At 32.4% G+C, this 58,363-nt stretch overlaps 10 protein-coding genes across 10 annotated transcripts in view; 4 read left to right on the top strand and 6 right to left on the bottom strand.

Annotated features, from left to right (window-relative positions):
* Window positions 1–5,143: 5,143 nt before the first annotated feature.
* On the top strand, window positions 5,144–6,648 carry TRIADDRAFT_23256 (uncharacterized protein; the record flags this gene model as incomplete). Its single annotated transcript, XM_002111139.1, has 6 exons — window positions 5,144–5,292; window positions 5,370–5,462; window positions 5,618–5,726; window positions 5,809–5,898; window positions 6,033–6,113; window positions 6,547–6,648. The coding sequence occupies 6 exons, from the start codon at window positions 5,144–5,146 to the stop codon at window positions 6,646–6,648; spliced, it is 624 nt and encodes a 207-aa protein (XP_002111175.1).
* Window positions 6,649–13,086: 6,438 nt separating this feature from the next.
* TRIADDRAFT_50087 (uncharacterized protein) lies at window positions 13,087–15,079 on the bottom strand (the record flags this gene model as incomplete). Its single annotated transcript, XM_002110613.1, has 2 exons — window positions 13,087–13,121; window positions 14,224–15,079. The coding sequence occupies 2 exons, from the start codon at window positions 15,077–15,079 to the stop codon at window positions 13,087–13,089; spliced, it is 891 nt and encodes a 296-aa protein (XP_002110649.1).
* Window positions 15,080–16,192: 1,113 nt separating this feature from the next.
* TRIADDRAFT_35714 (expressed hypothetical protein) lies at window positions 16,193–18,098 on the top strand. The gene is made up of 4 exons (XM_002111138.1): window positions 16,193–16,235; window positions 17,485–17,613; window positions 17,746–17,828; window positions 17,952–18,098. The coding sequence occupies exons 1-4, from the start codon at window positions 16,233–16,235 to the stop codon at window positions 18,013–18,015; spliced, it is 279 nt and encodes a 92-aa protein (XP_002111174.1). The 5' UTR covers window positions 16,193–16,232; the 3' UTR covers window positions 18,016–18,098.
* A 698-nt stretch (window positions 18,099–18,796) lies between these two features.
* Window positions 18,797–22,085, bottom strand: TRIADDRAFT_54871 (uncharacterized protein; the record flags this gene model as incomplete). The annotated part of the gene is made up of 8 exons (XM_002110612.1): window positions 18,797–19,524; window positions 19,623–19,772; window positions 19,860–19,949; window positions 20,034–20,121; window positions 20,253–20,364; window positions 20,471–20,472; window positions 21,069–21,102; window positions 21,874–22,085. The coding sequence occupies 8 exons, from the start codon at window positions 22,083–22,085 to the stop codon at window positions 18,797–18,799; spliced, it is 1,416 nt and encodes a 471-aa protein (XP_002110648.1).
* Window positions 22,086–24,407: 2,322 nt separating this feature from the next.
* TRIADDRAFT_54870 (uncharacterized protein) lies at window positions 24,408–27,136 on the top strand (the record flags this gene model as incomplete). The annotated part of the gene is made up of 5 exons (XM_002111137.1): window positions 24,408–24,468; window positions 26,130–26,202; window positions 26,385–26,452; window positions 26,671–26,735; window positions 27,014–27,136. The coding sequence occupies 5 exons, from the start codon at window positions 24,408–24,410 to the stop codon at window positions 27,134–27,136; spliced, it is 390 nt and encodes a 129-aa protein (XP_002111173.1).
* A 2,978-nt stretch (window positions 27,137–30,114) lies between these two features.
* TRIADDRAFT_3859 (uncharacterized protein) lies at window positions 30,115–30,765 on the top strand (the record flags this gene model as incomplete). Its single annotated transcript, XM_002111136.1, has 1 exon — window positions 30,115–30,765. A coding segment is annotated over one exon (651 nt), but the record flags the coding sequence as incomplete, so codon positions are not given.
* A 2,942-nt stretch (window positions 30,766–33,707) lies between these two features.
* TRIADDRAFT_22089 (uncharacterized protein) lies at window positions 33,708–34,413 on the bottom strand (the record flags this gene model as incomplete). The annotated part of the gene is made up of 2 exons (XM_002110611.1): window positions 33,708–33,910; window positions 34,194–34,413. Coding segments are annotated over 2 exons (423 nt in total), but the record flags the coding sequence as incomplete, so codon positions are not given.
* A 98-nt stretch (window positions 34,414–34,511) lies between these two features.
* TRIADDRAFT_54868 (uncharacterized protein) lies at window positions 34,512–38,127 on the bottom strand (the record flags this gene model as incomplete). The annotated part of the gene is made up of 8 exons (XM_002110610.1): window positions 34,512–34,634; window positions 34,670–34,749; window positions 35,367–35,442; window positions 36,142–36,200; window positions 36,819–36,893; window positions 36,983–37,070; window positions 37,175–37,210; window positions 37,903–38,127. 8 exons carry the CDS (start codon window positions 38,125–38,127, stop codon window positions 34,512–34,514), a joined length of 762 nt encoding a protein of 253 aa, XP_002110646.1.
* Window positions 38,128–42,114: 3,987 nt separating this feature from the next.
* TRIADDRAFT_23041 (uncharacterized protein) lies at window positions 42,115–48,483 on the bottom strand (the record flags this gene model as incomplete). Its single annotated transcript, XM_002110609.1, has 13 exons — window positions 42,115–42,350; window positions 42,428–42,452; window positions 42,631–42,752; window positions 42,848–42,964; window positions 43,563–43,724; window positions 43,852–43,873; window positions 44,003–44,098; window positions 44,319–44,434; window positions 45,981–46,040; window positions 46,219–46,294; window positions 46,474–46,532; window positions 48,142–48,216; window positions 48,375–48,483. The coding sequence occupies 13 exons, from the start codon at window positions 48,481–48,483 to the stop codon at window positions 42,115–42,117; spliced, it is 1,275 nt and encodes a 424-aa protein (XP_002110645.1).
* A 9,469-nt stretch (window positions 48,484–57,952) lies between these two features.
* Window positions 57,953–58,363, bottom strand: part of TRIADDRAFT_22445 (uncharacterized protein) — a gene marked incomplete at both ends in the record, with an annotated part of 457 nt that continues 46 nt past the window's right edge. Inside the window, 2 exons of the mRNA XM_002110608.1 lie at window positions 57,953–58,101; window positions 58,247–58,363. The exon at window positions 58,247–58,363 is cut by the window's right edge and continues 46 nt beyond it. Of these exons, the coding sequence (XP_002110644.1) occupies window positions 57,953–58,101; window positions 58,247–58,363 (266 nt within the window). The remainder of the gene's footprint in view (window positions 58,102–58,246) is intronic.

Below are 58,363 nucleotides of genomic sequence, written 5' to 3'. Positions count from 1 at the left end.
GGCAATCTTAAGCCATTTGACTAGGCTAAATCACGACCGTTAAACTGTTATTGCTATTGATATGAACGCGATCGCATACGGTCCCGTTCAGATACATTCTGAAATTACTTGCATTGAAATATAGCAACAATTATTTTAGAAATTTATAAAAATATACTAGATAATCAAATTTATCAGCTTTATATTAATGTAAGGGCAGTGATATGATAAAATATAAATATAACAATATAACAATCAGGCCATTTTAAATATGACCGTTTTGAAAAAAGCTGATTTCGCTGAAAACACTGGCTGCAGTCTACCACACAAACAGAATCCTCCTTTTTAACACTGGGTTTCAATCATTGTATTCTTATGAAATTCGTGCTTTTATCAGCTTTTCTAGATTTAAAATAAATTCAATTTCAACTTGAAGTGTTTTTGTGTGTTTTACTGACCAACACACCAGTTTAATGATGATTTGGATATTATTTGATCAAACCACTAACTGAACGATATCAGTAGCTATAATTTTTTGATTTAGGTTGCCAGTAAATTTACTATCAAAAAGCGAATCTCTTTCCAGACTTGACGATTCTTTATCTCTAAATGTGCTCTAATAAGGCACTTCTCCATCTTTTTGCTTACTGTAAATCAATATTCCCTTACCTATGGTCATTAAAATACTCATAGAATTATTGATTGAAGGGTAACCATTTGTGTTTTCAAATTAGGCCACCGGTAATTTGAGTATCTAAAAACAACTCTATTTTCGTTCTTAATCATTCTTCGTCTCTTATATAGCCTAAGATACTCCTTTCACGTTACAATTTTTATTCTTTTTCTCTTATTTTAGTAATAAATAGATTGCTTAGATACTTTTTCGAACAAGAAACCCATTTTTGAATTGGGTTATTAGTAATTTCAGCCCGTAAAATGATTCTAATGGCGGTCTTGATTAGTCTTGATCGCTCTTCGTTTTATCTAGTAGATCTGTAACTTAATAGGTGTCGAATTAAAATATGGCTATTGAGCAATCAGAGAAAAATTTATTACAGCTCCTTAAAATACTTCATGGTATTAAATAGCGCCACATATGTTTATGTGTATCGGATTAAAATATCATTATTTAGTGATAAGAGAAAATTATTATAGCTACTTCAAAAATGCTATATGGTATTATATACCACTACATCTCTTTATGATATCGAATTAAAATATCGGTGTTTATTACCAACATCTCAAGTTCATCATGGTATTAAATAGCGCTACATACATTTATAAGTATCAAATTATAATATCACTATTTTAGCGATCAGGAAAAATTTATTATGGCTGCTTCAAAATGCTTCATCGTATTAAACAATACTATGAAATCGAAAAACTTCAATATGATCAATAATATATATACATGTACTATCTATCCGCTTAGATTAAGCTATCATTACGTCATGAAATAGCTACCTCGAGAATTTTGCATATCCACTTCCTGGTCGCAGACTTGAAACTAATCCTATACTAGTGATTACTAAGTCAGCACTCCAATCTTATAGAATGTAGGATAAATAAAATTAATTTTATTCTAATTTAGAAACTACGAATTGCTATATACAGTAATAGAAAATTATGACAGTGATATGGGCGCGGTATCACGTGATGGTACCGTAACTAGCAGGTGTCCACCATGAAGGTATAAAGTGCATATTTGTTCATTCCACACTTTTTACTATAGGAATCGTGGAAAAAATTTAATTTAACTGGAAATGACTCGCTAATCATGCTTTTTGTACTGATAGTATAGAAATTGAAGAATTAACTTCATTAGTATCCAATACAGATATTAAGTTAATAACTAGAATACCTGATATTTTCATCTTTTGCTATATCGAAATTCGTCAACGATTGAATCAAGAGAAACCAGGAGAATATTCTCGCGATTAATACTTAATCCAAAGGTAACATTTCGTATTGACAATTATTTCCCTTCTATCGAAATTAAAGTTATAAGTGCTGAAAGCGAGAAGAGATCGATAATACAGTAAATTATATCGTAGTTCTTTACAGTGACTGATAAAATCTTGAATTCAACCAGTGTTAAATCATTCCAATAGAAAGTAAAAGCTTTTGAAATTTTATCATATAGAAAGGATAGTAGCGGTCTAACTTAAATTAAATTGCCTATATGCTCATCTATCTTGCGGGAATGTCTATAATAGAAACAAGCTTATTCAACTGAAAGTAAATACCGGTTTGTAATCTTACATCACGGATTACTGTGCTATATACAGAACTAATAGATACAAACCATCTTATTTTATAATATGGAACGAAATCTTTCTATTGATATTTTTACGGTTGAAATAAAATTCAATTTTTAACTTTACTTCTATTTCATATTTTATATATCGTAGTCACAAATATTTTTATTTAAATGTTAATTTCGATCATATTTCTCAAAATTTGGTGATTAGTTTTGCTCTAAGCACTACTTGACTCATAGCCTTCGATTTTCGAATGAGGCTATGAGTTGCTTTTACGTTCCAAAAAAATCTGTTTTCATTCATAGCTACTATTATGACCTAAAGAACTCCCTTTTCATATCACAGTCATCTTTCTTATTTTCTTATTTAGGCAATAATATGCTCGCTCAAATTATTGATCATAGGTAGCTTTTCTTTTTGCTTTAGGCTATCGACGATTATTAGTTTCTAAAGATACCTCGATTCACAACCTTGATCATTCTTCGCTTGTGATATAGCCGAAAAAGTTTTTTCATATCCCAATTTTTATCATTATTCCCTTACTAGGGAAATTCAGTACCTGATCATGTCATCGACCAGACAGTAAAGCACTATTTTGAAATTAGGCTTTGGATGAGTTGTAATTCTCAACAATTAATTCTAGTTCAATCTTCGCTATTTTTCCCCTTATACAGTATGGTACTTTAGAATATTTCCTTTCGGAATATTTTCGTTCATTTTTTGCTCTTAAGTGAGCGCTAAGGTATTTAATTGATTCCATAAATGATCATTTTTGAAAATAAACTCTCCGTGGTACCAAGTCCTTGAAAATAATTCTGTTTTAAGTCTTGATTATACTTGATCAATTATATAGCCGGAGATGACTTTTTTTAATTTGTAATTGATATTTTGGTAATAAAGTACTTAACCCAATCACAAATGCCATATTTACTTTAATTTTCTTGGAAACTAGGTTAAGGAATATGTCTAATAAATTGCTGCTCAGCGTAATTCATTTCACAATTTTGTTGGCAACTGCTTGGGCACAATCAAGTAAGATTGATTAGTTCAGTATAACTTTAAATTTTCATCTTGAAAGATAATTCTAAATCAGTGATAAATTTCACTAAAAGGATTCGATATTAGCTCTACGTACGTGTTTTTATAGTGTGGTAGCTACACGTGATTACTACCTAAACTATATTTCTTGTGTAATTTTGAAATTGCTCCGATCTTAGATCCATGCCACTCTGTCGCAACAACATGTCAAAGTTGTATTTCTCTACCTCAATGTGCTTGGTGTTCCGATGAGGTTCGTGATACCTTATGAAAAGTTGTAGCGAATCTTTTTAGTAATTTTCTCTCTCAAGCTTGCAGTTTCAAACCAAACTTTCCTTCATTTTCACATTAAATACGGCTTTAAATAAATCGAACGTTATGCTTTTGTAAAATTATTTTAGATTTTTATTCGCACGCGATGTGATACTGCAGAAAATCTGCAGCAAAATCTGTGTCGAAATATTTCAAATCCTAAATCGACATCAACGGCCACAACGGTAACGATTTATATTCATTTTATATTGCGTTCAAATTGGGAGTAGTTTAGCCTTAAAAGGCAAAATTGATATCTGATTGATTTCCTTTCGTTAAATCTGCATCTGTAGATCAATTTTAAGATCTATTAGCATTACTTTACAGATATCGTAGTCCAACTGAAGAGCTGTAGCAGTGCCGTATTTAAGCTTAATATTCTTACGGTTAAATATTTACAGAAATCGATTCAGATTTAATTTAGTTTTAGCAGTAAAGTTGCAAAAAGTTAAAATTTAACTGTCGTAGATATGAATATCTATAAGAATAAATATAAGTTTCGTCTAGAAATAGTTATACCTGATAAGTGGCTTAATCAAGTTTAACAGATTTCCTCTGGTTTACCCTACTTATATTGTTGACGAGCACTAAAATATGTCCGCGTAAAATTCTTATTTACAGTTTATTATGATAATCTGAATTCCATTAAGCATATTCATATTTCATTATAGCTGTTATCGTACCTTCAGATTGATATTGATTTCCATTTACTTAAAATATAGTAGCATCTGTAACAAAAATTTTAAGTTTGATCAGCAATGCCAGACATCTTTGTGAAGTTATTGTACAATTAACGTAGCTGATATATTCTGCAATAGATTTAATATCCTACCGATAGAGATATTGAACACTCATCAAGAATGATATCAGTTTATATCATTCCGGCAAGAGTAGTATTCGTAGTAGTACTTTAATCAGATATGAATGAACAAATATAGTACCCTATAAAGCGCAGTCATTACCGATTTTATCCATTAATTTTGGTATAATTGATTTCACGATACTTGTTTTCATGTTTAATTATCTATTTGGTAATTATTGACTCTGTCTACACGTCTTGTACCTAAATGAGAGCAAATAGCTGCCTTGTCACTTATTTCAAGAATTACCCTAATATTACTCCTTATATCTCCTATACGGTAGAAATAAAGCTATTATTTGCATGTTTTAGACGCCACAATTTAGTGATACTCAGCAAGTATCGCCAACTCGATTTGAGGTTTCACTAAGGCCAGGTAAGAACATTCTATTGAATTATCGTAGTTCAGAGAGCTAAATAGTTAAATTACTAGTGATAACAGGTTATCAACTGATTAATAATGATCAAGTAAGAAGAACTACTAAATTATAAGTTGTTATGCGAATGTTTTATTCTATCTACTGCGTTTTAATCATCAACAGTAACTGTATGAACTATTGAAAACTATCTTCTGTCTGAGATACGTTCGTAATTATTAGAGGACGACCAGGATTAGATCTATCCTTATTGTACTGTAATCAGAACTTAGAATACCTTTAATTAACTTGATGTAACCCAATGTCGACTGAAAATAATGCATAAACTAGGTATGCCAGCAAATATTAACATTCAAGTTCGACCTGCACGAGATTATCCAGTCGATCTGTATATATTGATGGACATGTCTAGATCGATGTTGCCTCATTTAGAGAGATTGAAAACAATTGCCACACAATTGGGTATGTCTCTTACTCTATATGTATTTTGATTAACGGAAATGAAATACTGAATTGCTCGTGCGCTTCAATTATTGCAGCCAGTACAATTCGAAATTTGTCTTCCCAAAGTTCTTTTGGGTTTGGCACCTTTGTTGATAAACCAGTTACACCCTTTGGTTTTGGCGCAAAACGAAGGTAAATTATGTATAAGATAAAATTTCGTTTTAAGTACTGTCTTGCAGTACATAATATGAGGAGATGGAGGATGCATAGATTTAGGATAAATGGAACATACGAAATTGTGGCAAGAATTAATAATAACCTCTGTCATCTATCATCTATTTCTTTAGACAGTCATATCCCTGCTCATTTAGTGATTCTGCTAATAACATTCCTTGCGATCCAACTTATCTTTTTCGTAATGGACGTCCATTAACCACTGATATCAAGGAATTCCAGGTAATATCCTCGAATATACTTTTATTGTCAATTTACATTAATGCCTAATCTTGTCCGTCCTGTGGATGATTTTATATTACAGCAAGGTATCGATCAACAAAACATTTCTTCAAATAGCGATGCGCCAGAAGGTGGATTAGAAGCTTTACTGCAAGTATCTGTTTGTCCCCAGGTTAGTACATTTATATATTCCAGAGGGGTTGTTAATGTAATCATAGAGCTAAGACGGTTGCTTAGTCTCATGTTTACAAATCTTAAATGGATTTCTTGTTAATAAATACTACAACTATATGCAATGATGGTTAGCACATTGGATGGAGACGGGGGGCTCGCCATATCGTCGTTTATTGTACAGATGGTTTCTTCCATTATGCCGGCGATAGTAAGGTATTATGATAGGATTCTGATTCTCTTCATTAAATTATCGCTTGAATGCAAAATATGATTATAAAGGATTTAAGTTTATGATAAATTCATCATTCACAACAAGGAGTTACTTAGATCCTATAATATCAAACTACTGTAATTCTATTGTAGCAGCATCAATCCTGTACCAATTTCTTCCTACCTATTATCTAATGATGCTAATGACAAATAATTGTAGTACGAAAGAAATCAACATTTTTCCCCAGTAATTGGTGCTGGTATTTCCCTATTATACATTTTTAATCCAGGAAGCAATAACTTACTTCTAAGATTTAAATTGTCCGATTTATGGACTCTTAACTTTTCGATAAATAATAATTACGTTTACCATATTAAAGAATAGAACTAAAAAATTGTTATTTAATCATCATATAAAATTGATCTTCTTTCTTAGCTGGCAGGAATCTTTCTTCCAAATGACGGTGCGTGCCACATAAATTCCGAAAATAAGTATCAAGCTGCACTGGATATGGTAATGAGAAGACATAACTACTAAAGCTATCCAATTTCTGTTTTTATTGCCTTATCAATCTATCCATGACTGATCTCAAAGCTAAAAGTAACGAGAAAGAATTCTATCCATGATTAAAGTAGTGATCTATTAGCCTTAGTGCATCGAATAATATCCTAACAGACTAATACACCTTTGGATTATAAGATGTTATAACGATTATTGTAACATGATTAAGCATAGGCTTACTAAAGTGTGAATTAGGCGGTATATCGTACGAGTATAAATAACCATCTTTTTCTTGATATCATGATAAGCTAAAATATTTGCTGTTGGGTTATAAATGATGAAACAGCTTCTGTTTAATACAAATCGACAATAACGAAAAAGCTCACTTTTATGTCTATTTGTATTATTTTTTACTTCTAATGTTATCGCGATGCCTTACTATAAATTTTTATTGCGATTATTAAACGGTTGCACAATTACTTACAGTATGATTTCGTAGAGGTTAATAATTGTTGTAGTGTGTTCCATCTATAGGTGAAAATGTTGATCAGTGCGATCCTTGATAACTTTTAACGTTATTATGGATTAATATAACTATTTTTGATTATGAAATCGCGGATAAGGATTATCCATCAGTAACACAATTGCGGGAAATGTTGATCGAAAACAAAATCCTTCCGGTATTTGCAGTCTTAAAAAGAGCGTTAAAGGAACATTTTGTAAGCCTGTTGTAATTTACTTTAAATTTATCATTTATTTCAACAATTAGACTGCTATTAATTAACGATGTATTAATGCAGACAGTGGGTTTCATGTATTCTATAGCGTCTTATCATTACATGTACAATGTAAAAAAATGAAATTTTTCCGTTATCAGCAAAGCTACTGCAAAGAGCAACGTGAATGAGAGCATTTCTCACTGTTAATGTGATCAATTTAGGTTCTAGCCGACCATTTAACTGGAGTAGGTGCTATAGTTGGTGAATGGGAAAATGACGGCAGTAATATCATCAGTTTAATAGAAGACAGCTATAGAGTTAGCATTATTATCATCCTATTTTATTTATAAAGAATTTGATATTGTGACAATTCTAATACTTTATCAAACTTGAAATATCTAGAGAATTAGCTCCACCGTTATACTCACCAATTCTTTCGTAGAAAATGTATTGGTTGGCTATACTGCAACTTGCCCCAAGTAAGATAGAACATTATTAGAATAACTTTTAACAGTGAATCTAAAATTCTGGTCAATAAATGGCGTTAATTAATATTAAAATAGCCCAATTTAATAATAATGCCCACTTGACGAGATTATCTTTGTAGATAATATTTTAATTTTTGTAGCTAGAGTCGAACTTAAAGTAATAATATCTTATTATAGTAAAATGAGTTGTATTTAGTACGGTGATAAATATTCATGAACAATTATTCTGTACGTAGTTATTAGAAGAAATTAACACTATATGCAGCTTAGATAGTGGAGATATTAACTAATAATACTTTGGATATTTGTTAGTATGCCATAATGGCTTACATATTTTTTTCTTGCAATGCTTAGTTATCCTTACAAACTGTACTTACTATTGAAGTAAGGGAATATCGATACTCCCAACTATTAGTGTAAAAATTTTATAGCTTTATACTTAAGCTATCATTAGTCTGCTATCAAATTAAATGCCTAGTATAATTTTACTAATTCGTCAATCAGTAATAAGCGAACTTACTTGCTTGAAAAATGGTTTAAATGAACTAAATGCGAACATAAAGACAATATAGATATGTTGTTCCGCGTTTAAAGTATTAAATGACTATATTAATGTAATAAAAAGCATAGAATAATCTCTTATTAGTTAGTTATGCTGTAGTTTATTACTGTGTCAATTACAGTATAAAATATAACTATCCCAGTATTGCAGATCGCTGTAAGTTTATATGTGATTGCAATAAGATAAATACACAGGATATGCATACAAAAATTTTGATACGCTTTTACATGCAATGATATAACTAAACAGGATGAGCACATGAAAAATTCTGGTACATTATTATAAAGCTACTTCTTGCCTAGGCGATTGATGACGTTATACATGGATTACTAACAGCTCTTGTAATAGTCCATCCATTATGCTAGTAGTAGTAATTAACAGTGCTAATCATATAATTACAACAGTAGTTACGATAAAAATTGAGGGATACATATATTATTTGTTTTATATTTTTGTCCGTAATTGATTCGTTACGTTGTTATACAATATAAGTTTATTTGGGCTAATAGACCCGCTTTACTAACAAAATATTCTTTATTTTTCAATCAGTTCCTCTGCAGTTCAAGGGTTATCAGTATGCAATGAAACTGGAAATCTTCAAACGGTATAGTATATTGTTCGGCAAGCGAACCTTTATGATCCTCTTCTGCCACTAGATAAGGTGGAGATGTATCGATTTCACATGTATTAAGAAGCCCACTAAGTATAATTAGATCATAGAACATGGTAGTTAATTCAATTTTACTTTTACTATGAAAGTTTTGCTTATAACTCGTTCAAAATTGTTATTGCGTAATATTTTTTTGGCATAATCTTGTTTTGGAAAAGTAAATCCTATAGTAAAATAGATGTTGATATTTTTCACAAATTAAAATGATGCTATTATTACATTATGCTTCTTCGTCTTTCTAGGCTAGTTTCGATTTATCATTAAATTTAACCCAATGTCCAACTGACGGAAGAGCATCTGATGAGTAAAGATTTGCTGTTACAACTATATTTTATTTCTAAGTCATTTTTTTATCATTTTCCTAACTTAATCTCTTGTGAATGGATCTAATAGAATGGTAATTAGAGTAACTGGATTTGAAAATATTGTCGTTAAGATCAATTATATTTGTCAGTGTCAATGTGCCCTTCCCAGAAATATGGTTAGTTTCGGCTACTGTAATCAGTCGTATGCAGTCGTATGCTCAACTTTTTTCTATCGTTGAAATTTGCTGTAAGCAACATAACATAATAATATCGAAAAAATTTTAGTTTTATTACTTTTTCATGACATTTCTACAGGAAAAAAATAGCCCAAGATGCAGTAATGGAAATGGTGATTACTTCTGTGGTCAATGCAGTTGCTTAGCTGGCTGGTAAATTGATTGCTAAATTAATTTTCTAATCTTCAGAAATTTACTGTCGATGTTAGTTTATGAGCGTGACATCTTACTTTAGACATCCAGGCGTAGACCGCCATTATTATACATAGATTAAGTATTAATCGCGTGATATGTACCTTGCGTTTCAGTTTAATGATAAGAGCCACTTTTAACTTTATAGGGTTGGAGAAAGATGTCAATGTAGTGCGGCCAATTCATTTCTTGATGCACCTCGATGTCAAGAGTAATTACAAAGTTTCTATTCTAAATTTATATCCTTTGAAGCTTAATTACAAAGTTTATTGATTTAATAATATATCAGATTAATCGATTTCGTTGATAAATTTCATTAACTTATATAGAGGAAATTCAAGTATTGTTTGCAATAATCGTGGCTCGTGTATTTGCGGTTTATGCCAGTGCCAGACGGTAATGATGGATTTAATCATCTAACTAATTAATGCAACATTAAATACTAGCTAGGTTATTTTAAATTCCTTATCATTTCATAAAGAAATCTAGTAGATATCGGTACTTTTTATGCTAATCTGACTCTTACAAAGTTTTTGATTTTCCTTCATGGTGTATTTATCGATTTTCAAATACGCAAGATTAAATAGTTATATGCTATGGTCAATTTCCTATCTAAACTATAGATTGAGAGTAACATAACCCAGCCACATTATGTAACATACTGTAATTCTACAGATTTTATGATACTAACATGCATAATTTGTCATGGTAATTTAAATCTCAGAAATTTTAGGTTCATTTTGCTTTATATGAATGCTAGATAGCGGAATAAAAAAGAAATTAATCAAGTCTAAGCTTATACACGTATTGAGTTTATTTTTTATCACCATTACTTAAAGACTGCATCGTTATTACAGATTTAGCGTGTATAATTCTTCCTATTGAAGAGATTTATGAGACGTTTCCATAAACATATTAGCAAATTAAATAAGTTTAATGCAAATATTTGTGTATCATTAATTGCATAAACTTAATTCGTAGGATGTAAGGGGAAGAATCTATGGTAGCTACTGCGAGTGTGACAATTTTACTTGTCCACTAGGCAATAATCTATTATGTTCAGGTATTTATGAACAGATTTATTAACAAGTGGAAAATCTTAAGAATTCAATTTCCAGGATAAATTTACTGAATTAACTGATGTATTATTAAGCGGGCTAGATACATATATATATTATACTTTGTAAATAGTATAGTTTCACTACATATCGTGCATTAATTAACACTTTAATAATTTATAAACTAATAATGATTTAGGCAATGGAGCTTGTGATTGCGGTATCTGTCGATGTAATCCGGGATATACTGGTAGAACATGCAGCTGTCCATTATCTAGAGTTACTTGTATGGCCAGCAATGGAGTATGAATAAGATTATGATTAAAATTTCAGATTAAATCCTTAAAATTTAAACTCTTCCGTAATTTATTTAATAGTTAGAATGCAATGGCCGCGGTATCTGCGAATGCGGCTCATGCATTTGCAGCAGTTCATCTCAAGAAACTTATACTGGAAGAACATGTGAAGTTTGCACGGTTTGCAGAAGCAATTAAATATCTGAGTTTAAATTAAATACATTAGCGATGAGCAAGTTATTATATATTGTTTCTGATAAATGAAGATTTTCTATTGAGCCCTTGCTTATAGCACTATTGTGCTTAGAGCGCACTTTTGAAATTAATTACATCAGTATTAATTAGCTACCCTATGTAAAACAGACTTGTCCAGGAGAATGTGAAAAAACTGGAGAGTGTGTGGCCTGTAAAAGATTTAATCAGGGTTCCTACGATCAAGCAGCTTGTAATGCAAACTGCAATAGCATGACGATGACAGTTATTGATCAAATCCCAGCCGGTAAGTCTTAACTACTTCAGCTATTGGTAACATCTAAACCTTACTGTAAGATAAGGTTATAATTAATTCGTTAACTTGTATATCTTGCTCGTACTAGAATTATATTTGAAGATTGTCACATCTGATCTGGTTGTACCTGATATAGTCTTTCTTATTGATTACATAATCCTTTGCTGTTTTAATTCTCAGTGTCTATGGAATCCTAAGGTGCCATTAGCTCTTATATTTTTTCTTAATATAAATTAGATGCAGATACTTGTCAACGTGAATTAGCCAACCAGTGCAGAGTCCGATTTACAATCAATATTACGAGCGAAGGCCAGAAACTAGTCATGATAGAATCTCAACAAAGTATATGGAAATATTATTAATATATCGGAAGGCTTAATATATTATATAGTTTATTCGTTATGAACGATTGATACGCCCAGTAGATTAATATCAAATGATCTTATTGCTATATAGTTTGCCCAGAACCGCCTCCAATTGCTCCAATAATTGGCGGTGTAGTTGGAGGTGTAATTGGCTTAGGTGTCATTGCTGTTATTATCGTCAAGGTTGTATTCATGATTCAGGTAAATTTGTCGAGTTACTTTGCCACTGACTCTTCTACGTAGTAGTTTATCTAGCTGGTAGTAATTAAGTAAGTATTGTATTTTATTCATCCATATTATTTATATATTATCTACTATTCTATTTCTTTCAAAAAGGACTATCGCGAATTTCAGAAGTTTGAAAAAGAACGCAAAGCTGCTAATTGGATCAATGTAAGTTTGAATGTCTATGTATGGTCTTGAGAGTAATCAATTTTTTCGATATCAACGCATAAATCTGATTACTTTATTGCAAATTTCGTGCTAATTTCACACACGCATCTATAGGTTATGTAATAAATTTAATTAAGAACGTGTGTTAATATCGTAAATGAGCATGGAATTAATTTAATTTGTACTATATTTGTCTATTGTCCATCCATAGAGTGAAAGCCCAATTTATACTCAGGCAACGTCGAAATTCAAAAATCCTATCTACAGTGGTTAACTATAGGGCAATTTTAATACTTTACGTACACATATGATATATCACGCTAATAGACTACCTACAGTAAAAATGTTGCGGCTACCAGCGGTTGATTAAGCTATACAATGCAATGTTATTCTCTTGAACTAATTTTTGAAATTGCCTAGATTTTGTGATGAAGTAAATCTGAATGTTAGTTACTGATAATTTTTTATAGGATATCTAGAAAAGATAGAGGTGATAGAATACCGCTAAATGATTTTTTTAATTCATAAATTACTACAACGTATTAATATAGGAAATTAACCATTGTTTTAGAACCTCTAAATTATGTGATCACGTAAGTTAACTTCTATATACAGTATATAGGGCAGTAAATCGCTTGATTCTATACTGTAAAGATGAAATTATTAGCATCAGATCGAAATTTCAAGTTTTAGTTTTATGTATTCTGGGCACTGTTTCTGTCTTAATGTTCTATGGTCCATCCCGATCAGTTAACTGGATATCTTCATTAAAGTTCTCGAAAGTACCCATTAGCTTTATCCATCTTGAATTCAGTTTATCTAATAAATTGTAAGGTATTCATTTAACATCAGTATCTGAAGCTTGCTTTTCCAAATGTTGAGAGTAATAAGTAAAATGGATCCTAATTAATAAATATTGAAATAAAAAAATATTGCTGATTGAATAAACGCGTATGAAACTAATTAAATCGCTAAGAAAAATATTGTTAAAGTGCTCGATAAGAATACTATAAAACGTTGGTCTTGAAAATGAACTTTCATATAGGTTATATAGCTAAAAATTTTATTCATAAAGAATTAAAGGTAAATTTCGCATCTTTGGTAATACAATACAGCTAACTGTATCTTCGCAATTCGTTGCGAATTGATGATAAAGTCATAGAACTTCCAAATTATTTAATTCTTTAAATATGCTTTGACCTTTCAGTATCGTCGGCAAAGTAATAATGTTTGACATAGAAGATAGTAATTTCAAAATTTACATCTATAAAATTCCTATTGATTTTCATCCTGAATACACGTAAAGACATTTCCAATATCGCAGTAACAGCATAGTAGTTGTAAGATATTAAGTATGCGTTTGATAGCATTCAAATACATCCATTGGCTGATTCTGCATCGATTTAATTACTCAAATTTGATATTATAACTATTTGTAGTAAAATATCTAAGGATTATATTTCTTCTACGCTAATCAAATGATTTACATCCGGATCAATGCTTGGCTTATTTGCTACAGTTTACGTGCTGTATAATTAAGAACTAACTGGTGATGTTGAGAAATATGTATAAATATGCAGCAAGTCTCTTCCTATAGAATTGTTAATTAAGAAAAAGCAAGTCCTAATGTTATCAAAGCTAGTGTTGAACACTAATCCATATCATACGATATTTTAGAAAATTTGAGCTAAAACTATAATCTACAAGCGAAATAGATCTGTAGATCATCTCTTCAGCTGACTTCCATAACGCCTTTAGGTAAAAACCAATATAGCTCGCTATGAGGATGACTTTACTGATGGATTGGATGGATCTCTACCTTCTTTCAGTATTTTTAATGAAAAGTCAACTACAGGACAACCCTGAATTGTACTACTTAACGATATGACATCGACATTAGGAACGAAATAAGAATTGATTGTATCCACAGTAATACCACCACTTGCTTCTACTAATACATGAGGATAATGGACCTTCAGTGCTGCCGCAGAACGGTGTAAAGCATCGGGCTCAAAATTATCTAACATAATGATATCAGCACCAGCCTTGGCCGCTTGACAGCCTTCTTCTAAGCTGCGACATTCAACTTCAATCTTAGTAGAAAAACCACAAGCTTGGCGGGCTTTTTTGACAGCAGCTTCAATATTACCAACACTCCAAATATGATTATCCTTCAGCATTACCATAGAAGATAAGTTGAAACGATGGGTTGATATGCCGCCCACTAATAGCGAATATTTTTCAACTGTTCGAAAACCTGGCGTTGTCTTGCGAGTACCAGCAATTTCACCATGCCATTGAGCACTTTTAGCTAAATTATGCAAATAGCGAGCTCGTGTGGCTATACCACTTGCTCGACAAATACAATTGAGTGAAATCCTCTCTCCCATCAAGATTTTATTAACTGGGCCTTGCACTTGAGCTACTTGAGCAATCGGTTGTATAAGTGTCCCTTCCTCTACTTTCCATTGAATTTGGCAGCCCAACTTATCATAGATACCTTGGACAAATGGCTGACCAGCAATGACCCCTTCCGACTTGCACAGTAGTACAGCTGTTTCTACCTTTTCACCAACGACATAGCCACCATAATCAAAGTTGGGGATATCTTCTTGAATCCACTGATTCACGAGTGATTCTACGAGTACCTTTGATACTAAATTTTTGTAGTCCATAGTAGCCGGTCGATTTTTATTTTAGTTTTTAGTGCCTCAATTTCTCGTTCATTTTCCTCCGCCAATTATAGTACTGTACGGTATGTAACGATTGGAAAGTAATTTATGCAAAGTGGTTGGGGCTACTGTACAGTGTGCAGTACTGTAGAAACTATGGAGGCCGAGTATCCGATTTGAGGAAGTTTTATGCAGTTAAAGAGAATAGAAATCTCATTCCAAATTAACATCAAGATTTTACAACATTTCTATGGCTATTACTGAGAATTTCAGTGACAAGCCATCACTACTGCCACTCAGGTTTACAGTAATTGCCAGTATGGAATGCAGTAGTTTACCATATTAGGGACTTACAGTATGAAATAGACAGATACTGTACCCTAATTTATAGAACTCACTGTCAATCACAGTACTTTTCTGTACTGTACAGTGAACAGTACTGTAGAAACTATGGAGGCCGAGTATCCGATTTGAGGAAGTTTTATGCAGTTAAAGAGAATAGAAATCTCATTCCAAATTAACATCAAGATTTTAGAACATTTCTATGGCTATTACTGAGAACTTCAGTGACAAGCCATCACTACTGCCACTCAGGTTTACAGTAATTGCCAGTATGGAATGCAGTAGTTTACCATATTAGGGACTTACAGTATGAAATAGACAGATACTGTACCCTAATTTATAGAACTCACTGTCAATCACAGTACTTTGCTGTACTGTACAGTGAACAGTACCGTAAACTGATACCGTTTCAGATCTATGCGGATCAATCAATAGTCGTTCCTTAGTCATATGAAAATTTTCATTTTACTGTTTAATCGGCCAGCACTAGAGATTATGAGAGCCTCTAATAAAGTGCTCTGCACCGGATGTACAAACTCGCCACGCCTGACAACCTACAGTACGTATAATTTGGCGTACTGTACTGTATTCCAAGTTTTTACACACAACCGTACAGTACTGTACAGTACAGTACTATACAGTATGGTACTATGGACTGCAGTACTGTACTGTAGTTACCTACAGTGCTATACACTGTAGAGTATACTGTAGTATGACACTAGGCTAACGAAGAGACTGTCGGTTGTAAAGGCAGCGCACCAAGCCAAATTCCTCCTTCTCAACGTGGTGGCTTTGTAAGATAAACCAAGTCAAAATGGTAGGTAGCAATCTCATCACTATCGTAGACATCCGTATCCATTGAAGCCATTTTACCCTTTAAAAATAGGCACCATACATGTTAAAACTTTTATTTAGCAATTATTTTTTGAAATTATCAATGTGTAGTATTGAAATTGACTGATAAAATTTGACTTCTTTGCTCTTGGCTATCGGACGCCATTTGCAATGCCGTTCTCGGGCCGGTTGTACTATCTTCGTGTTAACCCAACTAGTTTTACTTACTACGTGGAAGATAATATATTATAACTAAGCTGATCAACTATGTATCTGTATGTATTTCCAATTTATCTGAACATTCAAATGAGCTTAGAAAGGTTGAATAGACTACGATGAACGTAATACGGATTCCAATCGATGTAATACTAGAAAGCTTCACGTTATATCCTTTCCTGAGATGTATTGGATTTTAAAAATGAAGTAGGATTAGTTTAGAGCATAATTAAATGCCCCATATAACTTTCAGAAAGATTACTAGAGATCAAAGATCCTTTGTGATGTGGATCATGGACAATTTCACATATTGCCCATGATATGTTGATGCAGTAGATAGAAATTTTCGCCCTGATTTAGCCTAAGTGGAATAAATGCTAGTCTTGTTAGACTCTTACTTGTTGCCGTTACTTTAACTAGAATATTGGTGATCACACTTTGGAGGTGAAATAACTTCATACATATATCATTCATCGTATATCGTTCTGTCAATTCAGGAACTTTATTGTGCATATATGCCATTAGTATTTGTACATCATATCGGTAGTATTAACCCTTTAATCCTAGACGACGGCAATTACTTTATAATTATAATAATCAATAATCACACTAACGCTTTTGTAACTGTTGCTACAGCTTAGATAACTCTTTATGTAGTTATGCTGTAGTATACCACAGTAGTGTAGCTATCCAAATTTTTTTGCTTTATGCCGTACAGTATTCAGTATTCCATCAGATACATTAGAATCGTATTAGTATTGTACGAATTACTTCTGTAGGGATGACTATCAATGTCTGATGTTTACGCGTATAATCGCTGGCAATAGTTTTAGATGGCCATAGTTACGATAATCGTTGTCAAGAACTTTGCGTTATTTAAAGCTGAGAATGAGCGCATCGAGTGTACTGCGCCCTACGTAAATGGATATGTGTGTGGATGTGTACTATGCTGTGCTGTATGTTAGACAGACATTAACCTATTCTTTTATGGTTACATGTTTGTGTAATTCCTATAGGCCAAGCGTACACGAAAAGTTGGTGTTGTAGGAAAGTACGGCACACGTTACGGTGCTTCATTAAGAAAAATGATAAAGAAAATTGAAATTTCTCAACATAAGCGCTATCCATGCAGTTTTTGTGGAAAGGTAAGCTTCATAACTTTGATTATTTAATTAATGAACTCAACTTTTTACATCTAGTGATATTACATTTGACCAATATATATTGAATACATTATATTTGGCTGTTTGTAATACAAATGTATCTCATACTTATAGTGCGTATTAGCACGAAGTAATGTTGGCATTTGGAATTGCCGAAAGTGTAATAAGTCAGTTGCTGGTGGTGCATACGTACCAAGGTAGGAACTATACTGTAAATTGTTGTATCTTTTTAAATTTCTTTTTGGGTTACTACGTGATATCAAGGCAGTAAAAGTGTGCTTAGAAATATTCTCTAAAAGTTGTTCCTTTCTTGAATGTAGCACCGTTGCCGCTGTAACAGCAAGAAGTACCATTCGTCGTCTTCGAGGATTACAAGAAATCTAGAGCAATACCTTTTCGAACAGGAAACATTTGTTTGCTTTTGAATATATGACTGCAAGACACTAATAAAGAAATAATTACGAAAAGACTTTAAATTAATGAAATTTTTTGATCTCTCATTGACTTGTTAACCCTCTCCTTTTACTACGGAGCTTTTAGATAGACTTTTAATATGCATTGTATCATTTTGTATGTGTAGGAACGATGTATACCAGTGTATTTACCTCACCATCATTACGATAGTATCAGCTACGTAGTAAATCTATGAAGTTCATCAATGATGAAATTTATTTTATTTGCAATACAGTAGTTTCAGCGCTACATTCAGTTTGGCAATTCAGTTTAAGAAACGCTATATTCACCATATAGGTTTTTAGGGTTTGCTAGTAATAATGACCGAGAATTTATACCATATTTACAAATTTTGATATCATACATGATCTAAGCAAAATCACTTCGCGTATAAAGTAGCTTCAGAGTAGAAATCATCCGGACCTTTATGAAAAACATTTCACGATCACGGTACCATAATGAGTATAATTCGTTTTAGGAAGCCAAAGCCATAAATGATAAATTGCAATGTAAAATGGGCATTAGTATCTTTATAGCTACAGTATGCTCAATCAATAATATAATAAATGTATCATGGATTACATAATAGTGGTTTTAAAAATATGCATCAGTGGCACATATACATAAACGCGTGCATTAAGATAGTATATTAAAAGTATTCCTCTTGTAACGGTTACTGTAACCTTTTCTTATAACCAACTCTCCCAAGACATTATTCCTGACTGACTTCCGAATGTTTAATAATTTCATATTCATCGTTACGTGTACTAATTTGAGTGCTGCCATTTTCACTGTTATTACCATAATTTGATACAGTCATATCACTAAGATTTGCAGTAGAAACACTACTAATCTCATTTTCAAAAGTAGAAAAGGATGAATTTAATAACGGTGAATTACTGGATTCATGAGCCCGTACGCCTAGCTGTTCCACAGATACATTAGATGGTTGTGCTGTAGTTACAGTAGTTGTAATTGGAAAAAGATTTTGAGATATAGCTGGTTGGTAACTATCGCAGATTTCTTGATCGTCTACAGGCTCCACTATTACGTAATCATTTATATCATTAGCAGAAGTGTGGTCACTTTCTTCCATTTGACCTTGTTCAGTATGATCTTGACTATTTTCGGGAACTTCTTTATGAGTTTCTAGCCTATGCACTTTGGCAGAATCTACACGGTCCAAGCCGGGTGGATAGAAATCTAATAATGAATCTGTTTCAGGATCTAATGCTTCCTTTGTTAGCCTCTCTCTGTCTTCGCGAGGTAAATCACTTTTAGAATCATCGCCGTTTGCATCTATAATTGGGTAAAACTCATGTAAAGAATCGATATCTGGATTTCCAATATCACTTTGTTGCGAAAGTTGGGGTGCAACTGGTGGATTGTCTACAATTTGTGAGTTTGAAATCTCTTCGCTTTCCGCTTCAATATCAGATTCTGAAATAAATAATACCATTAATATACCGAAATAAGATTGTGCCACTTCAGTACAATTCTAGTAGATTCATAGGTAATTGCTATATTTCAGTTATTACCTTTATTGACGCTATTTAGGCCTGAGGGCTCAAATTCACCAATTGAAACAAGACTACTGGCCATAACCTGATCATCTGTTTCTTTGCACAGTGCACTCGAATCTACCGCAAAGATTGACGTTTCACCGTCTTGACTAGCGTCAGGCTTACCTAAATTGTTAACCAAGAACAAGCAATTACTAAGCTATCATAATTAAGTAAATTAAATATGATTGTCATGATGGCCTGAGAACTTACTATATCTATCTATGAATTTAGGTAAGAAATCAACTAGTCGTTTCAATACTTGATGGTGGATGATATATGGTGTAAAAAATAGTGTTATACCTGCCATAGCAAAAGAAAATAATAAATCAATGCTTTAATTTCGGTCTCCAATTGAATTGTTTCAACTTGGTATGAAAAACTTACTAAGCACATAGCCTAATAGTAGTTTTCTCGTAATATGATAAAGTAAAGCGTATACCGTGCAGGTAGAGGCTATCAGGATACTCCAAAACTAGGTAGGAAAGAGACAAAAAGGCAATCAGATAGAATGATTAGCAGGATATTGTTTTTTTCTATAAGTTAACGTTTCCACTGCAACATCATGTTTACATAAGCTCAAATACCTATACGTAGCAACAATACCTGTAACGGTTGAACATTTCTGGATCGGACATAGGCAACTACAATTTCCTTGTAACGAATTGATAGTTGACTAACTTTGTCGATGTTAAATAACTGCTCTTCGGTCTCAAGTCTACAGGATAAGAAATACGCATTAAATTCAGAACAAAGAAATTAATTTTTAATGACTAAAAGTTCTACTCAATTATTCTTATATGCAGGCGACAACATTTCAATACCTCTAGTAATTATCGGGTAGTTAATATAAGGACATTTTAATCGTTTGTGTGCATAGCACAGTACTGTACAATACTCAAATGTGGTGATGTCGGGATACTTCCGATTCTATCACTTTTAGAGATTCAAATTGCTATAGTAAATGAAATCTGAAATGATTCATTAGCGAGATCACGATCTACCCTTGCATTAGTCAACGACACATTAATGTTCAATTGTATCAATCTTAATAAAACCGGCATTCAGATGGGGTGTAATACCGACAATATCCTGGACTAACAATGTTATCTTTGGTAATTAAAAATATGCTCTATTTAAGGCATTCTTTAGAACGCATTATTTGCGAGGATTAAAGAGATGAAGTTTTAACACGTAAATAAAAATAAGTATTTGTAGAAAGTAATTCTATTTGACGGCCATTCGATAAGTTCAACGATTAAAATTGCCTTATGATGAGTGACGTAATCAGAGATAATGTATTCATCAAGATTAAATAAACACCCAGTTCAACAGAATAATTTAGTTATCTGTACAATATTTCTGGTTACGAACACGCAAAAAGCACAACAAAAGTAAGGCATTTTTTAGATTACAACTTACCGAGATAAAACCTGATTGTAGAATTCTTTCCATCCTAGGAAGGAGGAAAAAGGTGTGATTAACATTTTCTATACGGACTATTCTTGCACGAGTGTAGCAGTGAATTAAAAGGGTTTCATTCCACCTCACTGACATTGCAGAATTCTACTTAACTACACTTCTACTTTGTGAGTAGTACAGTTGACAGTAAATGTCAACACAGTGGAAAACGCTAACACTCCTAACAAACTATCGCATCTTGAATCACAAAATGCTATTTGTAACATTATTGCATCTTCTGCTCGCTTTAATACATGACGATACTGTAAAATTCATTAAACAACTAGTATCTATGCATATATAAATATACATATAAAGTAATGGTATCACTCATCACTTGAGAAGTACTTTAGTCTTGTTCATGTTCTTTCAAATTGTAAGTTACAATATCATAACCGCACAGACAAGTAAGAAATTCTAATTATCAAGGGTGTGTAAAACTTTCATCGTCCTGTATTCAATCCTACCTAAATTCATTCGGTTAGTCATTTTCTGTTCAATTTGTGGCAAAGAAAGGGAAAGCGATGTCGTCGTTAGTGATATAATAAAAATTCGTTGTCCTATAGTATTACTGTACCTAACAGGAATAGTCAATAGGCATAGGATAAATAAAAATGATTAAACAAAACAAGCCATGAATCCGTGGCGTATCAATTTATAGCTTAGAATACATCCAATAGAGTAAACTAGCCTGATGCTATCAAGCAATAGCACTACATATCAACGAGTCCATATCAATGGATTTACTATTACAGCATGCATTTACCATAGGAAAACACTGTTAATGATGAGAAATACAGCCATGGAATGGCGAGCATTTTTCCATGTCAATACGTCTTGCAAGTATTGTATTTCAGGCTGAAATTGATGGAGATACTTGGACAAGCGTATCCATTCCTCTTCTACTGCTTCTTGAAGATCGTTTTCATCATCGGTGGGTAATGATGGATTGGATCCTACATGCGTTTCCATAGCCATCTTACAATATCTCACAGTGGTCTGCACTTTTTCTTGATTTGATAGTAGTTAATTTAGAAATCGCTTGTCCAAAAGTCTTTACAAATGTTTTTCTTTTGTCATGGAAAAAAATCTTGGTTGTCGCAAAACTTACTGGTGCATATTTATTTTACGGTACAGTACCGTACAATGACTGTCCATCGATGGCCTCGTTCGTGTCATTTGATTACGGTCCACTAAGTGATCGAGTACAGTACAGTGTACAGTACAGTACCATACTCAAGGCGAGCCTAGTGAACACTGAAGACTGTGGTGATCGTTTTGGTGCATTCTAATCCTGCTACAGTACTGTACAGTACTGTATGAATAGTTTTCAAATAATTAATTAGAAGCTTTATCGAGATTTTTAACATTAAGTTATTTATGTTCAACAATTTTGCCATAACATTCAACATTATACTACAGTATACTGTACTAGGGAATCAACAACGCTATTTGTGGTACAGTGTACAGTACTGCGCACTGTAGACAACGGTATGGTACTGTACTCTAGTGTACAGTCTGTACTGTACTGTACTGTACTGTACTGTACAATACAGTACAGTACTGTATGGGCAATGCCTTTGTGGTACAGTGTACAGTACTATACACTGTAGACTACGGTACGGTACAGTACAGTCCATTTCTGCTACAGTGTACCGTACTATACACTGTACTCGACAAGTGAAGTACTGTAATCAGTAGCATCATAACAAGAAATCAACATGTTTCATATAGTACTGTATAACATGCTGTAATGTACAGTACAGTACGTATATTGTCTATGTAGAAAAAAAATAAATAAACGAATTAATTATTTATTCTGGACGAAATTTACTGATTCGTTGAGATCTTGTTTTTACAAGCAGTCCCTGAAGCAACTGCCTCTTATGACGATTTGTGTAGCTCAAATTTGGCTACATATACGATGACTGTTTATAGCTCCTTGTACAATTTAAATTGCATGATGCATTTAATGTTTGAAAATTGGACAGTGCAACAATTTTTATTTTTATTATTCTTTTTTTTTCTTGATTATTTGGATTAAACATTTTACATTCCATTTCCAGATCTCCAGTGTAGTCGTAAATAGAAATGTATACTGTATAAATAATGTACCAATAAATTATTTAGAGTGAGTTACCTAGTAGGTATCAGGGATTACTAGTAATACATTATTGATAAGGGATCAGTGCACGATTACGCACTATACTAAATCAATGGATGATTTAGTGGATGATTTAGTAATCCATGGTGTTGTAGTGGATCACTTATACGAGTAGAACAAATGTAATTTATAATTTGCGGCACCTTATAGAATATGTAAATGAAGATAAAAGATGTCCCTCACTTTCTTATCAAAACTACTAGATGCAGGAAACAAAGGGGTACTTATGCATTGAGGAAAGCCTGGTAACGATAAAGTGAGAATGGCGTTTATGACTTTTCTAAGTTCTTATTTCACAGAACTGCTTAACCAAAAAGAGAAGACTACATCTAGACTGATCTAGTGTATTGTAATTCAAAGCTTCATCTGTCCTTGAATCTATATATCTTTTGGAATACAAATTCTCTTCGATACTGAGTCTTGGTACACCCACATTCCCTAAACTGATGAGTGAAACACTGTACTGTATTGGACTCAGTAAAGTAAACAAATAAGCGAAGCACTGTATGAAGAGCAGTGGCCGATTGGGTTCTACTCATACAGTATTTTATTTTTTTTTTTGATATCTCTATAGTTCTACAGTAGAGTTCTACCATAACTACACTACTAGAAAGAGAGAGAGGGACGATCAATAGTATGCACTTCCAAATAGAGAGGGGCTTGATCATTTATTTTCCTGCTCATTCTACTATACTGTGCACTACCACTAAAAGCAAGCAGCTAATTATTTTACACGACCATGGTGGACACTGGGCAGTATATAGTGATCATTTCAGACATACTGTTCACTTGAGATGATCAATAAAAATAGTTGGTCTCCACAAAATTTGGGATTCAACGAAGACGGACCCTGTTTGTTCTCTTACTTTCTTTGAGGTAGTCCGTCCGTGCTTCGGAAGGACTGATTCATATTGTCAATGTTGCAAGGTAACGGTACAGTGTACAGTACTGTAGTGTATTGGTACTCACTCTGGTAGTACAGTATACAGTACTGTATGCAGTAGCAGATGATCATTATAGCTCGGTTTGATACCATCAGAATCAACTCCTGTACTGTACTATCGCATTATTGATTTTGGCTTTTGCAATCGAGCGCTAACATTTTGCAACAGCAACGAGGTGGCCATTAAGAGAAGATGCTATCCAATATTGTACGCAAGCATCAAGCTAAACAAGCTGCTGCAAAGGAAGAGCAAGGTGCATTACTACTGTCTATTTGATATATTGTTATCCCAATACAATACAACTTCAATTTGGGCAATATCGAACTGGCATGTTGAGTAGAAAGGCAAAACCAATTGAACTAGATCAGGCTGCAGTTTTCTCTAGGATAAACCTTCGTACAACAGAGTACTAGCCGTGAATCCTGTCATTTCATCAGTTCATTCCGTTCAGAGAGTAAAATAATTCAAGGATCATTTCATCAATTCAATCTATCAGTAATATCATATCGTGTAGTAAGTGGACAAAGTGATGTATTCGTATGGATAATGACAATGAATTAAAAACAATATTAAATGGCAGGATGATATCCAATTCCATGAAATACCTCTTGCTACAAATATGTCTAAAATAATGAATTGACAGCCTATAAGATATATCACAACTAAAGAATAGTTTAGTGATGCACATGGGAAGAATTCATTTTAGCCTGGTAAACAATCGAACGAATAAAAAGTAATACACTTGTACGTACAATTCAAAACATAAATGACATAGTGAATTCCAGGAAACACCTCCAAGACTTGATGCATTTCTAAAAAGACAGTCTACAGAATATATCACGACTAAGGAATAGTTCAGTCAGGTACAAGGGAAGATTATCTTCTAAACTTTGAAATAGTGGAATATTTCGACGATATCTTATCGTACAATTCGAACTCAAGAATGCTAACCAATGAACATTCTACGAATATTTAATAAGCATCGTTGACATCGGCAGATTGCAATTCACCTAGTACCCATCCTATCTGTTTTCTCAACAGCAAACTGCACAGTACAGTATATGCTGATATGCCATTAAAACTGCCTATGTTATATACTGTATATCTGCAGTACAATAGTTAGCAGTCCAACTGTCATTTCCTAATTTTACAATTGCAAACCAAGGTAAGAGATTAAGTAATACGCTATCGTGTAAACTGATGAACAAGCATCAATCAATTACCTTCTTTAATAATATATTCAATCTACCTGCCATAATGGCACAGTTTCAAAGTTCAATGAAGTTGTTTAAACTATACTGTATACAAGTATATATTTGCTGTTAAATATATTTTTTATGACAGTTATTCCTAAGAACGTTTTCAACCTTAAAAATAGTCACGCTTAGTATGCTTGCTGTGTACAATATACAGTACTCGAACACGCGTACGTAGTAGTTGTAATATCGTTCACTCAGTATTCAAATACACAGCATGTATAACGTTTACGCCATTCTTAGCCAGATTACATCAGTCTGTTAGAGAATTTGCAGCAAATCGATAAGTCTAACTGCGTTTGATACCTGAAAATGTTCTTATAAATAATTAAATTAATTACTACGCTATATATTTTGACTTATCCGCACTCATCAAATCACAACTGATGTAAACTGGAATTGCATATCCCAATGAACTTGATTTAACTCTCGAAAATAAATTCACTTTCTATGGAACGCCGTCGTTTACATCTTTCCAAACTGTTACAAAAATTTCAATCTAATACCACGATACGAGTATGCTATAGTCTGCTAAGGACCCACAGTAGTTAGTACAGTTACGATTTTATAACCCTAGTGGATACAATTTTCTACAACCTTGACCTGTCTCAATTTGGTTAAAGTTGATTGATACAGATACTTATTTTACGATTTACAGAAAAGTTGAAAAAAGAAGCAATGGAATCTTGCGTAGCCTTTGGAAATGCCTTGGTAGATAAAATGAATACAGGGTATACACGCATATTCTCTCTTGTGTAATTAATTAATAATGATTTAGCGCTATTTCTTACTCCATGAGCAATCTGGAATCCTCTTTCTTTACTTTTTTGCAGCATAGACTTTGAATTTATTTTAAATATAGTAATTGTAATATTACTAAAATCTCGAATCTAACTATTTCCTGATGTATTAGTGTTGCGACAGCATACCAAAATCAAAAGAAACTGGATCAAGAATTGAAGCAGTTACAAATTCATACAGGTAAAATTGTTCCTTTCCTGTAAGTTGTTTCTGCTGCACCTTTCCAAGTCTAGTTTTTTTATACAAAGCCAGCTACTGCTACTACTATGACTTGAAATTACCTTTTATTTCAATATTTACGGAATAATTACAGTTCAGAAATATTATATAAACTACTTCGTAACTGCGAAATCTCTGAATTATTAATATCTTGAACATTATATTTTTATCGCTTACAGCTGAGTACAGTAAAGTTGCATCACAATGGATGGGACTGGTGGATGGCTTTAATCAATCCTTAAAGGTACTCGTATTTGCAATATTTATTGAATTCAGCATATCGTCCTTTCAACTGCCTACTGCTTTTATCACGGTATATCAATACTGCCTAATATCTGGCTTATTAGTATAAACCCATCTACATAATTTTCGTCCGATTATACCCCTATATTACACACTGCCGTTTCGTGTAAGAAAACACAATACAACTGCGGATATGCTACTATTATCGACTCCATCTTCAATTATTCTGATGGTTTCTCCATTGAAGCATCGCTAATAATGTTATGCTTACTTCACTAGGAAATTGGAGATGTAGAGAATTGGGCAAAAACCATCGAGAATGATATGCAAGTTGTTTGCAAATCACTAGAATTTGCGTATAAAGGTAGCAATGAACCCATAGACGTCCCATCAAGTTCCTAGTAGCTGGACCTAAGTGAAGAAGTTCACTACTAAGCCTAAACTTTCAAACTGCAATTGTACTATAAATGTAAATACAAAAATTTCTATCTAGTTGATAACTACATCTTATAGCAATAACATGGCAATTCTAAGTGAATGATTAATTAAAAAATCGCGTTGTTGCATTTCATTATCTTAAGCACCTACAACTATTTAGTAGTTCTATTTTATCTGTCGTCGAGATATAAGACTTGTAATGCCCATTAAGAATGGAATAAAATTAAAAAATAAACTATGAAATTGATTTAAGCTGATTTCTAACGCTGGATTTGCGGATGTTGGTCATTTATATACACTAGCAACTACACTATTAATTCAAATTTTATAACTTACAGTTCAGTAATACAATTCATAAAGAACTGAAACTCCTGTTAGTACAGTATGCTTTTAATGAATGACTGCTCAACTTTAAACTAACAAGTGCCATTAACGCGTATTAGTTCGTATTACCGATCAGGATGTTATATATTATTGAAATGAAAACCAGGGATTTGTTGATATAATGATGTCTAGTCAATTTACTAAAAGCATGCGTATTTTAAAACGGTTCAGCATAACCGATGAAGGGATCGCTGTACCGCAGATACTTGCATCATAGTCAGTTAAAGAGCTTTAGATTACTTAATCATACTTTGCTAAAGTCCTGAGTGCTAGCTACACCTGTCGATAGTTTTGTTATGAATATTGGAGTAAATACCAAAGAGATGAAAGTATTGCTGTTTCTTTTTATCTCTGGTATTTTAATACAGTTGAAAGTGTCTGAAAGAGGCACCACTTGCCTAGAAAGTTATCCATAATATGCTCGATTGCTCATGTTATTATTTTATCTCTCTGGTAGCTTAATACAGTTGAAAGTGTCTGAAAGAGGCATCACTTGCCTAGAAAGTTATCCATAATATGCTCGATTGCTCGTGCTATTATTTTATCTCTCTGGTAGCTTAATACCGTTGAAAGTGTCTTAAAGAGACATCACTGGCCTAGAAAGTTATCCATAATATGCTCGTATTACTATTTTATCTCTATGGTACTTTAATACAGTTGAAAGTGTCTGAAAGAGACATCACTTGCCTAGAAAGTTATCCATAATATGCTCGATTGCTCGTGTCATTACCAGTGCTTTCACATTCCGCTAAAGAAGTCTCTTGTATCTGCGAATATTGGCGATCGCATTGAAGTTTAACATCTTCAGCAAATTATAAGGATACTTGCAGAAACATATTTTATTTCCTATTCCAATAGAGCAACATTACTTTACATATCAAGATCGAATATTCGCTGATTGCGAACCCCTAACTCGTACATCCACACTCTAATGATATTGACTGTATAATAAATGGAATACTGTACTCGTATACTTGGTGCAGTACTCTATGCGTCTACTGAGTATTGACTGTGCAGAAACATGTTCTATTTTTTGTTCCAATCGAGAATATTGATTTACATATCTGGTAGAATGATGGACTACATACATGCTCAAATAATATGTTAATAAACTAACCTACAGCCCAATCGCTCGAAAGCGAAGGTCGATGATCTTACAATATACTATTTGACTGAATTTATACACCGCATTTACCTGGCCTGTCGTAAGCACCACAATTTATTGGCTGTAATGCCTATTTTTTGACGCTTACAAATACGTACAGTATATTGAGTACTTGCCGTGCAGAAACATGTTTTATTTTTTGTTCCAATCGAGAAACATTAATGTACATGTCCGGTACAAATCATGGACTACTGTCGTGATTTCAGCTAATTACAGTAGTTTTGCGTACAGCTATACACATATAGTACTCAAATGATATTTATAATCAATAAATATTGTAAATCAGATGTAGAACTACAGTATTAATTGAGTATTGATTGTGTAGATACATGTATTATTTTCTGTTGCGTTGAGAAAAACATTAATTAAAATGTCTACTTAGAACTCAATCGACAATAAGTCATTGAATATTGCACCGTGTAACTGATATACTGCTATACAGTATATTGAGCAGCCCACGGATTATAGTATGATGTCCTGGTATTGTACAGAAGAGCGAGAAAGGTTAAGCAAAAACCTTTAACCTTTCGAGTTTGTTTAATTAGATGAATGTAAACAACAACATAATAATTTCCACTCAACAAGGAACGACATACAGTACGGGCTTGTATGCAAAATCAAGATTTCAAAATGAGGTAAACTCTGAGTACACGATGCAGACAAAAAGGAAGTATAGTGTCGATACTACCATAAGCAGCCATTCTGTAGTAGTCCAAAAAGGCTTTTCAATTCAAATAAGCAAACTCTCGTACCATCGATGATGACAATAATTGCAGATTTTAGTAGTCTATCCGATTGCATCACACTTTTTAGGCTGCTTAAACAAGGCGGCCATTTCTAAAGTCCATCATGGTACCTAGCCGTATTGTACACTATTGAAATGTACAGTACCTGTAGGCGGTGTCAGCAAGATGGCCTCGGGGTTGCCTTGGTGAAAATCATGCTGATAAAAGTACAGCCCAACCTTAGCATACCTTAGCTTTATTTAAACCTTACTAGTATATAATACGAATTAATGATTGCATCTAGTTGCATCCGCCCTCGATGCAATCCTATTGTACGCCAGTCCGTAGATGTCAAAGTTCAAGGATCTGCTGACATTTTCCGACGGAAAAACCCCATGCAAACCTTTGCTACTCTAGTCAACGTAGTATAGTGTATAGAACAGCTTACAATGAGACAGTATTGACAGTGTTCAATCATGATAAGTAGGATATTATATAAATCGTCAACATTGCCATAATCGTTCCTTTTCTCATCAAGCTCTCGCAATTAACGCATCAAACAAAGTCCAAGCTGCACGCATAACTTGCACCAATTCTCCACTCAATTTTTCAACATGCAATCTTTCCAAGGATTTCCATCCCCTTTTGTCACTTTTTACTCCAAAAGACCAATCAATGATTACGACCTTGGTGTAGATACTTCAAAATATGAAGAAGGCGAAAAAGAATTACGTATCAAACTAGCATGTTTATATCGGGTTGTCGCTTTAATGGGCTGGAATGATAGCATCTTCAATCATATTAGTGCTCGTGTATCGCAAGATAAAGATCATTTCTTGATTAATCCTTTCGGTTTGCTTTTCGATGAAATGACTGCTTCTTGCTTTATCAAAGTAGATGAACATGGTAATGTCATTGATCCTGGCTCTACTCACTTTAACATTAATATGGCTGGCTATGTTATCCACTCAGCAATCCATATGGGAAGAAAGGACGTTGTTTGTGCTATCCATTTACATACTTCCAAAGCTACTGCAATTGGATCCACCAAAACCGGTTATTTACCACTGACGCAGGATTCATTGATACCTGGACCAATTGGTTATCATGATTATCAGGGCATTGCTGTCGATGAAAATGAAAGAAAAAGTATCGTTGAAGATATTGGTGATAAAAATGTATTACTCTTGAGAAATCATGGTTTCTTAGCGGCCGGTAAAAGTGTAGAAGAAGCTTTCTCTGGAGCTTACTTTTTCATGTCTGCTTGTGAAATGCAATATAGTGCTATGTCTGCCGGCAAGGAAGATTTAATTTTATTACCTACTGCTATTCTTCAAAAAATACAACGTATCGTCAAAGACAACACTACCAACAAAGACCCTGCAGACCAACGTGTTGAGTTGGTTTTTTTTGAAGCTTTTGTCCGAAGATTGGATGAAATGGTAATGATAATTGAAGTAAAGTTAATATGATAACATGAGCAAAGTTGAGCATTGTCTTCTCCATTGTATCAATACTAATACTGTACTAGTTCTAGAAAACTCTTGAAATTGACATTTATCAAAGTATGAATATTGCCTAATGTAGTATTATGTCATATAGGGTTTAAAACCTGGCTACGATTACGCGAACAAAAACCCATTCAAATACATTCAAAACGGAAGTAAGTGCTACTTATTGATAACATAAAGCTGCCCTAAATAATCGTGGTTTGATTACTTTCTTAGATGCCTAAGCATAAATGCTGTGAAATTGACGTCGAAGCAGGCTAACAAAAAGGTAGCAGACTTTCAAATAGTCTTACGTAATAGCTTAATCGATTGAGGAAAATGAATCTTTTTCAACGATAGGTTCAATTCTCATCTATATATGATTAAATTTGATGCTTTATTATGCTTATCACCAGTCTACGTATATACTGTAGTAGTTGTTGTTGGCATACAGAATTTATCATTACTACTTTTCATTGGAACTATTCCAGTCTTTTTTGTTTGCTCTACTAAGCATACGGAGCAGTATAAAGAAGTACTCGTTAGCGACTTAGGAATTTTACTAAACTCTTGGCAATACTGTCTTGAAGATTACATATTATCGTATTGTGGATACAATCTATATTATTATTCTGTATTGTAGATTATATCACCAAATAAAATTCATATTATGAACAGTAATAAACATCGTCTAGAAAATGTTACATTAGTAGTTTTTATTGATTTAATAACAGATCCAAAGCTAACATTACAATACCATTCACCAAAAACACAAATATAATAAAGATTTATCTTTGTATTCTCTAATGTTAATTAATTTCTATCTTTGCACTGACTCACACACCAATTTATATTCTGTTTAATCTAAGTAGGACATATCTATCCTTTGGAACGATATCACATCTGCAAAATTGAATATAGCCTTTCTTCTCTGGAGAACTGTATTTTCAAATATTCGTATACTTGTATAGTGATACATACGGTAACCTACTCGTATATAGAAATTGTTGGGTGATAATGGCAATCGGTATATTTAAAAGATGTACTCTTTTAAACCAGTTTCTTGATGTTAGCAATGACACATTAGTAAAAGCGAAAGTTTTTACTTTCGACTGTGTAAAACAAGTACTGAGAAATATATGTTAGCTACTATTAGTAATATCATTTTCAGTTAATAATTTTGATGAGTGTTATTGTGAAAGCTATTAAAATAAAGCTGGAAATAACTGTCTAATTGCATTATGGAAGCTCTTAATGAATTTAAAACTTCATTTAATCATTCGTACCATTAATGCTGATCATGCTAATATTACACCATGACCAATGGCGATCATAATTATTGCAACCGTCCAAGTCTAACCACATGACAAGTAGTCCAATTACAACTATTCCAATTCCAATGGCGATAATAATCACAGAAAGTACCTTTTCAACAGAAAAGTTTGATTTTGTGGAGAGTTTGATAAAGCAAGCTGGAGGGAAAAGAAATACTGAAATAGAAAGCAATAATGGGATTATATTTTGTTAATGTGATAGTGGTACGTGTAGCCATAATTTTAATATATAGTTGAAGAATCCATACAAGTATCCACTGTCTCCACCTAAATGATCTACACTCAACAGACGTTAGCTCAGGAAGTAACTCATGCAATGAATCGTGATTAGTTATTGTGGCACGACAATCCTAATTCAATCAAATACATAAACTCCGATAATCTTAAAAGTGATTTAGCTCACCTTTAGTGTACTTTAGTGAGATATTAAAATTGATCAAAGTACACGTATATATTAACGTAGTATACTCTAGTATTTGCTGTATTTACTCGCATAAGTAGTGCAAATTACTTAGAACTTCGCTTCAAACCCTATCCATAACCACCATCCTACCCCCAATTATTATGATAAGGACATAAACAAGTTTTGGCGAAATATGATATCAGTCTATAGTAAATCAATCTATCCACTTCGATCGTCTATAGAAAGGTACAATAAAGCATGTGCACTAAACGAGCTAAATATCATGGTAATCTAAGGTAGGCTATTCAATCCATCGACATATGGATCATCCCACACAATAAAATAGGTACACTAGGGAGAGTTAAAGGATCTTAATCTACAAGTACACTTCAAATGTGGTTATTACTCGCATGCGTAGCTGTTAGCTCTTTCCCAACGCCTGAGCAATATATTGTTCATAGAAATGCAATAGCAATTTACTTAACTTTGCAAAGTCAAACCTATAGGCTCGCAATGGAAGTAACATTGTCTGTGTTTACTATATATAATTTAGGTTTATCAAGACTAAATCATAGTGTAAAGGTATTATTTAGATCTTCGCTTCAGTAGTTGATTATAATATTACCTAAAGGTGTTGCAGCAATGATTCCCTATTAAGAAATACAGCAATTTATCGTTAGAAAAATTTTATATCTTGCGATAGATTAATACTCAAATACATCATTTTTGAGCTTACATTTAGCTCAAGAACAAATCCAAGACACCTGGTAATCAAAGGTACCGGTAGAGTACCTAAAATAATTAATGCTGTAATAATGCAGTGCCTCCAAATAGAATCTCTTGCATTGCTAAAGAAAGCAATCTGTATAATCTATAAATGTAAAATTCAACAGTCGATAATGGTCAAGGCCTTCAAGATGGTGCAAATTATCTATAGACGTCAATATTCATATCATTAATTCTCTCTCTAACTCTGAAAATTTGATAGATTCTAAGATTACCTTTAGAAAATCCGATTTTAAAGCAATAGTGAATTAGAACTTGCTAACTAATTTAAAATATCCTATAGATTCCATTGCCATATCCACTCTCAATATTACTCTATTGAAGTGACAAGTACTTACGTTTCTACATACGAAACATTCTATTGGATAAGTTAACATCATAGAGATAGCATAACAACATCGGCTCACAATGATGAGAATATCATCATCACAATAATTCTCCAAAATATCCGCTAGAAAATGAGACAAAAACCATAATTTTGTGAAATTGGTGACGGCTAAAATGCTATAAAATCTTTTAAAAATATTAGAGCATTCAGCCTATATATTTGTTCTCTTAAATGTCTTGTTAAACTTGGTTATAGCTAGCTCAATTCTAGGCTGCATACAGGTAGATACCTATGGATTACCATAAATGTTATAAAATTGACAATTATTCATAAAGTTAGAAATAGTAAGGGTTATTTAGTTTGTATTAGCTTGTATATATTGACAATAACCCTTAGCTTAGTGTACCTTGAGTGTTTCCTGTGAATGTAATATAACCAACCATGCCAAGAAGAAGCATAAATACCAGTGCTGTTGAGATGGAAACATGCGATATTGCATTAAATCTGTCCATGCTATTACTTTTCAAAGAGTTGTAAATTAGGAATGTGTTGTGATGCCAAACAAAACCTAAATTGAAGATATTACAATAAATCACAAGCCTTGAGTTCATCGATGCAATTCTAAATGGAATTGAACAACACGTAATGATAACTCATGTTTTAGTAACAGCATCTTAAATTGTACTAGCCATGGCTTTGCTTTAATTATATCCTAAGCCTAATATTATGCCATACCAAATGCAGTAATTCCAATAGCCTGCGGAATATTGAGAGTAGCAAACTGCCAAGCGTGAGGAGTTTCTGGGCTATCAAACCAAGGCATAGTATAACAATTATGATGGGATAGCTAGATAGACTAGATAGCAATAAAGTTCTACTTACATTAGCGGTTTCAATGTCGACATACGGATAAGAACTGCCAGCACTAAGACGGCTAAACATATTAAGGAAATCATCGATACCTAGATAATCAAGGGCGGCTATATAAAATACTTGCTCTATTTTTTAGTATTTGATATACTTTAATTGCTTATTAAATAAGCTAATAGAATGAAAACAGTTGCAAGTAAAGCAACATGCCAAGAAGATCGAAATAATTATTGCTAATGGATGATTACTTCTTCTCCATTCACGTAGCATTAGAATTTATGCTTACCACTCCTAAGTCTTTCAAGCGTTTAAAAAAACACAGTGGTGCAATAATCAACATCGCCATGCTAATAATAAAGCGTCTATCTTGTAGGACAACGGTTCCATCATCTTGAATTGATATAGTCAGTTATTAAAGTGGTTGTTGTGGAAAAATATCAGAATGCTAAATTAGAAAATGATAAAAGCTGAGCGTAATCCTCACCTAAATGATGAAATGATCTGGTAAATGAGTCTCCAATGACCACAAGGTATCCCATCATGGCTAATAGCATTATTAGAATATTTTCATATATAAAATACAATTAGTTATCCATTTTACGTCCATTAACCACTATAAACTGGTCAAGTCCTGCTCTACATTAAATATTAATTAGTCTCCGAACTTTAAAGCATTTCCATCGTAGGTTAAACGATTTTATCGACTAACCAAGAAAAGGGAATAAAAACTGGCAGACTAGTGCAAGATAATAACCCATATTACCAAAGGCAGCCCTGGCAAGATTCTGTGTTTCATTTTAAAACAAAGTAAATGCATCAGCTATTTTTATAAAGCAAAAGATTGATTCAGCACAGTAATGTCCGTTAAAATGGCATAGGCTATTGGCTACCTTGATTGCAAATGCCATTAATAAAAATACCTCAAGCAATGGCAACACTTATGCTCATGCAATATTTATTAACCTCTAACATTTTTATCATCTATCAGCAACTACCCGTCTAGTATTATCTGCAATATTTCACTATGTTTCTGTATTCTGCTTGTTACTTTTTTTCTATTTTATAAAATATTCCTCGCATAATTTTATAATTGCATTTTGAGAAGGCTAGATCAGCAATATATCCAAGTCATGAAATAGGCGACAAGAATAAGTATGTAAGGCGTGATATCGCTGACAAATTGTATTTTTAAATTTCCTCGATTTCATACAAAGTTATCTGTTCAAATGTAGTTTTAGCCTCCATAGAATATGGATAATTAAAAATTCGGAATAAAGACATAGTACGCATTGGAAATAATGTCCGTAATTATGGTGTAAAGAAGCAATGATAAAGACTGGAATAAAATGATGATTAATTGGCTCCTTGATGAGTCAATATTTTTCAATAAACACTCTGAAGCAAATAGAAATGTAAATAGACTCCTTATGCTGTATAAATGATCAAGCTATTTCAAATAAGCCAAAAAGGATCTTCTATCTCACCTGGTAAGAGCTCTGACTGGCTAATCTGCCGGACTTGATCAATAATAATGCTGTAAAATCTGCAATCAATTAAAAATCGATTTCAACATGACCGACAAGAAACTTTTAACTTCCTATTTGTTAGTGCATCCGCCATATATATACATTATACAGTAGTTGGATAAAGCATGTCTTAGTTATACCTAGCTATCACTATAGTAGTAAAGCAAACTTCTAAAAGCTAAGCTAATAATGTGGTTATAAATGATAATTAATGTGAAAGTATCAGCATTTTCACAAAATATTCATAAAGAAGAAAATTTTAAAACATCGATGGTCATCTATGATCCTCTATCATTAAAGCGTCTATAATGATGTTGTAAAAACTCCATTATATTCTGCATATAGTATACCAAAAATTCTTGGTTAATGCAAAGGCATTAGTATCAAAACACAACATTTATAAAGAAGGAAATTTCTATAACATCGCTGATCATCTATAATCAGTGCGTCTATGGTGATTGTTGCAAATACTTCATTATATTCTACGTTTGCTAAGAAATACTTGATTAATGCGGAGGCATTAGCATCACAACACCATATTGATAAAGAAGGAAATTCTAAAATATCTAAAAATAGCCTAGCTGGTAATTTTCATAGAAGCAACTGTGGTGATGGAAGGATAAAATAGACATTACCTGATATAGCTGCGACAAGCAGGAGAATAATTAAGCCCATAACAAATCCTGCTTGCTTTAAAGCATAGGGTATTCCTGTGATTGGCGATATAGATAAAAAAAATTGGTTAGGTTCTATACTATCTGCATAGATTAGCATATCAAATAGTAAAAATATCAATTACCCAAGATGCCCGTAGCTAAGATAGTATTCATAATGTTAAACGAGGATAAAGCAATGCCAGATTTATCATTTTCCTTATGATTGTCTATCTACATAGTAAATTATTTCATCTTATTCATAATAACTTGAAAGTACTATTCTTTTGCGACCAATAAATTAGATATTTTCACCCGTTTTTCTTGATGAATCGTACCTTTAAAAGCAAACTATGATCATCATAGTTGCCATCCTAAAATAAAAACCCAAGTTTGTTAAATAACAATCACGAATGTAATGGATCAATTGGCTGTATTTGCACATCGTAAATACAAGTGTACTGTTTCTGATATTGGGTAAAAGAATGTTCTCACTTCAATTTACTTTATAAAAAGAAATCTGAAAGAATTCCACAACAATAATTTTGTGAACAAAGTGTTTCATTCGTTTCAAATTAAAAAAAGTTTCAACTTCTAATTTATTCACCTAGTTTCAAATAGATATTTTCAATCCTCTATTTGATACCTAAAACTATTGCAAATACTAACAGAATTACTGTACTTTGCTTGCGACAACAGATTATTCTATCTACAATTCCTCTCATACAGTTTTAACTGCCGTAATTCTAAACAGAAATGACCTAAACCATATTTTTTCTTCATTTCTCAAGTATATCCTAAGACTTATGTACTTGCACGAGTAGATTATTTAACAAAATCTTTTCTCAAATACCTTAAAGTAGTTCTATAGAGATGAACTAAATCATATGTAGCTCATTTCTCGAGTACATCCTAGGTATTATGTATTTACAAGAATGGGTGGCTCTACTCTCGTAAATTGTTTCATAAAATCTACTATTCAGCTTTACTCCATTCAGAATCTACCACAATATGGCGTAAAGGTACCTCAGGTCATCAACTAAAAACCCCTACAATTATCACTTACACCAGCATCATTAATAGGAATGCTTTTCATTTCCATTATTTCACTTGCATCAACTATATTTTGATATCCTTGGATTGAACTTGTGTCTGAACTACTTCTTCTCCTATAAATATCATCCATGCTAACATGCTCTTCTGATTCGACATGATAGAATAGTCTAGTCGATTCCTGACTTGAACTAGTTTTATTATCCACCGCTTGGTAACCATCGATAAATTTTTTCATCCTTTTGACTTACTAAACTCGATTTTCACAAGGGCTGAAAATAGAAAATTTTTACAGTCAGCGAAGAACGATTCAATAATTAATCAACGTATGGAAAGCAATAGAAGAGTTTTTCATCTCATTAAGGGACTGTGAGCAACTTTCCAAAAATTCAAATGAATCCATTTTTGAGAGCTTATGGCAATTATATTTATCTATTACTATTTAATTACTCGTATAACTGCAGTTTCATGGTCAATAGTAAGGAAAATTAATCTTCAAAACTAAAATATTTTATATTCTCAAATTTATCAGCTTATAACTTGACTATGAATCGTATTTTATTCTACTATTTTAAATAAGAACTTCACGTTCGGCTACTAATTTAATACAGTAGCAGTTTTAAGTGAATGGACACTTGTCCATCTTGAGCAACATAGGGCATACAAGGAATAATTATGACAAATTACAGTGAATGTCAAAATGAAGTGAATCTTTGAAACCTGAGATAAATTCTTTGCGATCGGAATAATTTCAATCCTTCCCGGTAGTTAATTACCAAAATGATTAATCTGGCCAGGACTCTTTTCTCAGTATAAATAAAGAGCATTATAGTACATTATTATGCCTATAGTTACATTGTTATTGGATGTTAGTAAAACTAGCCCATAAGCTGCTGTTAAGAGTATCTCCATGGCTGTACTTGTCTATTTGCTTACAAGTAAAGATAAAACAGCCATCACCTCATTCGTATTCATCATACTCCCACTATTTATTTATTCAATATACCCACTCTTTTATTGAATTTTTAACGCGATATTTCTAAAGCAATCAACACCGTTAGGCAAACATTGATTTATGTTTAAGCAAAGAAGGAAAAATATCAAATGTTAATGATATCTATCGTCATATATTCAGTAAACACCATGATTGCTATTTTAATAACTACAGACTTGGATATAGTTTAACTTGGCAGGAAGACCGACATTAATTCATTTCTGTTTGCTTACAGCTAGTAAACGAAGAAAAGCTCTTAAATAGTTCTAGAAATTAATTACAGGTTTCTAGGCAATAAATGATGTATCCATTAGCGCTTTCATCATTCAGTATCATTCATAGTCTAAAAACTAACCCTAATTATTACTAATTTGTATCTCTATAACCTTATGATAGATACCTGAGTTAAAATCTTCTCACTTTCATTATTTAACATACTCGTATATACGAGTATATAATAATCAACAGCCTAACAATTAAGTCGATCCACTACGCTGGTCTACTACCTCCTTAATCATGGGTATACCTTTAAAGAAAATGAAGGAAATATGTGATTAAATCTATTCGTACCTTTATCATCTAGCATTACTAGCTGACTACAATATTCAATCTATCTATTGTACAAATCGAGTAGGCGTGCAGCTTAGCAATCAAATTGAAGCCTATTTATTGCGCTGATCGAGTATCTACCTGGCCGCAGCAGTAAAATTAAACCTCTCCATTATTCTGACTTCAATCAAGTATTTATTCATGTTTTAGCCCTATAGTATTCTAGATTTAATACTCAATCACTGAACCAGTTCGCTACGATATATTTGCATGAAAAATAGAGATTGCGTAATATCGCTAACATCTCAAAGCAAGATTCGTCTCTATGACGAAGTTTTAGTATTTCCAGAACTTTACTAGGAATTAAGGTCAATCTGTATTATCTGTATGAACAGATATGCCTCGGCTATAAGTGTTGCTTTCATCTGATTTTTAACCTGGATATAACATACATTACAAGTCTATTACAAGGGTAAAACTAATACTCACCTGGATTCATAATGAAAACAGTCTAAGGTGTCCCCTATAGACTAGATTATCTTTTAAAGATCGATTAAAAGCTAGACCCAATTTTAACAACCTTCATGGATTATAAACTTTAAGATTAATACTACTCGCTTAACTTTTTAAAAGCGAGCAATGTATCGCAATCAATCCCTGAATTGTATTATAAAATAGATAAAATAACTAATTATGTTGACTAAGGCAAAATATCATAATTGACACCTCATTGGACGCCCTAATTATACCAATCTTTGCTTTATCAAGGTATTACAGAAACTATTGAAAGGGATACCACATGATCTTTGATCAAGTATCATTAATAATTTAATCGTTAACTAAAAGTCTGCGATTGAGTCAAAATTTTCCTCCTAGACTCTTTCAACTCAAAAGTTGTATCTTGCTAATATTACAATATTTCTTGATATGATAATTGATTTATGAAGGAAATTAAAGCATTAATAAACAATCAAAAAATCATCTTCTTGCTGGAATAGCAATTATTTAGGTTTGATTCGAGTACTTACATTTTTAGTGGCACCTTTAGAGCGCTAAGAACTCCATGTTCTAGGACCCTAATGCAAATAAAATTGTGAAATTATCACTTGTTAAACTCTTTATAATCGCTAAAGAAATAATTCGGGGTTTTTTGAAAAGATTATTACATCATAGTTTGCTGAAATTATATATTATTCTGATCTTAGATAGGTATTTACCATATTCATTAGAGAGAGCCCTAATGTATATACTCTAGTATGGACGCAATTATCATTTATGAAAGTCCTTATAATAGCATATGGTGCAATTCGATGTTACTACAAGGGCTATTAGCCTACAGTTTGCTGTAATGGATATTATAAAGAAAAATTATTAGGCCACAATTTGCGGTAGCTACATGCTTTTCTTTTTTTGGACGAGATACTTCATAAACCGTCGTATTGCAATTTTTTTTTACAAAATTTTTATTTATTGTACTTGAGCCTGGTTGTTGCACATATTATAGCTATAATTATAAACATTGTATTGATTTCAATCCTCATCCTGTTCCTATAAATCGACACAAGATGGAATAGGCCTAGCCTATTCCATTCTTAGCTAGCTAATGTTATGGAGTACAAGTGATTACAATCTGCAATGTTTCTCCGCCAACCAACAGAATCAATCTCTATTTGCTCTCCCAAAATCAGCTCTTTACGCTATCCAAATAATTCAACTGGTATTCAAAAACTGATACTATCGTATTATGTCTTTCTTAAAGGTGGAAATATTTACTATAATTATAAATTAGCAAGTTTATTTTTGACTGATTCTACTAAACTATACGTCCTCTAGTTTTGTTTTTTCATCACTTTAGTAAATAAACGCTAGGTTTTGTTAAGGTATCTAACATGTTTTCTACTTCTAATAAGATAGAAAGCTCACATACACGATTAAGATGCTAATATGCAGTAAAATATCAGCAGAAGTATATTTAGAATTGTTGGTTTCAAATGCATACAATTTTATTTTATTTTCATTCACGAATCTTAAAGGTTGTTAAAATAATCAAACACAAAACCGATAGACGAGCATACAAATTGATTCATCAACCCTATATCGACGAACTTTTAGTTCACTTTCTAAGATTTTGATATAATTTTAAATAACAATCCTTAAAGACATAAATTTTATAGCAGAACTCCCTGTAGTTAAGGTTATCCTTCTTCAACAAAGGAAAAATTAGTCTCTATCCCATTCGGAATAAACAAATAAGCATCATCGAAATGATGTATATACGGATCCAAGCAGATTTTGCAATTTTAATTCAATTTACGATTTTATCTTTTTTTTCTTTGAATCAATTAGTTCCATATTACATCATAATTTATCTTTTCTTATTCATTAGGGGAAATATATTACATGCTTATTGATATGTCCAATAAATTTTAACAAAATTTTAAATAGGTTTGGCAGAATTGTCAAAATCAGCCTGAAATTTCGAGTCGAAGTAATCACAAGAGAAAATAAGACTGAAATATGAAAATTCTAGAATAAATATTGAAGGTATTGAAACAATCTTCCTATGATTATCAAGTTTGATTTTCAGATAGTTATATCAAAAGGGCGTCAAAAAATTAAATTTTCGTGCTTATTGCTATTAGGCAATGTCCCTCCTATCCAAAATAATTAGTCACTTTGCTATTACTTTAATGTATTATTCAGTATCGTGATATAGCTGTCATTAGAAAACATAGTTTCATTGCACCATGGATTTAATACATGATGGCCACATCCTTTAGCTCCAATAATGGCGTAAATTGTACCCAAGAAAGATGCAAAGGTTCCTAAGACTACAATAAATCCAGCAGCTAACTTTGATGGCGATATCAGAGAACCTTTCGCTATTTTCAGATAGCAAGCGGCTGGAAAAATGAAACCTAAATATAAAGCACAAGAACAATTTAACCACAATTTTAAACAACATTCTTTCAAATCATCCATTCATTCCTTTTACCTATTGGAGCTGCTGTTAGACTTCCCTAAGTTATACAATAATAATAAACATGAGGTAAATAAACGGAATTTAGTAATGTTATTTTGGGTAATACTATCAAACTCACGACAAGTCCTATTTTGAGATTAATCGATTTTATATTGCAAAAATTATAAGTTCAAAGTTAATACTAATGTATATGATTAGGATATTGAAAGAATTACATTCAATTCCAAAACTGTCCCTAAGCAACTGGTAATGAGTGGTACAGGTAAACTTCCCAAAATGACGCAGGTTGTGATTACTACCCGACGTAGAGTAGACTTTGGTCTGTCTGGGAATAAAGCTTGATCAGCAGTCTAAATTAAGTAGTAAGGACAGAAATAAAGATTAGGACAAATTGCTAGCAAGCTTTGTTACGGAGATGTCTTCAATTTCAACATACTTCTCGACAAGCGAAGCAATCGAGAGGATAAATAGTCATCACAGAAATTCCATAGCAAATTCGAGCCACATTAACGAGCACATCATGAACGCAGTAGTTTTGCAGAATATCGGCTAGTAGGAAATAGATATGATTAGAAAGGATTTATTGTCGATAATATCGCTAGTTTCTATAACTGAGCAGTTATAACAGTCATAATGCTTCGCTATAATCATACTATACTTATGAAATTATAAGAAAATTTCATGTAATATACATTTTGACATGTTTGTAGCCATTAAAAATCAATGTGCAACATCTTATCTAGCATATGGATTCTATTTAGTATATTTAGCTACCATTATTACTGTATAGTTAATTGGATGGGAAGCTAAAGTTACACTAGGCATCCAATTTTAGTTAAAGATGCGGATCAAAATGTCAGATTTATTCGACTTTTAATCGGCTATTGATCTATAACAAAAATATCGCTACTGAGATGAAAAATTGAGCGAATCTATGCTGCTAATTCTAAAAAATGAATCGTAGTTACAATTTGTTCATACTTGCAAAACAATCTAGTTTTACAAATCCTGCTTAGCCGTGCTACTAAAACTACGTTAAAGAGTGAAAGCGCAAGAAAACATTGTAGCACATGATCGCTACAGAAACTATTATAGTTGAACAGAATATAGGTATTAAGATGGTCATGATACTAGTTCACTTTATTACCTTGAGTTGCATCTAAAAACGTTAAATAGCCTGCGATGCCCAAGACTAAGCAGAGCAGGTAAGAAATTCCAACAGCGGTATGACATGCCCTAGAAATTCTCTCTTCACTTTTTTTTTTCATGAAGCGATACACAATGAAAATATTGTAGTGGCAAACGAATGCTGTAGGATTAAAATCGAGAAAATTGAGGACGAAGTTGCATTGCCCCATGTTTTAAAGAGTTCCACGTATTCAAATTTTTGATATAACTTCAAATGATAGTTAACATAATTGATCCTGCTGTCTTACTAAATTGCATGATGGCTAAGGCCTAAAATATACAATATCAATATGTTACCACATCATCAGTGAACGGATTCTAATCATTATTTCGCTCAATTTGATTCTCCAGAAATGATATTCCGCTTTAAAACGATTACATATTCCATTAGTCTCCTACCTGGGGTACTTTTGGCGCAGCAAACTGTATGGATTGACTTTCAAGATACCTATAAACACATAGAACGATAATATAAAATGAAAATTCAAATCGAATCTCTTATCTATATTGGAACATCTTTAGAAAAATGGTTTCTCCTACATGTATGTTTCCAACGTTGCTACTCGTATGACAGCCACAATAACCAATATTACAACACAAATAAAGGATAAGCAGGACGTCTAAAAATAAATATAGTCAATAAAATAAAATTCATTCTTCACCGAAACCTAGCGCAAAATCACAAACTAAAGTATAGCTTCACTCTATTATTAACTAATTTTACCCATCCAAGTTTAGATATTTTTTTCATGTAGCATAATGGCCCCATAATGAGTAACATTGCAGCAGAAATAACAAACTGCCGATTTGTTAGTAAATTTCCATCGTCTCCTAATAAATAGCAAATGAACCATACTTAACTTATAGTAAGATTCTATCATCGTGCAATGATTATTCAAAGTCAAAATTTATGACGATATTTGAAGTATTATATATTAAGGCAATTTGATCGTGGCATAATGATTCAATTCTAATGTTTAAAATGGGTACTGGAAGTGTTGTAATACTTGAAATTGTTTATAAGTCATCCTTAAAAATACAGCATAAAATTTAGACTGGTATTACTTATCGCCTTACTAATTATGAATGAGGCTGATAACTCTGTAAAGTATTGATTAGCATCTTGCTACTTCCATATAGGTTGGGCAAATGACGCACTTTAAATTGGATATTTGCATCAACTGCTTTGGATGGAGAATCTACGGAAAGAATTTAGAATTCTATCATCTACTTTAAAATGTCATTGACTTGGCGATAGTGATAAATAGAGTCAAGCTAGTACGGTGCTACGTTACAAGAATGTTTAATCTGATATTTTACTACATCAAATGGCAATTTTACGATGTGATACATCGAAAGAGTAATCAAGACCTATCCTACATGATTTTTTCATCTCTTAACTAGCTAGTGAAAAAGATTTTAATCATAGGCAACATCTAAAGTATAAAAAAATTAGCAATTTGCCTAATTTGTTTAGTCTCTAATTAACGATATGGAATGCTCTAGATTATAGTAAAAGTAGAAGCTAATGATCCTTATAATATATTCGTAAAAAATTGATCCTACGGAAACAGGATTCAAGAATGAAATTAAACCTTGTCAACAATATAAAATACGTTAGTAATCCTTATGATATCGTCTTTATAAGTTGTTTGTATCGAAATAGAACTCGGAATAAATTTCAACTCTAGCCAATGATATGAAATACTCTAAATAGCGAACCACAGATGGAGTAGATACTAATGATCCTTATGACCTAATCTTAATAAGCTGATTTTGTGGAAAAAGGGAATTAAAATGGATTTAAACTCTAGCCAACGATATAAAATATTCTAAATAACGAACCGCGAATGAAGGGAACGCTAATAATCGTTACAACATAGTCTTAATAAATGATAATATCGAAATACTGTAGTAGTTGAAATGGATTCAAATACTAGCCAACCATATGAAATACTCTGAATAGCGAATCGTAAATGAAATAAGCATTAATAATAATCCATAGGACATAATGTTGATAAGTTGATAACGTCGAAATAGAATTCAAAAATAGGATTCAAACTCTAGTCAATAATACGAAATACTCTAAATAACGAATCGTAAATGAGTAAACACTTCTGATCCACATGACACGATGTTTATAAATTGATCCTATGGAATAGAACTCAAAAATAGGATTTAAACTCTAGTCTACGATATTTAATATTCTAAAGTAAATCGTTAATGAACCAGTCAATAACAATCTTTATGACATTACGACTTAATAAAATGAATCATGTACCGAGCAGTACATAGTAGCGCATATATATAAGGTACCGGTAGTTAAATAACAAATAAAAAGTACGCTAAAATTGATTAAATAAAATACTTTAATTACCGAAAAGTCGAAATACTTTGGTAAAAATATCGCCAACGACCACGCAATAGCCCATTAAAGCTAGTGATTGAAAATGAGAGATAGAAAGAAAATTAACTCGTAATTATCATGGAGTTTTGATTCTACATCAATAATAGAGCATTTATTTTACAACTATTCTCTCTAGAAAAATAGTTTTAGTACAACGTAATTGATAATATTAGTAGCAGGAAAAGAATATGATGATTGTATTATATACCAATAAACGGATACAAAAATTGTGTCAAAAGTGCTATAACATGGCCTGGCTTTCCAAATGCGGCGGTCATTACCCCCTGTTATTGAATATCGAATGAAAAAGTTGTATTTGCCTTTGCTCTATTTGCACTATTGCTAGCTAACAATATTCCATCATAAGAGTTGAACAACAACAACATTGAAAGCTAGCGATAACAATTCGACTCTCCATAATGAATATTTTATGAGGACTTGGTGAGCAAAACTTGTAACTTACACGATAGGAATTCTCATCGGTTATCGTTCCGGCTTTGATTAGCATGATGAGGCCATAATCTACCGTTAAAGAAATTGACTTCAATTAAACATTTGAGGTATATACTTCTATTTTATTTAACTATCAAGTAATGAAATCATTTCTATATCAATGACGATAGTTTCTTATTGAAAATTAATGCAATAAATGGGCTACAATTGCTTCAAATGCCTTTGGGTTTTAATACGGCTTTAGATAAATTGGCCGCTTCCACTGCTAAGAATATTATTTATTTACGCCTAATAAAAGTAAACTTGTTTCCATAGCTTAGAATATCATTAATATTCATTTGGCAAACTAATTTAGAATGAGTCGGTAGTTGAAATGGATTGTATTATCGATCGACATTAATTAGTTTCTGATGAAATAACTGCAATTCATTAATGAAATGAAAATGTTTCCTGATAAAATGGTCGCTTTAATGAGTTTAGAACATGACTAAGATCAACATAATGAATCCTATTCAATTCCAATCCAGCTGATTGCGCATCTACAACAAAAATATTCTTGGTTTAATAAGTATTATGATGGCAATGATAATTCATAAATAACCTTAAGATTTTCTACTAGGCTCTGAGAGAAATTTTTTATATATTAACTACCACTCAATTTGTCAACTCGATAGTCACTTCTACCATTCTCTATTTCATCTAAAACTATTAATTTAGATTGGATTTTAATTCTTTCTTTTCATTGATAGAGTACTCAAACACATTTAGAATAATGTTTAAATGTCTGCAAGCCACCTTTGATACTAGTAACCGCCTCGATTTTGCAATCTATAAAAATTTCAATCTTTGAACGAAACAGTTTCGATATTCAGCTAACCTTATATTTAAGCTCTAAAAATCTGTCTATGATAATGGTAATCCATATGATTTTTGCAACTTATAAGGAGTTCATTCTTCAAGAAGAATTATTTTAATATCTGCCGTGACCTCTTTGTGAACTCTACAGTAAATTTCATTCAATTTTTATTTGAAACGATTTATTGCAATTTTCACCAACTCCTTTCATTAATAGTAAGCGAAAACAGTATTTAAATGGCCATAAATCTATCTGTGACAATGGTAATCTGTATAATTTCTACAACTTAAAAGGGCTTCATTCTTCAAGAAGAACTATTTTAATATCCGACGCGACTTATAGTAGATTACACTCAATTTTCACCAACTTCTTCCATTGATAGCACGCTGAAATACTATTTAAATGTCCATAAGTTCGTTAATGACAATGGTAATCTGCCTGATTTTTTTGTAATTTAGAAGGGTTGCATCAAGGAACTTTTTTGATACTTATACACGTATGTTTGTGAACTAAATGGCGAACTTTGGTTCAATTTTCATCAACTCCTTGAATTGCTAGTACATGAAACGTAGTATTTAAATATTTCTAAATCTGTCTTGAACACGAGTAACCTGCATAATTTAGCCATTTATGAAAGGTTTTAATACGAATAAACTATTTTGATGAATTATTTTTTTAAAATAATCTATATTATTATTTTGCGGCTTTTCTAATTTTCAATGACTAGTCAAATCAAGATTTTCTCATTTACTATTGATCTCCTAAAATGGGTGATCATCCCCGACGTATTTTCTACATTTTACCAACTAAAGAATTCCTTACCGCTTATTATGGCTACCAAAGTTAAGATGATAATCCCTAACCCTAAACCAGCGAGTCGGAAGGAATAAGGTATCCCTAAAATTAGTTTCGTAAAATCAGTAATCTGTCCGTCAAAGCCTTGCTCTGTTTCAATAGTAATCATTCTGCACTATAATATTTGCAATCAGTTTAAAAATCAAAGACGAATGCACCTTATTTAATGTCTCCAAGTTAATCCGATTGACATTACTTACCGATAATCCCAGCACCAATTATAGTATTGAGGATATTAAATATACTACTCGCCATGCTACCAGTTTCTTCATCCTTACAATCATCATCGTCCGTAGAATGCTGCCACATTATTAAATTATATTGATGGAGAGACATGAGAATAGTTAGTCCCGACTGAAACAAGGAAAATATCCAAATCTTTCTATCACTCTATTCATAAGTTAATTGAAAATCGTTGGCTGCTGTATTATTATTTAGTTTTGGTGCAAACAGCCAAAATTAATTAATATTTCGGTAGTAGCGATTAGTAAGTATTAAATTAGTTAGGAATGACTTAAATATTAGTCACAAGCGTAGAACTAGAACTAGAGCTAGATAAGGTAAGAGGAATAGCGACTGTCCATTTCGACTATAATTATCCGCCATTTATTCTTACTTAGTCTTACCGGGATTAAAGCTTGTTTATCATTATACTGTCACCATTAGATTGGTTGATGAATTGGATCAAACAGCAGGTAAGTTTAAAGTAAAGGAGGAAAATAAAATGGAAATCAAATAATTTCAAGTTAGAATTGCTACAAGAACGCGATAAAACACCGTTATTGCCAGTTATTTTACTCCTTGAAACGACATAGACAGTATAGAGTCATATCTGAACGAATAAACTAGCGATAGAGTAGACTATTCCCTCACTTCTTCCTCTATATCTTCCCTTTCATCATCGTCTAAATTGGCTTTAATACCAATCGAGGGGACTGGAATTGGCTCTGTTTCATCATCGCCAAGCTGGTAACTGCCATTCCCTTGCCGATGATCCTTTCCATTCAGCGTGTGGCTATCCGATAATTCTAAGTAGCCTTTTCGATTCATTTTCTTCTCGTCAGATTCTGTCATATCCTATAGACAATCATAATTTTAGATATTTAGCAAAGGCTTTACGTTACCTAACATATCCTCCAGTAATAATTAATAGACTACTCTCTACGAACAAATACGTTGGCATAAATGTGCCATTTTCAATGCAGAACCAATACAGTAAATTCAACGTAGTAAAGCGGACATTAATAATTAATATAGGAAGAAACAATACTGGAGAAGATGTTATGAAAAAAGACCTTACGAGATGTTTAAAGGCGTATTTATAATTCAGTATTTAGTTCAATCGATCGTTCATTACTGTACTACATCAGAATGTTCGTACGACCAGGAGTAGGAAAGTAACGATTTAAACTACTTCTAGTGGAATAAATTCGTAATAATGACCAAGATGGAGTGCCGCTACACTCTATACAGTAATTAGTATTCGTCGTTACAACGAAAGTAATCGTTTCCTCTTTTTTCTAGGCCAATTTTACGAGTAGATACAGCAATTTGATACTAGGAAAATTGATTCCTCATTCGAGTAGCTTGATCTTATACCATCTTGCTAGGCAGGGCCGCTAATTAATGATCTATTGTAGTGATTCTTGAGGATTTACGTACGTTATTCTAATATAGAAAATTTCCTTTACTAATTAAAGGAGAAAGCGACGACAACATGTAATAATAATTGTTTCGCTTGTAGACAAAACTTTTATTCTAACTGATTCTTCAAATTTTGACCGAGAAGCCATTGTCATCATTGGGTTACCCTGCGGCAATTATATGCTAATTGCGATTGTATTCCATCACAGCAGCGTTTACTTCTTTGTCTGTGATGGCCTATGAAAACAAATTAGTTATTGTACTAGTTAGTTATAAGCATTGAACGATATGGTGAGTAATCATAGTGTAAGAGTGCGAAGCATGAGTTAAAGGGTTCACTTTGCGAGAAGGATGATTGCCATCTTCCTGTCCTAATAGTCATACATTATGCTTTTATATCATTTTAAAAAGCAGAAATCGCTAACAATATAACGGTATTATAAGATAATATCCTAATACCAAATTAAATAAATGAAGTTAAGAAAATTCCCTCTTAACTCTTCTACTAACTATATGCTTTCAAATAATAAATTTCTCGATCTATTCTTTCCAGCTGCATATTTCAGGATGCATCTAGGGCAGTATTTTACTGCAAATGATTGCGCAGCAAAGGCTTATAAACGCATGTTACGCCCCAGGTATATAACTACTCTTTCGATATTTGGTGAAAGGTTTACAATACTTCATACCAGAAACTAGAAACTGTCAATAAAGCTTATATCATGATAATTATTTTCAAATAATGCGAAAGCTATGATATTTTCCACCTACATACCACTGGTACTATCCTCATAGACGGCTAATTTTAGCGTTGCTACAACCCTGTTCTTGTATTATGACATTTCCCGAATATATTGATATCTTTCGAAACGCTAGTTTATAGCTGTAGTAACTTAAATTCAGTTCTTACCATGATTTCTATATGGATGGTATAATATCGAAAAAAATTTTTATTCATAATTATTTGGCTTAATTTCAGTGTTAGAAATTTCACTTGCACTACCTTAGTGAAATTAATCCAGAATAGGGTAGAAACTTAAAATATGGTAGGGTATACGAAACGATCACTGTGAAAGTTTAATTAAAATATCCTGTAGTACTTTAACTAGCAGGAATTGATTCATTTCTGTCTGATAGGACTAAATATAGCAGAATATGCGTTACGATCACGTACGAAAGTTTAGTTAAAATTTACCCTAGTATCTAGACTAGCGGGAATTGATTTCGTTCCTATCTTGTAAGATTAAATATAGAAGCGTACGCGTTACGATCACCTATGAAAGTTAAAAATATCCTATAGTTCTTGGGCTAGAAGGAGTTGATCTCGTTCCTATCTAGTACGACTAAATATACCAGGTTATGCGCCACGATTACGTATGAAAGTTTAAAATGTTCCCTGGCACTTGGACTAACAGATTGATTTCATTTCTATCTGGTAGGACTAGATAGATTTCGCTATAGGACAGCATTTGCAAACTCTCAACAGCTTTAGTTACCTGTATACTCCGAGATATCGGCTGTAAGCTACGCATAGATACCGTATCAAAGACACGAAATTTTCCTATGGTAGAGCTGTTTAAAAATAAACTATGACGCATTAACAAGTCAATAACTGAGAGTAGTTATAATCATTGCATTGAACATCAATATTGTATTTTCTGCCCAGATAGCTTGACGTCAATACATTAGTTTAACTCTTCTATTATCATTCATATAAACAGCCTTGGCAACTAAAATTGAGATTGAAATAAAACAAAGCATAAAATTACTACTGGTTTGCATATTGTACGTAAAGGCCAAAGAAAGCTTCGATACTTTCGCTTTCTTAATATTAATTTCTAGAATAATTTTATATTCAATATACAGGTATTTTGCCATTACAAAAATAACATGATGCTTACACCTTAGAATCTACATAAGCCCTGGATATTTTGATTTAGACTGTTTAAATATACTCGTAGTTTTACCTTCTTTTGATTACCAATATGTCATAACTGCGAATAGGTGACTAAAAATGGTGTTACAATTGGCGTATTGTTGAAGGTAAAGACAGCGGATATTTATTTATATGACGGGACAAAAAATTATGAGAAGCGATGATAAAACTTTGGTGCGGTACTTCTTCATCATTTAGAATTAAAATATTTTAGGTCGCATCTTGGCCGATATCGGTAGCCTAACGGTTTGGAGCACTACATTAAAATTGTTATAGATATGGATTTAAAGGTTAGATTAACATGGCCTAGGTGTTATGAATTATTGAGACATTAAAGCTAATTGCTGCATTGTACGCCTGTTTCCTATCAATTACAATTATTTATTAATTGCCTCCTCAGTGATTTCATTCTATTCATACCACTACACTGAAAGGCCTAATATTGTCTTGATAATGTCAAAAATAACAGGTAAAATCCATTATTAACTAGCACATTGGTAACAGCTGGCTAGAACCTTACTTTGAGAAATAGACAAGTTATTTTATTATTTTCTACGAAATAGTTCAATAGACTTTGAAATAATCAATGCCCTGGCAACATTTTCTCTAAATCTGTATCTACGAGATGTAGAATCTCACAGACAGCTATTACGGATCCTATCAACGTACTGGATTGATACACTCTTAAATGATCAAATACCCCATTGCAAATACAATTATAATTTACAGGTATAAAAATGATAGAGTATTTAAGAAGGGTAGACTGATTTTGTTAGTTCAACAATTTGAACAACTGAAGATGGAGCAATAGATATCGTTACATAATATTGATTACTTGATTTAATTGGCATATTTACCTTTACTTGTTAATAAGATTCTACTCTTGGCAATGATCAGAGAAAATCAAATTTAACCTCAAGAAATGTAATTTAATAATTTTAATATCGTTTTAGTACTGATGATATAAATTATTAAGCGATAAGTAAATTGCCTCACAATCAATCACAGCTAATATATGAAACTCAGGAAGCAAACTTTAATTTAGCGTTCATTGGCTTAATCTCTGTGGTAGTTGATATTATTGTTCATAATTAAAATATCAATTGCTGTCGCTAAATAGTACTGTCTTATTTTTATGAGCCTGTATTCTTTTAAAAGGCGTTGTTTTATATTCCAAAATAATATGAGTATACATAGTAGCATTCTTATTATAAATATCATTGAAATTCTTATTTTTATACAGTCAACTTGAATAAAGCCTATCCGGTAATTAAGACCGGTGCATAGTCTTTATTACTTCATAAAAGTAAGTAACAGTAATATCTCATTGTCTTTACAAAATGAAAATACCATATGTGCTTATTCTAAATGTATTCAACATACAATATCATATAAATCGAAATTATATCAAGATGATTATAATTTAATTATATATGATAATATTATAGAAACTTTTATATATCATACGTATAAATTACATTCATCAGCATCCCGTTAGATAAATGTAGAAATATTATAGTATCGAAAATGGTAATGCCAGCTGAATTAAAAACAATTGTAATAGATAGATTCGAAAGTTTTACAAATACCACTACAACACAAGTTCTTTGACGTATCACTCAACCTATATTTATTAGCCTTTACTAGCTAAATTATTATAAAATAAGATCACTGATAACATCCAAAGTTCATTAATAAGTATACTTAAATTAAGATGAAGATGATGACGGTAAAATTCAAAGACTTATAAAAATTTTTACATTAGCGACTTGATGAAATAATTATGATCCATTGCAATTCCATAACGAAAAGAAGGGTTTATGTATCAATAATTCACATTCGTTAATCGATATCTACGAAATCAATATTCAACTGCCGTAACAAATTAAATGTTAAGTTTACTCATAGGTATACTTACATTTTAGACAATAATAGCGAAATATGTTGAGCTCAAATGAACTCATTAACTTAATTTTAAAATGGAATATTAGAGATCCATCAATTTTAATGTCGGTAAATTCGAAACTGATATTATTGTAAAAAGTCATTACGTACAAGCATTTAAACTTGCCCATAAATCACATAGGTATAGAGTTGTTGATAATCCAAAATTTAAGTATTGCTTTGGTTAACAATAATTTGTGATGATTATTGAATCAAATTTGAACATTTGTACTCACAGAGAATTCTATAAAGAACTTAAATCTATAGCGTTATTAGAAATTTATACCCATGAAAATGAGGGTCCAATAATATCATCAACAATATCCTAAGTAATATTTATGAATGTATTTGTAATCTGGTCTATACAGGCGCAAAGCGACGACTTTGCATAAACGGTTGCTTTCAACCAGAAGGTGATCATAATTTATAATTATAAGAAGCTATTAAGTCTTGAGGATGCTTTTCTCCTTATTATCATCAAAAAGTATGGATATTGCTAGTCTCTTCTTGTTGACCTAGTATAATGAAATTGAATCGATTTGACAATTGCATAATATACGGCAAAGTTTAGCAGTTCAATCATCTCTGCGTCTTCATTCGAGCTTATTAGTAAATACGTCAGCCTTTTATTCGGATTAGGCGCGCTATTCCTTAGATATTTTCTCAGTTTGACAACAACATATTCACACAATCTCATGTTTGATAGGATCCAATCACATTAGGCTGCTTAATTGTACTTAGAAATTTACGATGTAATATTGGTAGGTATAGACTACCGTGTAATCGTTGCAATTCTACATTTACTGACTAATACCTTACTAAATAATACACCACCGTCACCATTTAATCATATAAAGATGGAATCGTTAACTGCATGCGAACGACAACCCATCCTTATTTGAATATATTACACTTTATTAGCATCAAAAGTATAGTATAAGAACCTCACAAAGTTCGTTAATAAGCTCGAAATGAAACTTTTTTGTGGTCTTACACGTATACATATTCAAACAATTAATTATGGTAGGTATTTCAGTAATATGCTCGTACTTTATTGATACGAAATCGACACCTTATTGTAAGCAGAATCAAATGTGTCGTGTAATATGATGTAAGAATCTCACAAGGTTCACTAATAAGCCCGAGATAGATTTTATACATTGGTACAATACTCTTGTTGCATTTATACAAAATCTACGCCCGTTGATGTATTACATCGATTTTGAACAAGTGTTTCTTTTATTCTAGTGATTATGTAGCCTTTATCCATATATCTAGAACATTTTTGAGCATTGTTAATTCTAAATAAATTTACTGATGTTATAATTTGTAACATATCTTATACTAAAAGTATTACCACTTTAATAATTATAGACCATGATAACATAGATATTACACTCTGAGCTTAAAAGACATTCCAACATAACACTAGATTCTGACATACCAAGACATAATTTAATTCTGTTACTATAGTTAATAATCACAATATCATTTATAACAGGATTAACGAAATGAAAATAGATTAATTGCTTGATATCTCGAAATAACCATAATAAGATTGCAATAAATCTGTAGCGTTGATCACATGATAGTTTTTTAAGCAATGAAGTTTTTTCTTTGAGAAGATGAAATTAGTCGGAAGTCTTACGTATTAGCAAAGTATACTTTGCGTAATTTATTTAAGTTGCCTTCTGCTAAAATTTGATTTTATCAATCATGAAAGCAAACATTAAGCACTCGTAAATACAAATTTGTATATATTAGCTAAGTAACCAGCAAAGAAAGCTGATCTTAGACAACGTAGCTGTAAATACTTTGGTAGCATAATCTATATATATGTCTATGTAATACTCATCCATCATATTAGTAACACTGGCCTGTAGATACATAAATTACCGTATCTAGTTAGCAAGGCGCATAATAATTTCTGAGTTTCAATGCTATATTTGTATATATGTATATATATATATATCATTGCTGTCCTCTAATAGGAAATTTTATCAAACGTTTAGAAGTTAATAGGGTATTCTATAATTGAAATTGGAATTATTATGGAGGAAGTGCTTTGAAATTAGCATATCCTGTCACTACATTTCAGAATCACTTATCAATATCATTGTGAGTTAGATGGCAATTTCCGATACCAAATTTTGTGTAGTGTAACTTAAGCAACATACGCTTTAATTATACATGTATTTAGCTGGTCTATAGATGGTAAAGTTAGTTACTTTCAGTTTAAGTTGCAAAAAGGTAATATTTAAGCTAAATATGCAACAAGCAGTTCAGAACATAAGACACTACTATGTAATAATCGCTCCATACGATAGTTATGGTGGCTTTAGTTTTACGACTTTTTGGGCAGATCAACTAATCAAAATATCTAGCGGAAATTACAGAGATAACTCAAATTGTATCTTCCTGGTTTACATAAGCATAATTGTGAACTCTTACACTAACTAGTAGAGTTAAAATGATAGTGAATGGATTTCACTATTAAGACTTAAGGTTAACACTAAATTGGGGCAATAAATAATCTCGGATATCACTTCATCAATCATCCATCATAGGCAAATCCGTTTATGAAGATACTGGTTAACATCAATATGTAATTAGAGTCTAAAACTAGTCGCATTAGTCACAAAAGGCATAATTCATGAAATGAATATATTTATGAAGGTAGAATTAAGTCTAAACCTAGATATTCCGGTAATATCACTGTACCGTATATCTCCTTTTGCATATAATCAAATTAGTCCCAGAATTTTGACACTTTTAACATTACTTATGGCATTAACTTAGATAATTCGATGATGTTGCATTACCTTTGATTTTTATTAGGCTAGCTCTAAATGCCTTGTTGATAAGTAATGATATATATTTTGAAAGTATAAAAGTATTAAACTTTGCTATTTCGGTGATGCTTGAAATTCAGTCGTAAAGGACACTGATATTAATATCACCCAAGACAGCTGCAGCTTTTTCAGGTATCATATATCTACCTATCTGAATTGACTGCCAATCAAATAAGTCATAAAAGATATAGATAATATTACAATTGCTGTTAGTCTTCTTCCAAGAGGGTCATAAGATTCCTATTTTAAATCCATCAGTATCATGATTATGTTAACTATACGTACAGTAATTGGAGGTAGTAACTGTATCATATCGCAGAATTACTTACAACCCACTTGAATCAAATCGCATTAGTAATAAAGGCTGTTGGTAGTGTTTAAATCAATTGTGGCATTACACCAAGATAACTGTGGTTTATGCGTATTAGTACACTCTCTTGCTCCCAGTATAGAAGTGATAGTACCCAAGATTAAGACTACGATACCAATCACTAAGATGATTGCAGATATAACTTTGCGAGGAGCATAATTTGATCCTTCAGCCAGTTTTATATAGCAAGCACAAGGAAAAATAAAAACTAAAATGGTGAATAATGAAAGAGAAATATTATTAGTATGTTTACCGCTCATGTTGGACTGCCATGCCATTTTTGGTTAATTTATCATTTAGCAAACCAATTTCTGATATCATCAGCACTACTTCCAAGTAGAACAACCGCTTAGATCTAATATATTTAAATGCTATTTATCACCTAATTAGGGTTGGGGTATCGTTTTCGTTAATGTATCATTTCAAATGACACTTTTAAATCTAAACTTGACCTTACTAACAGTGTAATTATCATATGAGTTTACTATTAGTTAATATATTATCTAGTGCTATTTCTTGCCTAGGTGTTAATGCTATACCATTCCCAGTAATTGACCATATTATAGCATTTTTCTGAATTAAAGCTAGAGAGAACTATCAAATAAGTTTAGATATGGGTAACTAACCTAATGGAACTGCAGCTATGCTTCCCTATAAAAAATTAAAATAGATATTGTACTCGTTAAATTGAGAGAATTCGCATTCATTGTCATCAAAATGGTAGTAAAAATAAGTACATAAAGTCCGAGGACCTACAACCAATGCGTTAGATATAGAGAATGGACAGGTAATATCCTATAAACTACAAAATGCCGTTTCCTATATAAGACATAATCTCTCACATTTAGTTCTAGAACTGTGCCAAGACAGTCAGTAACCATTGGAATGGGTAAAGTCGCAGCGATAATTGCCAAGGTAACAATGATATGACGACTGGTTGATTCTTCTCGCCCAGCAAAAAAGACAAGTTCTATAATCTACGTGGAAATAATTTTAAAGTTATACCTATGATATTTCAATAAACTTCAACAGCTAGCTATTTGCTTGTATTAGTTCTATCTTACTTACTTGTCTACATACGAAGCATTCTATAGGATAAGTTAACATCATGGTTATACCATAACATAAGCGTGCAATGGTCACCAAGAAATCATGACTGCAATAATTCTCTAAAATATCCGCTGTTAAATTAAATTATAAGAAAGAAAAGACTTGAATTAGCATCCCGACTTAACCTTTATATCATTAATATTTAGCCTTGTCAACAATATAAAACTTCATAGTTTAACGGAGACATTAATATACCGATAGAATGAAATGGATTACCTTGAGTATGGCCCGTAAATGTCATATAGCCAGCAACGGATAGCAATATAACCGACATCCACGATAGAGAAACGGAAATATGCGTTACAGTCATAAAGCGATCCATGGTATTTGTCT

The sequence above is a fragment of the Trichoplax adhaerens genome, genomic scaffold (assembly GCF_000150275.1).
Source record: "Trichoplax adhaerens TRIADscaffold_3 genomic scaffold, whole genome shotgun sequence".
In the NCBI taxonomy this organism is placed as follows: domain Eukaryota; kingdom Metazoa; phylum Placozoa; class Uniplacotomia; order Trichoplacea; family Trichoplacidae; genus Trichoplax; species Trichoplax adhaerens.
The sequence above is the reverse complement of the archived record's forward strand: the minus strand, read 5'-3'. Positions and strand labels throughout refer to the sequence as shown.

What these genes read in the sequence shown, in the direction of transcription:
- TRIADDRAFT_35714 (XM_002111138.1), top strand. An exon ending in CATGCAGTTTTTGTGGAAAG is followed by an intron (nt 17,614 to 17,745) that starts GTAAGCTTCATA and finishes TCATACTTATAG; the next exon opens with TGCGTATTAGCACGAAGTAA. An exon ending in GGTGGTGCATACGTACCAAG is followed by an intron (nt 17,829 to 17,951) that starts GTAGGAACTATA and finishes TCTTGAATGTAG; the next exon opens with CACCGTTGCCGCTGTAACAG.